The sequence below is a fragment of the Phalaenopsis equestris genome, unplaced genomic scaffold (assembly GCF_001263595.1).
Source record: "Phalaenopsis equestris unplaced genomic scaffold, ASM126359v1 Scaffold001236, whole genome shotgun sequence".
In the NCBI taxonomy this organism is placed as follows: domain Eukaryota; kingdom Viridiplantae; phylum Streptophyta; class Magnoliopsida; order Asparagales; family Orchidaceae; genus Phalaenopsis; species Phalaenopsis equestris.
Window position 1 is genome coordinate 251,434 of NW_018165675.1, and position 67,353 is coordinate 318,786.

Consider the following 67,353-nt stretch of genomic DNA (forward strand, 5'->3'; position numbering starts at 1 on the left):
GGCTGAAAAGTTAGATTAAATTGTTTCTGGTATATGAATAATAGTTATGCATATAAACTCATCAACTAGTGTAAGGTGGTGTTGATTTTCTTAGGTAGGCACATCATTATGACAAAAATAGTCAAAAATTGTTCTTAGACAATGGCCCATAAATAGTTTCTAATTAAGTATTAATAATTAATTAGTTATTTAAAGTTTCATAATTTTTCTTAAAACATTTATTAAGGCTAGGCTACTCCACATAAAATAATATGTAGAAATCTAAGTTAAAATATTAAGTTTTAGAAGAGCACCTAAGTAAACAATTAAGAAATAAAAAATTAAAATACAACCAACTCAAAAAAAAGTTTGATGTGGTTAGGTTTCATGTTGAGTGAGAAAAATATAGAATAAATGACAAAAAATAAGTAGTTTTATTTAGTACTTTTCCATAATTTATAAACAATTGATTATTTTATATGCAGGTTTTGGCCCTAAAAAAATCAGAAAAATGCGGTGAAGTTTGTTGGAGCATCAGAGTGCTAGGCATCATCGTCATGACACCAATGTCGGAGTCCCAAGAAACTTAATGCATAGGCATTGGGTGATCGTCACTGCAGCTCGCATTCCAAGTCTCAACACCCAATTTTGGCACCATGACACTTTACTAAACCATGTCAAGCAAAGTGGATGAGACAGATCTAGCACCACAGTGTTATGACTTGAGAAGATATTATGATTATATTTTGGAGAGATCTTTTAACTTTGAAAATAATTAGTTTGAAATGATTTTTAATTTGAAAATATTTTTTCTTGATAATCTTTAAAAAAAGTGATTTTGTTAAGTTTTATTTATTGATAATTTTATCCTAGACTTAAGAAAATAACTTTATGAAAATATTAGAAACTAGAGAACATATAAGCTTATATTGTTCTTGTCTCTTCGAGAATGCATTTAAATTCAAGTAAAGATAATTCTTTCTAGAGAAAATTGAGGTTTATATAAGTTTTTACAAAAATAGTTCGTTTAGAGTATCTTTAAATTTATATAACTTTTTATAAAAATAATTTATTTAGATCACCTTTGAATTTATATAGCTTTTATAAAAATAATTCATTTAGAGAACCTTTGAATTTATATAATTTTTTATAAAAATAACTCATTTAAAGAACATTTGAATTTATATAATTTTTTATAAAAATAATTCATTTAGAATTTTGTTCAAATATATAAATTAATATAACTCAACAATATGGATTTTGCAAATCACTTCCTAAACATCTAAATAATGAAAATAGCTCATTCCAAGCACAGAAGCACAATTATTTTAACAAGTTAGATATCTTAAGCATGCTTTTCAAAGCCCCAACTTGCCCATTTACATGAATATAAACCCAAGCATGAAAATTTGCATGGGCATAAAGCTAACACATGTAACTTTTGCATGGAAATAAAGTTACCGAATGGGATTTTGCATGGACATAAAGCTACCGCATGGCAATTTTGTATGGAATGTAAGTCTAGCATATAAGCATATAAAAGCATTTTGGCCTATTGCATGAGACACACTCCTAAGCACATGGATTTTCCTATTTGCATGGAATACAAATCACATAGCGCATGAATTTTATTTAGCATGAAACATTAACCACACAACCATAGGTTTCTAAAATAGAGCATTCACCTAGGCACATGGATTTTCTTTAGCATGAAACATACACCTAAGCGCATGGATTTCGAACATAAAACATACACGAAGTACATAAGTTTCTAGGCATGTGAATTTTCTTTACAATGAAACATACACTTAATACATGGTTTTAATTGCAAGAAACATAAACCTATCACATGGTTGATTGATTTTGAATAGAAGATATACAACTAAGCTCATGATTGGTCTTCTAATGAATGACACATAATCACAGGCTGCATGGAAGTTTTGCACTAAAACTAACATATGCCACATTAAATTTTCCCATTGCATGATATATAAAAACAAGAAAGTTCTCTTGCATGAAAAAGAACACAACCATATAATTATTTTTATTTTTTAGAACTAAAGTTGGTTTTTCTTCTTTGTAGGAAAGAGAAAGGGAGAAGGCCAATGGGTTCAGGTTACATTTTATGTAGTGTGGAGTGAAGGAGGTGCGGTGATGGGTTGTGTGTGGTTTCAGACAGGGTGAGATAAGAGGGAGAGAGTGGGGTCACTTAGGTTTTTAGAAAGAGAGAGAGAGTGGGGTCACTTAGGTTTTTAGAAAGAGAGAAAGAGTGGAAAGATTGTGAGGGGTTTTAGCTTAGGGTTAGAAAGGGAGAGAGTTGGGGACTTTGGGATTTGGGTTTCGGGTTAGGGTTAGGAAGGAAGAGGCAGTGTGGATCATTGGGTTTCCGATTAGGGTCAGGAAGGAAGAGTGAGGGGGTTTGTGGTGTTTGGTTTTAGGTTAGGGTTTGGAAGGTAGAGTGGATCAGATGGTTTATTAGGCTTTTAGTTAGGTGAGAAAAGTGGGAAGGAAATAAGGTTATAGCTTGGTTTGGGTGAGAGAAGAGGGAAGTAAGTGGGGTTAGAGCTCAATTTGGGTGAGAGAAGAGGAAGGAAATGGAGTTAGAGATCAGTTTGGTGAGAGGAGAGGGAAGTTTATGAGTAAAAGAAAAGAGGGAGATAGTGGAGTTAAGGCTCAAGTAGGGTGTTAAAAAATGGAGGTAGATAAGCTAGGGCATGGTTTTGTGAGAAAAGTGAGAGACAGTGGAGCAAAAGGGTCGATATGGTGAAATAGAGGGAGATAATGGAGTGAAAGGTCGGTCGTGGAAAAAAAAGAAGGAAGCAAAGAAAATAGAGGGATTCATATAAATCTACAAACTAATCCATTTTAAATTTGAAAAAAAAAGGAGAAGTTAATTTATACCTTTGCTTGAAGATTTCCCTTAATTGTTTTGTTTTTATGTGCCTTCCTTCTTAAAGACTAGTCTCAATTTTGGTATGAGAATGTAAGGGTAAGAATGAGAGGGAGAGGAATTTTGGATTTGTGTGCGAAAGAGACATGTGCAATATTGGGTAAAGGAATAAGAGGAGGGGGATTAGAGTGCTAGACCAAATGAAGAAATGAGAGGGAATGGGAGGCCGTCAGTCAGATAAGGGGGTTTAAGTGGGGAGAAGAAAAGTAAGGAGAAGTTAAGGAGTGGAGAGAAAAAATAAAAAAAAGGGTGAGAGAAATTTGAATTTAGAGAGGTGTTTATGGACGAAATCGTAATCATTGCTCATTTGGAAGATAAAAATGTAAGGAATCCAGTAGTTATTGGTTTTGGATAAAGCGTTATTTAGCTTAAGATATTTAAATTTGAAGTGGTTGGGTAGTTAAGGTCAAAAATTTAATCTTGGCTTATTTGGAAAAAAAATCTAAGAAATTTAGTGGTGTAATTGGTTTTGGTTAGAGTGGACCCTGACTGAATATATATTTCAAGTCATAGTGTAAGCCCCACCCTAGGAGATAGAAATTTTTGTGGATTTTAAATAGAAGTTTTTAGCGGGTTTCAATAGATTGAATTAAGTATTTCTATCTCACATTCGCTTTGGTTGAAGCTTGTTTTTTTTTTGAGTTAATTTGGAGTTTTAATAGAATTATTCTTTTTATTATCAAAATTATCATTCAAATTATCATATGTTTAACGAGCCTCAAATGGAGACTAATTTGTGTGTGAAGAGGACAATTTGAAAGATTTTGATGATCTGTACGCACTTGCGTAGTCTGTTTTAAAAAATAATGATTCCTTTGAAAGAATTTATATAAGACCATTTTTCAAGTATGAATATTAAAAATGTGAAATTTTATGTAAAAAGTGTGTGATCATCATCAAACTGGTTTGTATGTTACTCATATATTATTATAAATATCAGACAACCTACATAATGAAATTTTGATCACTAGATTGGTTTGTGTAGAAAGCAATAATTTCATGATAAATGGAGCACTATTCATGCATGAAAATATGAAGTGAAATTTTTTACGCGAAAATTATTTTATGTAATTGTCAAACTTGTCTGCATGGTCTTTATATGTGATAATAAATATTATGCAACTTTTAAAGTGAATTTCCAAGCTCTACGATGATCTATATAGAAAATGATAATCTAAATGTGCATATTGGTTGAAGCTAATTTTTAAGTCAATTTTAAGGTTTGACTGAATTTTGTTATATTCAGTTCTATGTGATTTTGCCTGATTTCAATTTATGTTTAGTTAGATTTTAATTTTAGGTTAAATTAGGGTTTATTTCAAGATTTAGATGAAGTAGAGTTCAAGTTATAGTTTATCCAAATTCAATTTAATCATTCGGTGACACTAGGAGGAAAGTCTTATGTCCCGATGAGATTTGATATAAACTAAGAAAAATGTTTGACTAAAAAATGAGACCAACATACAATTACTTTAAGACAAGTAATGGGTAGGGCTTGGAAGACATTATTAAGTGAGTTGAGTGACTTAAAACTAGATTTAAAATATTTATAAAATTATGCTATTTTACATAATTTCTACACCGAATGAGTTATTTTTTACATGAAATCAAATAGGTGGATGAATAGAAGAAAAAGAAAAAAAATATTTATGAAGAGTGACGCAATGATGTTTACCTAGCACAACTACGTTGAAATGCAGTTAAATGGATAAAAAATCTAGAGATTGGTGCTGTAACATTGATTTAAGTTTCACAATATCATATTTCAGTGCCACAATGCTGCAAGTCAAGCATCACAGTGCTACAAAAGAAGTGTCGTAGCGCCAAACTATGTAAGAAAAAGCTTTGAACATTAAGTGTAGTGTCACAATGTTATATTTGTAGTCTTGTAATGTTATGTTTGCAGTACCGTAGCTCCACCTTATCAACAACGTGTCACCTGTTTGCAGTATTGCAATGCGAAGGTCAGACAAAGGAGTTGTTGAGGCGGCGGGGGTTGGTGGCGGGGGGGGGGGGGGGGGGGGATTTTGGGATAATTTTCTGAAGTAGTTAGGGTTGATGGGTCATATAGAAGTCTATTGTGAGTAGTAAGATGTTGGAGAGTGTGAATAAGTGTCTAAATGTGAGAGTGTGCTTGTGGTGCTAAGAACAAGGAGAAACTTATGGATAATGTGTTGGCGAGTGAATGAAAAGACTTTGTAAAGAGTGAAATTCTAGTTCATTCTTTCTTTCTTGCATTTTGATTTGGTTAGAAATCTACAAATTTATTATTATTTCATTAAAAATGTTTATCTAAGCCTTTTTACTTTGTGTTTGTGACTTTTCTTTGTTCAAATTTAAATATAACTCAAAGTGTTTAGTATAAATTTGATATCATTGTTCAATTTTCTCCATTCTAATTGAGTAATTATAGAGACTAATTAACTCTTTCGAATCTATTATGATCTAGTGACATCAACAAAGACATACAAGAATAATAGAGGAACTTCGAGAAAATTTCTACTATAGTAGAAACACAACTAGTGAAAATTTTGCAATTTTTTAAGAATAACACAATTTCTTAATATAGATTTCTCTAGACATATATTGAATAAGATTGAAAGTTGAGTTTTGTAGGAACTCGATGAAAATTAGTAACAAATTTTGTTCTTGGTTAAAAATTGGCCTTAATAGTCACTTGGGTTAATATGAAAGTTAAGAAAGAAAAATACAAATCCAAAGTATGTCTCACCTATTGATGAACTACTTTATTGTGGAGGATTTAGATTAGCATGGTATTATGAACCATACTAGTTGGATAAAAGTTGAAGATTAGTATTAGTAATTAACTTGTTGCATAAATCTATGTGGTTAACAAGGGAACGATATCTTAATTTATATTACTTAGAAAAACATAAATACACACATATACCATTGTAACTGATCAGTATTAGTGGTATTTTTTATATGATATGAAATATGTTAATGTTATGAATGTAAGGCAAAAATATCAAAGTTTAGGTGTTAGATATATAAATATATAAAAATTATGTGGTATTTTTGTGATTGCCCTTTATTTTTTTTTCAAACTTAAGGTTGTTTTATATGTCCTTCCTATTACAATCAAAGGTTGTACAAAATGAAATAGGCAATAAATTCATTTCAATTGAAATGAAAAAAAAAAGGACATTAATATTAAACAAAAGGCTTGTGATGGGATCACTATGAAGAACTTCTTGAAGCTTTAAAACCAAATATCTAAGATGGTTAGAAGAGAAGTTATAGCGACTTTCTTGTTCAAACATTAAGATGAGCATGATGGTGTTTGGCTCATATTTTAATAGCAATCTTACTTTGATTTGAATTGAAAATTTGATTATACTTTTTTCTAATAAAAATTTGGAAATTTTCACTCATATCACACAATTCTTATGTATTTATATATCTAACATCTAAACTTTTATATGTACATTTTATAACTTTGTTTTTATAAACTTATGCATGAAAATGTGTATTTGAATTTCAAAAAAGTATATAATTGTGATATTTTGGAAGTGATATTAAGGATTTGAGCGCTCTATTTGTAAATAGTAAAGTTTTGATGCTAAATATGTAGATATATAAAATTTGTGTGATATGTGTAGCATCCAGAATTAGGGTGTGTTTAGGGCAGTTGTAGTTGTTTTAATAATTTTTTGTGAAGCTGCTTTTAGGATCAATTAATGTTAGAACGTAGTTGTAGGTGAACCAATCTGTCTTTTTGATAGAGATCATGTGTTGTAACTGTTTTGACAAAAGAAAATTATAATGCCCTTATGTACATTTGTTAGTTGCAAGTCAACAACTTTAAAAATAATTCACATAGAACTACGAGTGCACAAAAGGTCAAAGATTCTTTATTATATTACATAAGGGTAATACATCACTTAAGATAGAATAACACAAACTAAAATTACAATAACAACAAGTAATTTTATTATAACATTACCCTCGAGTCCAAGCGATAAAGTCTTTTGACACAACCTTTATTTCATTGAAGTGAAATTAATATTCATATTGATTTGCACATTCTAAGCAAGTTATAAGACAGAGGAATAAAAAATAAAAAATAAAAACTTTACCTCCAATTTTTCCTTCCATCATTCATCTGAAAAATCAAAGATTTTTGTGTGGTCTCAACCTACTCCAATTAAAGCACGTTTTAGCTCCTTCAAAAGCTTCTGATTTATTATGTTACGTCGGCTTTCTCACAAAACTTTTGTATTATGTTATGTCGGCTTTTTTGTTAAAATGCATTCTAGTTTAGTACCTTGCTCTTCCACTTTCAGACAAACATTACAAAAAATAAGCACAACTTCTCTATCACATGTAGCAAATAAACTGCATTGCATGGATTTTCCTAGTGCAACTCACTTGTGAAGAAATATTAAACAAAAATGTGAGAAAAAAGAAGTAAAAACTTGCAATCGAAGCATATCTTCCATCCATATAAATGAAAACAGATAAATTTTAAAATTAGGAAATAAAACCTCAGGGCAAATATAAATATATAAATATTCTATTATCAGACAATCAAAACAAGGCAAAAGACCCATAAGAAAAGGGATCTAGCTATCTTAGAATAGTTTAGGCTGAACTCGTATATATCGAAAAGCATAGCAACATAGAAGAACCCCAGGGTCATATGACTCGTCATAACTCCTCGAATAAAAAAATAAATTCCAACTCCAACTTCAAATCTTCAAGATAACATATATAACGAATTGATAGACACATTATGGAGATGGCTACATATCACATTGTTAGCAAACCAACTAATAATAATAATAATAATAATAATAATAATAATAATAAAATGCATAAAAGTTTAACATTCTCGATCTCTCAACCTATACATTTTTCAAACCCAACTAAAACTTTTCAAACATAAAAGAAAATGTGTGATTCATGGTGGTTGATCCATCCTTGGTGACATCCTTCAGTGAATACCTAGTGTACACTATCACAAACTTGATGTCATAAAGTTTCAAGTCATATTTACATACAACCAAAACTCTAATGTTATGTGTAAATTAATCTGTGTTGCTTCATTCTCTAAAGAAAATTCATTGGTAACCAGAGCCACTATTTTGTTTGACCGTAATTTCTTTCCTGCTTCTTATGAAATGCTAGAGTTTGGTAACTTGATATGTGAATACACTTACATATATAAATCTCTCCAAAAATAAATCTCTAGTAGGATCTCAAAGAGAAGCATTCAATTTTGCAAGTTTTATCTCCATGCAATCTTGATCTCCATTGATGTGCATAATTTGATGGTTAAACAAGATCAATCAAAATAAAAATCGAATCACAGCTTCTTAACATTCATAGCAATCCTATAAAGAAATCCATGTTTGCATATTCCACACATCTAGAGCCACTATTCTGTTTGACTATAATTCTTTATCACCAAATCATAGAAGGTAGTCATCATAAACCCAAGAAAAGGAATGTACTCAACAAAAACACATATAACATAACCTTCTCAGTATAAACTTGATGAACACAGGGTTTTCAACAACCCAATAAATAATAATTGGTCAGCTTATACCCATAGAACACCACCTTCTCAGCATTAAACCAAAGCACAAAAGTTACTCATCATAAGCATAGAGAACATAAACTTCTCATGCTAAACCTTAAGAGTATAAGGTACTAAACAACCCAAAGATCACAAATGACTCAACATAAAGCCATAGAACTAAAGTTTCACAAAATAAAACGAAAGAACATAAGTTACTCTATATAATCCCCATAAAACTACATAACAGAAGAAGAGGAAGTTAGGGAGGAGCTGAGCCCTAAGCATTATAGCAAAGGGGTTTGAACACGAAAGCAAGTGAGAACTAGAACAAGAAGAGAAATCGGAAAATCAAAGTTTATCTTTTGATAGCCTCAAAAGAGAAACAAACACAGATGAGAGAAGAGCAGTTGAACTAGCTTCCGGAGAGTTTATAAAAGCAGGGAGGGTAACATTGGGAGAGTCGACGGAGAAGACGTTGAAATTGCGAACCACAAGCATACAAATGAGTTCTTGAAATGCCTATTTGTAGCAATTGCTTTTACAGAACTGTTGTCACAAACACTTGCAATTTGCGAGCAGTTCGTGTTTGTTTTACTTGTTAATGAATTTGTGTTCGATTCGTTCGATAAATAAACGAGAATTTTTGTTCGGTTAGTTAAACGAACCAAACACGAACAGTGATGCGTTCGTTCGTGTTCGAATCATTATTGTTCGAAATATAAAATAATTTAAAATAAATATATATAAAAAATAATGAATATTATAAAAAATTAAATTTTATAATAAAATAATAATAATAATATATTAATATACTATATTAGTAATGTACTAATATAGATATTATATATTTATAAAATATAAGTTATATAATTAATATAATATATTATTTATATATATTAATATTAGGGATGTCAACTGCCTCGTCCTTCGCGAACAGCTCGTGTTCGGCTCGTTCGTTAAGAAACAAACATTAATAGTGACTTCAGGAACAATTTCGAACACAAACTTATTTCAAACAAATAAAATTTCAAACGAACCGAACACAAACACAAGCTCTGCTCGTTCGTGTTCGATTCATTTACACCCCTACTTGCAACGATGCAATATGGGACCATAACGTTGGCACAAACACACCCTTTTTCAAATAACGTTTTAAATGATTGTTTGGCTGTTTGTAGAATTTATCGTTAATAGGATTTAATAAATTTATAAATTCACTCGATCCTTTAATTTAATAAACTAGAATTTAAGCGACAAATTTGTAGTTACCAAATTCAAAAATTTCTTTGTTTTACTGTTTGACTGGATTTAATAAACTCGATGATAAATTCTGTTTAAATGCACTATATTTTTCCATGACAATTGTCGCTTTGCAGTTAAGAGTGTAAGCGAGTCAAGCTTGAGCCAGCCCAGACTCGCCTCGTATTCATCTCATTAAAAAAATATCATTGTTCCTGCTTGACTCGTTTATATATCGAGTGCAAAGAGATTGTTCGTGTTCGACTAGTTTGATTAGTGAGCTAAACATGAGTCATTCTGGAATAACGAACCGTTTTGACAGCACAAGTCACACAGTTAAAGGATGTTAAGGATAATGACGAGATTTAAATCTCCTTATTTATATTAAGTTATTCATTTAAATAGAATAAAATAATTTTAATTGATTATAGCTCTTTAAAACATTACATTGGTTTTAATTATTTAAAATTAATACTTATCATTTATATATACCAATTTAATTACTTCGAATCAAAATGAGTCGAATATAAATAAATAAATCTTTGTTCCCGTTCCCTTCAAAGCTAAAAAGTTATGGGACAAATACATAGCACTTGAAAGATTCATATTTACAAAATGTAGCATTTGGGTGATATTTTTGAGCTAATAAATTGATGTATTTATGCATGTCATGATCAAATCATTGAGAATTTCGTAAAAATGAAAAATAAGTGTTTGAGTTTTATCATGACTTTTTGATATTTGAGTGAATTTAAATAATTGATGAAAGAGAATGTTAGATTTATAAATAACAATGTTTTTGGGGCTATTTTTGCAATTGCAAGTTTTATTGACGTTGGGCTCGTTGGAATGAAAAAATATTACATCAGTACTACGCACGTAGAGGAACGTGCGTACCCAATGAAATCACGCCACGATATCCCGCGCGAGTGTTATTGAGTGTTATTCATGTGTTATTGTATCCTGAGAATATTCCTGATGTTATAATAACACAATAACACATGAATAACACACAATAACACAAGAATAACACGGGAGAAAATATTCCTCCGTATTACTGCGTCGTTTTTTCTCTGTCGGGAATATTTCTCGTGTTATTCAAGTGTTATTATGTGTTATTCATGTGTTATTGTATCATGAAAATATTCTTGGTGTTATAATAACACAATAACACATCAATAACACATGAATAACACACAATAACACATGAATAACGCGTAATAACACAGAAGAGAATATTTCCCGTATTACTGCGCCATTTTTTTTGCTCTACCATACGAGATATCATGACGTGTTTTAATTGACTAATCACGTTATTTTTACGTGCCCAGTACTCATGTAATATTTCATAACACATGAATAACACATGAGAGAATATTTCCCGTATTACTGAGCCATTTTTTTTGCTCTAACGTGCGAGATGTCGTGACGTGTTTTGATTGGCCGAGCACTTTATTTTTTACGTGCGTGTACTCGTGTAATATTTCTTCCGTTGGAATTGCTCATGATTCGTAAACGAGGAGCTATTTGGCCGCCCCACGTACAGTTTCATGGATCTCACTAACCCTTCTGTCTTTTCTTGCTGGAAGGGGTGCATCGTCTTTGCCTTCCACGGCAGAGCTGGTAACGGAATCTCCGCGAACATCTGAAATTCTCCCGGGAACCCTAATACATCCATGTCGTCGTCTTCGTCGCCATCGCCGCCTCCCTCTCCCGGCCGCCTCTCACCAGTCTGCGGCCGGGATGATGCCCAACCCCTCAGGTCACGTCGAGGATTCTGATTGTTGTTCCGACGGTGAAAGCAGTGCAAGCGACGACATCGCCTACCTCCATCGGCTACAAGAGCAGTTCTTACCGCCTGCTGAAGCTTCTGGCTCCCCCGGAACCCCTCCTATCTTGAAGCCTATTCGAGCCTTCCTACCTCTTGACACGGACGATGAGGACGATTTCGAGACTCTCCGCGCCATCCAACGGAGGTTCGCGCAGTATGGGGGTGGTATGGAGCAACAATGCCGTTCATTTATTCTGTTTACTAGAGCTTTGATGCTGTTCAGGCTGAAAGATAGTCTTTAGGCTTGTGTTAGAATGTTGTAGGAACGGAGGCTACGGCGGAAAAATTATGCTGGGTATTGGATAAATTTTTAGGTTTGTGCTGCTATGTGCGGATTAAATGTGGACGTTCAATAGTGTGAAATAAACAGCTTGAATGCTCAGTTGTGTATTTCATGCATTTTGCCGCCCACACATATGCGCATATAGTGCCTGCCTGATAATTTCTCCAGTTAGTGGGTGCTTATTTGGTTGCTTTAGAATCATATCTTAAAAGTACTGCGTTAACCTCATCATTTAATTGAAATAATTGGATCTGATTAGAAAATCAATATGGATTTCAAAACTCGATATTCGTTCTCTAGTTTTAAAATTATTGAAAGTAAAAATATTATATTTGCAATTATGTTTTATGTCAATAAGCAATCAAATATGCTTCGAGTAAAGAAATAAGGCTGGAATTTATTGAACTTTCTATGATAGTCATGCGTCGGTGTTGCTAAATCATTAAAAGATGCATCAAAATGAACTGAAATAAGGGCCATAGCTTCTATCTGATTAATTTAAAGGATTTGCAAAATGATTATTTTGCTTTCACTCATTCAGTGTCTTAGAAAATATCATTACATTTGAAAAGTTCGTGGAGTTTGAAAAGTGATGTTGATTTTTTTATATCTAGCCAAACATTTGAATCTAGAAATTTTCCTAATTGGCTGAAATTCCTTGTTTATATAAGCAATTAAATGAACCCTAAACTCCATTCTTTGATTTTCTCTAAAAAGCTTAATGATGCCATAAAAAAAAAATGCAAGCATAAAAAAAGTTATACCATTTTTGCCTGCGTAAATATTGGAAGTATCATGTAAATCACATTTATCAACATAAAACACGATTTCATATCTACACAGTCAAAATTCAGTAAATTTTAAACCTTTTTTATGTACTTAATTGCTTATATACTTCCATGTTTGATATTTTACCTTCAAACCAATAAAATAACTGTAATCAAAGAAAGCGAAGGAAATGCAACAGTATTGTGAATTGGAAATACAATTTAACAAATCATATCCACCAGTAATAAAAATAGCATGACAACCTTTTAAGCTTCTGGCTACATTTAAAAAATGTTAGAATTAATGAGCCAACTAGAGAAACTAGAACGATTGGCTTTGGGCAAATTTCCCCCTGGCGAGCATCATTTAATCGGTTCTGAATTTCAACATAATTACTTGTTGATTTAGAAGGATAAAAATCAACTGTTCCTTTGAACTTCTTAACTTATGACTACCTCTTTTTTAAACATTTTGAGTGCTCTTTTTGCCTGCATATCCAAAGTAAGAGCATCAGAGAATTAACTTGTCCTTTGTTATGTGCATGTGATTGAAGAAACAAATAAGGATTTCTCTCCAGAAACAAGCAGCATATTTTCAGCTGATACATTTGAACAAAATCCTCACAATTTGATTAAATCTGGAGATAATGCCTGCAGTTTATCTGTGTTACCCAAGTTTGTAAAGAGTTTTATTGATAAACCCAAATCACTTGATAATGGGCCAGAGCCTCTTGATACATGTTTGAGGGGAAGTGCTATGGATAAAGAGCATCCAGAGGAGAATCAAAGTAACTTTAATCAAGAAGATATGTTTTACAATTTATCTGTGCGTCAGTTCATCTCTTCTAGGTTTCCGAAGTCTGTTCAGAATTTTGTTTATGCACTCAAGAAGAATAGGTCATGCCAACGATTTATCAGGGAGAAATTGATGGAAATTGAAGCAAAGATTGAAGTAAATAAAAAGCTGAAAGAACGCATGAAATGCCTTATGGACTTTCATACTGCATGTAAAAGAAAAGCTGGATATAGTTTCTGTCAGAAAAGGGATCCTCGTGTCAGGTTGATTTCTTCTCGAAAACAGAAATCATCAAGTACAGTTAAGGTTGAAATCCTTATCCCCATGTTATGCAAGTTAGAGCCATATTATTTTGATTTTTTTTATTGAAGTCTGACCTCTAGACATGGAACCACCATTCTAGGCATGCATAACATTTACGATGCAACTTTCCTCATGCTAATAAGTTTTTAAGTTTATTACATGACTAATGCTTGCGGTAATCGCTGCATTTTGTGGAAATCTATATGCTCTATGACAACAATGTTGACACCTAGATAAACTTCACAAACACATTGCACATATATGCGGTCCTACCTACGGACAATTTTTATGCTTTGTTGCATTTTGTTTTTGAAATTTATTTACCTATTTTAATATATCCATGAAAACAATTACCAGATCAAGTCCAAGGATTATTTCTATCTCAGTTATTGATTTTTTATGTTCATTCCTTAGAGTGATTTCTATTTTGAGGAACTTGTTTCTATTTGCTCAAATGCATCCTCATTTGTATGACATTGGCTAGCCCTGTACGATCTTAAGTTGATTCAAGCATGACTGCATGACTATTACTTGCAGTAATTTGGCCCATTTTGTGGAAATCTACAAGCTCTTTAGCAACAGTTTGACACCTAAATAAGCTTCTCAAACACATTGCACATATATGTGTTCCTACTTGTACACTATTGCTGGTTTGATGCATTACATTTTTGAAATGTATGTACGTATTTTACTATCTCTATAGAGACAATTACCATGTTTCATCTTTAGTATTATTTATCCCATTTAATGATTTTTGATGTACAATCTTTGGAGTGGTTGTAATTTTGAGGTGTTTGTTGGTATTTATTCAAATGCATCCTCAATTGTAAGATATTGACCAGCCCTTCAATCTACAAAGGGAATTGCATAAATTATAATCACATTGGAATAAGTAAATTCATTGTGCTGGATATTCTATTTGGAGCTAAATATTTATTTTTGGTTGATTTGAGTATTTAATTTGAAGTTAGGGCCGTTAGTATTTAGAATTCAAGAGTGTTTTAATGCAGTGTGAAATAAATGCAATGTATTTGAAATTCAGGACATCACTTGTGTTTGGCTGAAAGTAAAAAAAAAATATATGAAGAAAAATAAATGAACTTTGGGCACAATAGTAGGGTGGTGCCAATTGGGATGGTTTTGTGAGATTGACGGGGTGGTTGCATAGTGTTGACAAGCACTTGAGGTTGCTGTAGAGGATGAACGTAGCATGGTGTTATGAGGTTGGTGAGATCTTGATTGAGTGGGGAGCAATGATTGAGCTAGAAGCAATTGAGTGAGGGGTGTGGCGAGTGGGAATCACAAAGAGCATGCAGGCAGGATGTCACATAGGATGGTTTCGTGAAGTGGCATATTTCAAATTTGTTTGATTTGGTAAAATTCGGAACACATCAAAGTGAACTAAGTGGATAATTCCAAATCCCTCAGAAAATTATTTTGTATTTGTATTGTTCCAATTGGATATCTTTAACTCTTGCATTTGGTTTATTTTACACTCTTAATGCATCCAAGTAAACCGCTCCTAAGTCCGGGTATGGAGTTGAATATTTAATGTTTTAGCTTTGATATACAATGGCATAACCAATGCATTTAGCTCCTGCCAATATATGATTTGTGTTTTGGATGTGCGATCTATTTTGTACACTATTATTCTGTTTGTTCCAGCGGTTGGTTTGAAATTCACATCTATTGATGAGTGACAAACTCCATTTTTTTTCTACAGCTTTCTAACTTCATTTTGTTGGGTTAACTATCAGAAACTGTAAACTTCTTTGCAATCCCCATACTATTAGTTTTGATTTTATAAGCAAAAATTGATCATTGATGGTTGATATGGATGTTTTAATTTTGACTTCGATTGCAAATTATGCTGTTTTGCTTGTAATATTCTTTTGCATGCAGTATTGATCCTTTCAAATGATTTGATGTTCAATCTGGGACTGCATCATGTGACCAATTGTTTTGCCTTATTGCAGGAAAATTCTAAAAAGAGTTCTGCCTTGTATTTTGCTCCAGCCGAAAATTTTCAAATGTCCAATTATAAAATGGTAACGAGGAGATTCCCAGTTTCACTTAGGAAGAGACAATGGTCAAACACAGAGAAGGACAGACTTTTAAACGGAGTAAAGCAACAATGTCTAGAAGTGCTATTTTTGAACTCAATGAACCTTGGAAGGTGATTTGATTTTTTAAAGAATGAAGATGCTAATATTATAAATTTAAATCTGATTTGGCTTTATAAACGGTGAAACTCTATAAATTCTTTCAATATTAAGATTTATTTGGTATGTTTATGCCATTATTAATGACAATTAATTGCATTTCTAATCTTTTCATCCTAACATATTTTTTTGATGCTTATTTGCAGTGATTTTGATGGTTTGAATGATTCCATTATAACATCTACTTTTGATATTGCCCATCATCAATTGACACCAGAAATTTTAAGATCTTTCATTCATTTGGTTAACTGGGATCGGTTAGCTTCAATGTATCTTCCTAAGCGCTCTGGTCCTTCTTGTGAATCGAGGTATGATTTGTTTTGAGAACCTTGAAGTATTTTGCCCATAATGGTGATGCCTCTTTTTTAGACATGAGAGTTGTAGTTAACAACATTGTTTTACCAGGACCCCAAAGGCGCATCAGCACCCAACCAAACACACACACAGTAATCTTTTTTTTATTTAGTTATCAAATATTTGCCCCTCTATTGTTTTTAATTTGGGTCATTTGTGCATTCTTTCCATGAACTTTTCTGCACCCTCCGCCCCACCTTCATATTTGGAACACAGTCACATAATCAGAACAAGGAGCAAAAAAAGAAGTTCAGTAAAGCTTAGGCATGAAATAAAGAAAAAGAAACCAATATAGGAATGAAACTTTTAGTTTCCTAATTTTTGTTTCTGTTTATATAGTATTTATTTGAATGTTTAATTTATAAGTATAACCTCTGGTTTTTTTAATTGTGTGAATGCTACTTTTGTCCTTATAATCTATTTCACGATTGGGTATTTGAACAAATGTGAATGTAAAATTTTGCACGCTATGTTGACCAACGGATGGATCATTTACAAAGAAAAATCTTGGCTGAGCAAGGATCGCTGTCTGTTATGCACGAGACAGTTGTTATTAAGATTCAGTGCATCATTTCTGAACATTACCAAAGCATTCCAACAATTTAAAATATTTATCGCTATCGAGTGTAGTCTTCGTCGTCAGCTAATTGTTGCATCATTGATTAAGGATACTAGTTTAATATGGTCAAAAGGAAATGTTAAAGAAACCTTACCTTTTTCTTCATTAACTCCCTGAGGTTTAGAACTTCTAATGTGGAAACAAAAATGAATGAGGTACTCATGCATCCCAGCTAATTAGGTAACTTTATATATCATTTCTCATGATTTTTATTTGACATTCATTGTATTTTGTGCAACTATTTTTCTGCACAATTCTATCGGTTTTTGCTTTTGTTATATCCATTTTCTTTCTAATTATTCCTTTTTAATTCTATCTTCTGGCACATCTTTTGTCCTCCATTATATATCTCTTTCATAATTTTTTGCTTAATAGGTGACTCCCACATCCTTTTAATTATAATAATGTCTCACTTTATCCTTTATAATTTTGTTGCTTATTCATGATTTATTCTCATTTCCTTACACTTAGTTTAGTTACAAATGACTCATTTATTAGTCAATACGGTTCACATAACACAGAAAATGTAATAATAGTTCTATAGATTTTACTTGTGTCTCCATGATCTCGTCATGTGTTACTCTTGAAGCAACATTTCACTTTTAACCTCCACTGGTTACCTCTATTTAATGCTACATAAAACCAAAGGGTACAATATCATTTACTCAATTGATTATTTATCTTGTATTTAAGACATTCAAATCTAGTTTACATTATTTTCCTGAACTTGTTTTGGTTCGTAGTGTTGTTTTTCAGATTGGTTGTGCATGTGGAAACAACAAACTAATTGGTTCTTCCAATCTAATAAGCTAGGGCTCCACCAAACTAATCACTATCTACCCTCAAAAAAATATTTCTTTAGTTTAACTTTTAGCTGTTACATAAGCTTGGATGGCTATTTCATTTTCTTAGGTGATTGTTTAGATTTCTTCTGCGCTTCTACTTTCATCCTCTTATCATATATTTAAATCTTTATACTGGGTATGCAATTCCTGATAATGCTGGATTAAGTGGAAGAACTTTCTACTTTCCTTCTTTTATTTGCTTACTATTTTCTCCATGCTTTTTCTTACAATTTACTAAACTTGGGGTGCTTTTATCCCTTGAGAGCTGAGACCATACCATTTTACAAACTATATGTATATTACGGTGTAGGATAATGCTTGATTACCATAAATTATTTTTTGATTCTATTTTTTTTGTTGTGCTTGCTTCCTTGAACATCACATAAAGATTGAATTTAAGACAAGCTTACTGACTGCTCTTTTTGCTTGTATTGATTTGAGTTGTTCTTCATGCACTATTTTGTGGGGTAATTCAATTAGTTTGGGGCTATTTAATTGCTTCAACTTTAGAAGAAAAAATTCTTGACATGGGTTTTAATTGCCTCTTGAATTACATAATTTTATTTTTGACGTAACTTTATTACAATTTAATTCATGTTTACTATGGCTAAATATTATTTTTTATTTTGACCTGGAGCGTTCACTCCAATGAACTTAGGCAAATTTCTTCTTAGATCATTTTTTGCCAATTGTTTTTGTAGTCAGTGCTTAGACAATACCAGCCAATTTATTTTTTCCATGCATTTGAATTTGTTCTTAGATCAACATGTTATGAATACATTATTACTTTCTGTTTTAGAAACTAAATCTTACTTTATATTACTCTTCCATATGTCAGCTGGTTGAATCATGGTGATCCAATTATCAATTGCAATCCTTGGACCTCAATGGAGGACAAGAAACTCTTGTTTATTGTACAAGATAGAGGGCTTTATGATTGGATTGGCATAGCGTTGACATTAGGAACAAACAGAACCCCCTTTCAGTGCTTGGCACGATATCAGAGGAGTCTTAATCCCCATATTTTAAATAGGGAATGGACCAGCAAAGAAGATGCAAAACTGTGCACCGCAGTGGAAACTTTTGGTAATAACAATTGGCAACTTGTAGCTTCTCATTTGGATGGCCGTACTAGCAATCAATGCTCTGTTAGGTTAGTAGCTCTCTGTCATTTCATTTTGTGATCTTTGAGAAGAACTAACTTTTCATCAATATTACGGCTGTTCTTAACTATGATATGGCTTCTGTTGTAAGCTATTAAAGGCCGCTTCCCTTGAAGGAATTGAGAATGCTGATCGTTCCTAACCTAAAAGTCTCATTTACTTTTTCATGGCTTTATTTTGTATGACTCCTCTTAGGCTTCTTACTCCAATATTGATTTAGCATTTTTATGAGCATGATATCAAACTAAATTTTTGTAATTTATTGCCGTTTGCTTCCATTTTCTAAATCACCTTTTTATATAAGCTTGAAGCCGTTCATGTGGACGGGTGGTAATTGTTCATCATCTATGCGAATACACAATAGCATACATTAGCCACTCCCCCCTTTTTTTAATAGACTTTGTCTATATCTTCTTATATTTCCCTTGGTTATTCTAAAATTATGCTTAATTTTTACATTATTATTCTGGTGTATGCTTGATTTAACGATTTGAAGCTTCCTTCTTCTACTGGTAATATTTACCGGGTTCCCCTAAATCACTAGTTTAAGGCAATTGGCAAACTTGCTCATGATGATTGTAAATTGCTACGGGCAGAATTCAAACTAAATAATTTTGAGTTTGCACCTGTAATTCCTTAATTGAGAATCAAATCAGTAATCATGATAAACACATAACTACTATGGAGTACTCTACAATAATTAGAGTATAATAAGTTTGGGATGATTTAAGTTGTAATTGTCTTAACTATCCTAAATGTCTTGCCTTATGAAAGCAAAGAAGAAATGAACGTCATGGTATTTTAACTTGTGATGGATTTACGCCAACAGTAATAGAATGAGAATAAGTTGAAGTTAATTTTTTACAAATTATATGTCCTTGTATGGATTTCCTTGAATCCTTATTTAAAGGCTAAAAATTCTCTTTCTCAAGTAGTGTTCTTTAGTTGGGACGGCAAACATAAAGAAAAATAGAAGACAAGATGCAATTTTATTCAATTCTTTAACCATCACATACAAAAAATGACCGTGATATTTATTAGTTAGTGCAAGAGGTAGCCCAAAAACCAATCAGAGAGAGGGGAAGGGGTGCTAATGGCATTGAGAAAGGGAAGAGTAATGTATGCAAGGTTTTTGAAGATTGCAAATGTGCTTGTAAATGTTTCAAGTTTTTTCTAATGCATGATTTTATTAGTTCGAGGTATTTGCAAAGCATCTTAATGGCTTGATTTTAAAGCAAGGATAGAAGGGAGAGGGGGATGGCCATGGAGATGGAGATGATGAGGCGGCAGTAAAAAATGACCTCCAAAATGGTGGTGTGTAGCTACCTTTTATTTATTTTTTTTTGAAAGAATTATATACGGAGGTCTACCTTGATGATGGCCGTTAATAAGGTCAAAATAGGATAATTTGGGCTAAGCAAAAGATGGTTACACCAACTTATCACTCAAGTCCATACATAACTACTATTTCATGACATAAGACACCACATATGCCTCAAATAAAAAAAGGCCAAATATAACTCAAAATACATTATCTGACTAAATGGCTTAATGACACAAGGATCGTTAAGGAAAATATGTAAGAACATAAAATACAGTAATTCGTTCTTTAAATACATGATAGTTAAAATCTAGCATAATATAATGATTATGATGCCTTGAATCAACAATTCACGTCCTTGAAGGATTCACCATTTGAGACTGGTCTATGCACTGCTAGGTTCAACTTTTTAAAAATAAGCCACGATTCCTCAAGTGGAGAATGGACTTGAAATAAACTTTGAACTTTTGAATGCCTCTTGTTGATGTAGTGATGTTTGATACATCAGTGTGCATTCACAATAACGGCAACGCAATATCATTAGGTTGATACAGTAGATTGCCATCACAATAACGACATCATAATAAAATTGATTGTACAACATTTAATAACTTAAATAAAAAGATACAGTAAATATGCATCATTTATAGAAATAAATGGATAGATAAATAGTTTTAAATGAGTATCATTTGCTACATAGTTTATGCACAACTCAATTTTTTCCTTATGGACATATAAATCCATATTATTGTAAAGTAAATTTACACAAATCATTTTTGTAGAATGGTGTATAACCAAATGTAACTTTTAAAAATCATTTTTTGAAGTCATGTACATGATGTGCTAAACTGCATAAATTTCGCCTAATCTTTACTGAAAAAAATATAGAGCACTTACAAGATTACATTAATTTATTTAATACTCTTAGTGGTAGATTTGTGATATAAGCTAGCTCTCCTCCACTTCTAAGGAGATTGAATTAGTAAGTTCCTGATAATGGTCAAATAACCCTAAAACCGAAGCATTGTGGGGCAGCATTTGCTAAATAATACAGAGAAGCACTTGCAAAATAAATTTATCATTACTTGTGAAGTTTACATTGGAATACAAGAGGTCAGAGTTATATAAAGTCATACTTCATAGGTAGTGAAATCTTATATATTATTCTATAATTTTTTTTTCAGATTATTTTGAATAGATATAAGTTTGGCATTTGTTTTGGATATCTTGAATTTTTGTTGATTTTTAATATCATATATAATATACTTTTTACAACTTAAAGAAGCCTTAAACAAATATTTTATAATTTTATATTAGTTTATGTTGTATTTTAGTAAAGTCATACTTTTCATAAGTAGAAAGATCTTATATATTATTTTATATATATTTTAATTTATTTTGAGGATATATAATTTTTGCATTTGTTTTAGATATTATTAATTGTTTAAAATTTTTTAATAATGTATATAAGGGATCGTTTTTGGCGACTTGAAAGAACCCTTTTCTCTTGAATTTTTTTCTATCCAGGGATCGTTAATCTATATTATTAATCAACCAAGTTATATAAAGCAATCCTTGATCCACAGTTTTATGTGTTATCATATTCACTTCCTTATTAAATAACTTTAAAGCTTTTATATTCTATAAGAACAATTAAAATTATATTGAGCAATTTCAAAATTTTTTAAATTAAATAGATTAATTAAATAGTTATCTACTATATAGCCAAATCATATTGTGCTTTTGATGCAAAAAATCACACACATAAGAGCATGTGGTCGTGCAAATAATAAAGTAATAGTATAGTTCCACGACGATTGCTTGATAGTATCAAAATTAGGTCGATTAATTGTTATGTGGATGGTTTAATGGGGCGTTGTATTAACCAAATTTAAAGCTACAATTAAAACGAAAGCAATCAATAGATTAAAACCATGATTTCATGAATGGTAAGGTCAACAATAAAGCTTTAATAGTTGGATTTCACATACGCTGGTTAATTTAATGGTAACATCAACATTAATAGTGTGTGAGATTTAAATTGAATGATGGTTGATCTCGATGGCCACAATTTTTCTCTCACAAATCTAGAGTTTTTGCTTTCGTTTGGACATGTTATTCACTTCTCGGTGTTGGATTTAGTGCAAGGAAAACTGTCAAAGCTCTTAGGATCTTAAAAGGATCAGATTGTTTCGTCACAGTTATCTCTAACCTATGGTACATTCACCGTGGTGTTTATACCAACGATGAGCAACAATGAGTTTGTCTTTCACCTCTTAGTTTCAGATAGATCTTCGGTGATATTAATAGGGTTTGTCTTTCACCTCTTAGTTTCAGATAGATCTTCTGTGATATTAATAGGTAACTAACTACATAATTAATAATTCACTATCTATTATAGTAAAACACATAGTATGAAGGCATAAATTTAACACAACACAACTTTAACATTCAAACTAACTAGCAAAACACAACACATGCTCCATCCAAAATCTAAAAGAGGGGTTTTTGCTTATATCTAAGAAGAAAATAAAAAGTAAAAATAGCTTAAACATGATTACCACAAAATAAAAGCATAAAAAGAGGAATAGAGAAACTTTGAAATAGCCACGAAACCTTCTCGACAATTCCTCCTTGCTGCTCCCTTAACTAAGTTGCTCAAGATTCTTTCCAACTTCCTCTCAAGTTTCCCTAGAGAATCATTGGAGAAATCTCTTTAAACCCTACATAGGGCGATTTCTTGATATCTCGGTTCATTTCCGAGTCTCCTATAAGAAAGTTGCAACTACTCCAATAAAGGCAAAGAATCAAGTGAAATTTAAAATCAGCTATGTTGGTTTCGTGTCGCATAGGTGCCAAAGTTTCAGTTTGATCTTCTAAAGCGGACGCTTGGGACCGTTGCTTTGGTGACTTTGTATGACATCTGGGTGCCTGGCTCTATGATTGGTTCTTGCTGGTTGGTGCATGGGTACTTTGGGGCGACACTTCACTCTCGGTGGATGCCTGCTGCTGGGAGCTTGGGCGCCAAGTCTGGTGCTAGACACTGCACAGTTTCTGGTCACTATGTTGCTCTCCTGGGCCATATTTACTTTCAATCTTCCCTTTTTGTCATTTTTTTTTTCCATTTTTCAAGCTTTTTTTATGCATACCTAATAGAGAGAATTAAGTCACTAGTGCAGGAAAATACTCAAATAATATATAAATGGATGGACCTGAAAGAATTTAATGGGTTAATTATGTATATAACTCACGGTTATCAAGTATCCCCACACTCAGATCTTTGCTTGTTCCCAAGCAAAGGCTTAACTTATAACCAAAGATGCAAGCACACAGGTGAACTCAATTGTTCAATCTTCTTGAATTATACTAGCCTCATTGTTTCAATCCATTAAAATATTTTATCAATTCACCGTTAATCATGATATATAAATACCCTTCTTTGGTATTATATGCAAATTCTTATCAAATAGAAACATGATAGTGTACTTTACTTTAGTCTATGGTGATCTCAAGGCTACTCATTAATTTGTATGTATAACTCATGCACTTCTCACTTAGTAGTTTAGCGTCACAGTCCCCACATAATCCCTTCTGCGACTTAGGAAGTCTATTGTCGCAGTCACTCTGTTTTTAGTGAGCATAACTACTACCTCAAATGAAGCTTAAGTCTGTTGTGAAGGTATTTTCTATTTCTCATATACGGTCCTATTTTTTCATATTGTTGGAAATAAACTTTTTCTTTTCTTATTCTCCTTTTTTTTTTTTTTTTTTCTTTTGGATTCAGGAATGATCTCTCTGTTATTATCCAGATGCTAATTTTTTTCCATCAATTACTTAGGTGACCCACTAGAAAGACATTCGTCTCACTTTTGGATTAAAGTGTATGCTTAGCCTGGTTTATTAACATATGTAATCCAGGGTAAAACATTGTATTCATGACTGAGCTCATGAGTGTCACACAAGGTGAAAGGAGTATACACCATGTCATGCTCTAACATCAAGTTTTCACAGATAACAACAAAATACAATGGCTTATGTTTGACAATTAATTAGTTATTTCTTCAACAATTTTTTCTAGACTTTAGAATGCCTTGATAGGAAAAAAAAATGATCTTACAATTGGTTTCACCTTGGCACAATTTTGTTCATCCCACTCATCTCCAAAATTGTTGCGACATACTTTAGGATACCAATAAGAATGTCACATTAAAAAAAAAAATGCCAACGATTATAGAGTAACAGCAAAACTGTTTGAATGCCAGAAATAAATAGGTATAAAGAGGATAATTAAGCATGATAGAAAACAAACAACATTCCTTCTAAATAACAAAAGAAAAGTAGATAGGCAACTACTCTCTAACAAAAATTTAGTAATAACTGCAATGAAAAATCGTGTACACCATGTCATGCTTTACATACCAACAAGTTTTCACAGATTGCAGCAAAATACTAAGGCTTGCATTTGACAATTGAAGGGTTACTTTTCAACCATTCATTCTAGACTTCGGAATTAAAACAAAAATTGTGTTCAATTGGCACAATTGTTCATCCCACTCATCAGCAAAATTGTTGCAAACATGTATAAGCATATACCAATATGAATATCAAATTAAAACAAAAATGGCAACTATGCAAATGATTAGAGTGAAAGCAAAACTTTTTGAAGGACATAAATAAATAGGATAAGTAAGCAGGAAAGAAAACAAAGAACATTCCTTCTAAATAATTAAAAAAAAATTAGACTGCCGCCCCACAAAAAAACTTGAATTTAGCATTGCCCTCAATGCTGAAAGGGTTGACATGCAAACAAAGAACATGCAAAATTAACCAAATACATAAAGTAAAGGAAAGCGACTCCTCACCCGGTTGTATTTCTATTCTTCTTTTTTCTCATCAAAGACTGTAGGTACATAGTTTTGAGGTGTGATGGAACGTGACATTATCCGAATCAACTTGCATGTGCTAAGCATGTTTGCTAGTGAAGTATGGAATTAATCTACTTTAATTGTAGTGTTGTCGGCTGGTTTCCATTAAATATTACATGTTTGTGCTCATTCACTTTTCCACTCATTGTCGTCACTTGATTCTATCTAGCCTAATGTTGAGGCCTTCAAAGTGTGCCTCCCATCCTCTGAACAGTTCTGCCTTTGATACTAAGTACTGCCTTGGTGTTGGTGCTGAAGTCTCTTCAAGGGCTTGGGGCATCTCCTCTTTCTAGTGCTTCTGCCTTTTGTTGTTGTTGGTGCCTTTGTCGGGGCCCCATCTGGAGGACCTTATTGCATATGGGCATTAACATGAGGTATATGACCTTCTCATTGGCGTTCATGTGGACTCCATCTTAAATGCATAAGTTATTTATCAATGAGGGGTATGCAAGCCTGTGTAGGATGTTGTTATTTATTATCTTTTTGGCGTCTATTGTCATTTGCCTCTGGATGACGAAGTTGAGAGTGACATTCCTTTGTAACGTTGTTGAGATGACCACTCAATAATAGACTCTTGGAGATGAAAATGTTCTAGGCACGTTGTGAGTTCAGAAACAAGTAAGTTGACTATATGATCATCGTGCCTTTTTCACCTAGTACTTGGCATGGTGTTTGTGGAATTTTTTTTCGTAATTTAGGCCATTATTCAAAAAGATCGAGTACATGTCCAAAATATCTTGTAAGCGGAAAAGAATATTAGTGCCACGACTGATGAAAAGTGCTTGCTTGCCCCTGACAAAGCATTGTCCATCTGCGTGCTTCGTGATGTTGGTGTAGAACTCGCGCACAACAATAAGAAAAGCCAACCCTAGTTATCTTTTAATTATATTCCTGCCTCTGCCCCTTGAGATAAACATGGCTTGGATGGCACTACCAGGCACATGAAAGACTTGTTTAGGTACTCCCGGCTTGGTTGAATAAAATTATTTGAAACGTTCAACTACATTGTAAGAGAAAAACTTGGCTCTTGACTGCTTTGGCATGCTTCAATATTTTAAGGATCAAACTAGGGTTGGCTAACGAGAGTTTCAAGTGGTTGGGGTATTAGTGGTGTAATGAAAATGGCCAACTCCCCTCCATATTTATAGCCACAAGATGGAATCATTTGGCGAGGTGTTGCTGTAATTGGCGGGGCCTTGCTAGATTGAGGATTTTGGTTTGTCTTTTTCTTAAACAAAAGAACAATGTTTAGTCACATGCTCCTGACTTGGTACCTAGGCTCCTGGATTTGGTGATTAGACACCAGATAAAGAAGTTCACGAGCAGGCTTAACAACAAGTGTGGTGTCTAGGCACTTGGACACATAGCATTGTGTTGTCACATGTCATATTCTGCAGCATGGGTTGGTTGAAGGTGTGGTCATATGTGTCAAAGCCTAGGCACCAATTTTTTTTTTCACATCAAAGTTTTTTACCTAAAAGCAAATAGAATTTACAAGTTAATAAATAGTAATAAAATAAAATTATTATGAAAATGAAATGATAGAGTTGCTTTCCAATAAGCGCGTGATTTGACGTCTTTAGCTTGTCATTGGCCTACGTTGCTATTATGTTTTGTCCAACATCGATGAGTTCCTTTCATCAAATAAAGCGGTCAAGGGAACTTTGAAATAGATTTTGTCGTGATTTTACGTCTTTAGCTTGTCATTGGCCTGCGTTGCTATTATGTTTTGTCCAACATCGATGAGTGCCTTTCATCAAATAGAGTGCTCAAGAGAACTTTGAAATAGATTTGGTTCGCCCAAACATGTATGAATTTTTATTGACCCACTTGCACATGATCTCTTATTTTTCTTCTTCCTAGATTTTTTTTCGGAGTTTTTGTTTTAACTTTATCACAGTGTTTTTTCTATATGGTGTTGTCTTGTTATGATCCTCCCTAAGTGTGATTGAACTACATCTCTCCTGAATATATTGTTAATTTTAGTATCTGTATACCTTGAATGTTTCAAATTGTTGTACGTTGAGTTATAACTCACCAATCTGAATCTCGATTTGTGCTTTGTTATTAGTGAGAAAGGAACGACCTTAAATGAGAGGGTATTTAGGCTATTTTTCTTTCATATCTAATACCACAAAGTCTGCCGGGAGGATGAATTTTCCCACTTTCACCAGGAAAATCCTCAATGATTCGCTTAGGCTGTTTAGTGGAGTTGTTTGCTGGTTGAATGGATAATGTGATAGGTTTGATCTCTCTCAGCCCAAGCATTTTGCATATTGTCAATGTCATAGATTTATGATTGCTCCCCAGTCGCAAAGAGCTTTGTTGAATTATATGTTACCTATGATACACGAGATGGAGAAACTTCTAGAATCCTTCAGTTTGGTTGGTAGTTTCCTTTACAAAATGACATTACACTCCTTTATAAGCGTCACCATTTCTTCTTTATTTTATTTTTTCTTGTTTGCTAGGATTTCCTTCATTAACTTAATGTAGCTTGGTATTTGCTCTAGTAAATCTATAAAAAGAATGCTATTGTGCAGTTTTTTAACTCCTGAAAGAAATTTTAAAATTTATTTGTCCAAATTCTGTTTGTAAAATCTCTTGGGCATTGTAACATTTGTAAGGAGGTGGATTGCCTAGAAAGAGTTTGGACTTTTTCGTCCTCTTCGGTTGCTTCCTTCTGTTTTCTTTCTTTTTTAGGGTTCTTATTTTTTGGATTTTCAGGATTGGTCGAATCATCCGTTCTTTTTTTGCTTCTGAGGGTCACGATCTTCACATGCTGCCTTAGATTAACTGCTTTGTTGCTAGGAAGTGTTCCCAGTTACATTTGTGAGAGTTGCTGAGCCAATTGGCCTATTGAACTTCAATGCTCTGGAAAGCCTTGTCATCACATTGAATAGCTACTTTGAGTTTGTTTATGACTTCATCTATGTTTGTCCTTAAGTGGCTCATCTTCTGAGTTAGTTGATCCAATTTATTCATTATTGATAGTTCGCTTGTTTTCTGTTAAATTCACCTTGACTGATGATAACTCAACAGGTTAGGTTCTACATTCAGGAGAGAAATTTTTATGGTTCCTCTATTCTGAATTTTGCATGTTGGTGTGGGAGCCAAACAATCGATGTGAAAGTTATACACAGGCAAGAGCATGTGGTTGCACAAAAAAATATAGTATGAATACGAGTATTGTTCCATGAAAATTGCTTGGCAAGTACTGAAATTAAGTTGGTGAACTGTTTTTCGAACAATTTAACTGGGATTGTGCAACAGCTAGATCTACAACATTGACTAAAATGAAAATGATCAAAAGCAAAAGCATGATTTCACGAAAAGTAAGATCAAGGCAGGAGTGCTTTATGTGTTGGAGTTCATATACATTGGTTAAACCGTTGATAATATCAACATAATAATGTGTAGTTTAAACGTTACTATGGTACGATGATGGCGGCTGTACCTTGCTCTCACAAACCTAGGTTTTCTACTTCCGCTAGCACATCCTGCCTACTTGGTATAGATTCAGTGCAAGGAAAACTATCGAAGCCCTTAGGATCTCAAAAGGGGTTATACTTTCTTCCCTTTTTAAGCTTTTTCCTTGAGTATGTGAAAGACAAATTAAATCATTAGTGCGAGAAAATACTCAAATAATATGCAAATGTATGAATCTTAAATCATTTATTGTGAGTCAATCATGTATATAATTGACAACTATCTGCTTCTATTATTCACTCTTGTCTCCCTATCTTTGGAGTTTTATTTCTAGCCTTACCAACCAAGGTTTGATGAAATGCAATTGCTCTTCATCAGTTAGACAGAGAGGATCAATGATACATAGTTCTATTAGCTTGTGCCTCTTTTGATAGATCTATAATATTTTTAGTCAAATATTCTTTATTCTTTATTGTTCTTTTTATTAATCTATTAAACTTTCATGATCCCTAGCAATAATAAATAGATATGGGCTACTTTTTTGCTTCTTTTACTAAATTATCTATTCATATAATATCAGGAAATGCGCTAATTTCTACTTCTTCCACCACATCATGTTCAATTTCCAAATAAATAATGGAATTAGTTGTGAGGACGTCTATGTTATCCTTCATAACCTTTTCCTTAGCCTTAGCATGAATGTTTTATTCAGTAGCAAGGACCTCCTCACCTTTCTTCTCTCTCACTTCTTTTTGTACCAAATTGGTTTGTGCATTCAACTTTTGCTCCACTTAGTTGATTTTTCATTTGTTTTAGCAAGCTATTTCTTAGCTTTCTAATAATAATAATAATAACCACTTCAACTATTTGGATGAGAGCATGTAATGATTAGCAGATGGTTGCACTTAAACTCTCTCTTGTTTTTGTCTCAGTGTGACTATCATTATTTATAAAATCTGTGGTGGCCATCTTCTATCTCACATCTCTAATTGGAAGTGGCTAAATAGTATGTATGATGAACTTATAAGTGTCCTCTTCATCATCTCTACTAGTATAAATTTAACAATTATCTATCAAAAAAATAATTTAAAATTTGCTTAAAATTTGATAAATAATACTTATAAATATAACCTAACACTTAAAAAGTGTACAATATGGTTAAATAACTTTCAAAGTTCTTCATTAACAATACCAATTTTTTTTCCCCCATGAGCATTCTGTTGCTCTTTCAGCTCAACATCCTTGATGCTCTTTATTGAAGGTTATCTACACAATTTTTTCCTATTTAATGGATGGATTCATAGTATTGTTATGTTATAGCACATCTAGTAACTATTTTTTGGGTGGGGGTATTCTTTTTCAACAGGAGCCTGATACTATTTTACATCATTATTTAGCCTTTTTAAAGTCTCTTTTATGACTACATGTCCCATAGGTATTCAAAAATAAGTTCTCATCTTGAACCAGGGTAATCATTTTAATAAAAAAATATATTGTGCTTATCATGGTTGAGCATATTTCTATACAAGATAATATAAATTTAACTTTAACACATCATGTCTTATAGCACACAACATAAATGTTTTCTAAAGCTGCATATTCTTAAAATTTGTGTTTCTATCTAAATAGTTATCAATTGTCTTAGTGCTTTTCTCATCTTTTTTAATTTTTTTCTTTGATGGAAATTCTCCTAATTCCAACCTTGTGATTGGTGCAAATCTTGTGTTCTTCTCTTTAGTGTTGAGCGCTAGGGTTTTTCTCTTATTTTCTTTATCCTCCACCATTTTTAGTAGTAGTTGATGCATTAGGATTTTAGAGAACTATAGTTTTTGAGATTTGAAAAGCTACCTAAATGCAAATTCCTCAGCCCTTCCAATAATGATAAAATGTCTTAAACTGTCTAAATATTTTATCTATTGTACTCGTAGCACTGAATGTGATTTGAGTAGTATAATGCATATGTATATATATGATTTGACTGGTAATTTGTGTACATAAAAAAATGTGTTATATTGTTTGTCTGGTAAGTTGTGTACATAAAAAAAAAAACATTTTATACAAATCAATTCAATACAACAACAAGAAGAACAAAGTCTTAATCCCACCACGTGGGGTCGGCTACATGAATCCTTTTTCTCCATTGCGTCCTATTTAGTGTCATATTTTCATTTAGTACTAATAAATTAAGATCTTTTTTTATACAATACGCCCAAGTCTTCCTAGGTCTACCTCTGCCTTTCTTAACATAAGTCGAATCTAAAACATCTCTCCTAATCGGATCATCAAATGGTCGTCGCTTAATATGACCAAACAATCTAAGACGACTTTCTCTAATTTTGTCCGTCACAGGACCTACACCAACCCTATCATGGATATAATCATTTCGCATTTTGTCTCTAAGTGTAAAGCCACTCATCCACCTAATCATTTTCAGCTCGGCAACACTTAACTTAGTATTATGCTTCTCTTTTAAAGGCAAACATTCAGTGCCATAAAACATTGCAAGTCTCACCACCGTCTTATAAAGTTTTCCTTTCAGTCTAAGCGGTACATTCTATCACACAAAAGGCCCGATGCATTCCTCCACTTCAACCAACCAACTTGAATTCTACTATTAACATCTCCATCTATATCACCATCACTTTGAATAACAGACTTGAGATATCTAAATGTTAGCCACAAGATTATCTAGTCATCAAGTTTAAGAGTTGTAGTTTTCTATTCATTTCAAGAATAACTACATGTTGCAATATTAAGTCACTTAGAATATCAGAAGGATAGGAATTTCATAAGAACACTACTAGTAAAAGATCTATTTCATAAATATAAGTTCAAGAATGTATTTATGTTTTCCCTTTAGGTAGGTCCAATGAAACCAATTTTTGATTAAGCATATCCAATGTCCAGTAAGACCATCCATAATTAAAGCAAAATGATATGGGCTTAAAGCCGATCCCTGATGTAATTCACAGAAATAGGAAAATATTTGGTCAATTCTCCTTCAGTTCAAACACAAGTAACAACTCTAGTATACATATCTTTAATGATTTGATGTCAACACCTTTCCTCTTAAGAACTCTCCAAAGGATATCTCTTGGGACCTTATCTTAAGCTTTTTCTAAATCAATAAAAATCAAATGTAGATTCTCCTTTTTATCTCTGAACTTCTCCATCAAATTTCTTATTGTTGGTTCTGAAAATAGAGTTGTTTAACTATTGCATTGACTGATGTTCAATTACCCTCTCACATAAATTTAAAGTATGACACATCAACTTAATTCCTCTATGATTTGCACACTTTTGTGCATCCCCTTTATCTTAAAAATGGGGACCAACATACTCTTCCTCCACTCCTCAGGCATCTTTTTAGTTTTTAAAATAATATTAAAGAGTTTAGTAAGCCATGAAACTCCCAAATCTCCTAAACATTTTCATACTTCAATTAGGATATCATCAGGTCTTATAGACTTTCCACCCTTGGTCTTCTTTAAAGCCTCTTCAACTTCTTTTTTTCTAATGCGATGGTAAAAATGAAACGTTTTATTATTATTAACAGTTCAATTGGGATATCATCAGGTCCTACTGATTTTCCACCCATAATTTTTTTAAGGTTTCATCAACCTCTTTTTTACTAATGTGATGGTAAAATTAAAATATTTTATTATTATTAATGATATTAAGATCGCTAATGTCGACCATATTTCAAGAAATTCATTAAAAGTTTATCAAAATAACTCACCTACCTATGTTGAATATCTTCTTCTAAGAAAAACACTTTTTGATTTTCATCTTTAATACAATTTACTTAAGTTAAATCTTTACTTTTATTTTCTCTTTCTTTGGCCAATTTATACATATATTTTTTATACAAAACATCATAATATTTTACGATCATATCACTTGAAGGTTATGTGTAATATATCGCCATTAGCATAATATACAAAAGCAATTTACAACATATATGTATGCTAATCAATTTTTATAACATAACTTCTTATATTTTATTTTTTCTTGCACATTATCATTCCACCACCAACCATTTTTATTTGAAGGAACAATTTCTTTTGATTCTTCAAGTACATGTTTTGTTACTTGTTTAATAGTGTTTGTTACTTCATCCCACAAGCATTTGCTTAATCATGAACATCCCAAATTTTGAAATATTGAATTTTATTCATAAAAATAATAATTAATTTTATTTTTTTTTTATGTTCCCCATCTAATTCTACGATGATGAGTCCTACTATATTTCATTATTTTACAACGCTTTAGCTTGAAATCAAGAACTAATAAACGATATTGGGTACTTAAATTCTCACTTGGAATGACCTTACAATCTTTACAATCTTGACGACCTCTTCTTCTCATAAGAAAATAATCAATTTGTGTTTTATTAGATCCATTCTTATAAGTAATAAGATCCTCATCTCTTTTATTGAATAAAGTATTAGTAATAACAAAATCATACATTAAAGTAAAATCTAAAATAACTTTATTTTTTTCATTAGTCACTCCAAAACCATAGCCACCATTAATATTTTTAAAATCTTCTACCACTCTACCGACATGCTCTTCAAGAAGTATCATTTGTATTAGGTCTTTTAAGTCATTCCAGAATTTATCTGTAGACCCTATATCTAAACCTACTTGAGGAGCATAATCACTTATAATATTAAAAATCTTAGTATCAATGATAATCTTAAGGGCTATCTCCAACTCCATTAATTTTTACAACATTATATTTCAAACTATTATCTATAATTACACATACACCATTTCTAGTGCGACTCTTATCAGAATACCAAAGTTTAAAACTTAAGCTATCAATCTTCTTAGCCTTATCTCCATTTCATTTAGTTTCTTGAATACATAAGATATTAATCTTTCTATGAATTATAATATCAACTAATTTCATTAATTTACCATTGAAAGTACCTATATTCCAAGATTCTATCCTAATATTAATTTCATTAGTTTTATAAACTGATTTTTTTACCCGCATCCGTACGTAATGTGGGAACCCTTGCTTGTTTGACACTACACCTGGGCGCTGGTGTAGCGTTCCTTATACACTTTTCACTGTATTCAGGCTATACAGCGCGTCGCTTCCAAGAGACGCTTAGCACTTATACAAATCAATTCAATGTAAAATAATAAAGATAAAAAAGGTTTAAATCATGATCGAATTATACTCCAATAATATTCAAATCATGCTTGAACTTTTTTTGAATTTTGTTCTAATCAAAAAGTTATTCAAACCATGTTCAAACCATGCTTGAACTATGTTTGAACTTCAAACATGATTTGAGAGAGGTTTGAACAAGTTTTGAGCATCTAACATGGTTTAAACAAGTTTGAATTTGATTATAGCATGTTTTTAACATGGTTTAAAATTTGAATAGGGTTCAAAGTTGTTTTAATATTGTACGTAGTATTTTGAATATCATGTGAATAAATTTTTGAATGTTGTTGCAATTGATAATATGTTGTCTACTGATGTTTAGGTTTTAGGGTTTAGCGTACAAGCATGTTTTGAACAACATTCGGCTCCTATATTATATGTTCGAATATTGTTTATTTCTTTAACTAAAGGATGGTTTTTTAGTTTCTTTCCTATTATAACCTATAATTGTTGTTGATGAATATATTGAAACCTAAATAATCAAAAGTATAACATCACTAACCTTGAATGAGAGATAGTTGCAACATATAGCTTGTCGTTGTGAAGCTATACCGTGGACTGATCACATGAGCTATAAGGTCGAGTAGAGAAGGTTTTGAGAAGGTGGGTCATTTAAGCATCGCATGATTTTTCAATTGTTTGTTATATCACTTTTTTTATTATGAATTGATTTTTTAGGAATATAACTATATGAACGAAGAAAGGAGATTTTACTGGCAAAATTATTTTTGTTAGTATACTGGCAAAATTTCTAGAATTGGGATGTTAATCAAGAACCAAATTCTAAGTGGGATAAAGTAACAAACACTTTTAAACAAGTAAATGATGTACTTGGAGAATCAAAAGGAAAAATTATTATAAATAAAAATATTTGGTGGTGGAATAATAATGTTAAAGAAAAGATAAAATTTAAGAAGTCTTATAAAAAATTGTTTAAATATAAATAATTAGAGAATTATGAAAATTATGAAGTGACCCGTAGGGAGTTTAAGAGAACAATTTGTGTCGCTAAATATTATGTTTTTAGTGATTTTTATAATAAATTTGATATTAAATATGGTGAAAAATATATGTATAAACTAGCCAAACAAAGAGAAAAGAAAAGTAAAGATTTAACTCAAGTAAAATGTATTAAAGATGAAGATCAAAAAGTTATTTTCTTAGAAGAAAATATTCAACATAGGTAGGTGAGTTATTTTGATAAACTTTTAATGAATTTCCTGAAATACGGTCGACATTAGCTATCTTAATATCATTAATAATAATAAAATATTTTAATTTTACCATCACATTAGTAAAAAAGAGGTTGATGAAACCTTAAAAAAATTTATGGGTGGAAAATCAGTAGGACCTAATGATATCCCAATTGAACTGTTAAGATATTTAGGAGATTTGAGATTTTTTTGGCTTAATCCTTTAATATTATTTTAAAAATTGAAAAGATGCTTGAGGAGTGGAGGAAGAGTATTTTAGTCCCCATTTTTAAGAACAAAGGGATGCAAAAGAGAGTGCAAATTATGGAGGAATTAATGTGTCATATTTTAAAATTATGAGAGAAGATAATTGAACATAGGTTAAGACGTGATACAAAGATTTCTCATTATCTGTTTGGATTTATGATGAGCAGGTCTACCATAGAAGCTATACATTTATTGAGAGGTTTGATGGAGAAGTGCATAAAGAATAAGGATCTATATATTATTTTTATTAATTTAGAAAAAAATTTACGATAAAGTTTCAAGAGAAGTCCTTTGGAGCGTTCTATAAAATAAAGGTGTTGATATGACTTATATTCAAGTAATTAAATATATATATATTCTTGAGTTGTTACATGTGTTCGAATAGGAGGATTTGCCGAGTATTTTCCTATTTTAGTTGGATTACATCAGAGATCGACTTTAAGACCATATCTTTTTGCTTTAGTTATGGATACTTTTATTGGACATTTACAGAAGGATGTACTCTCATGTATGCTTTTTGCTGATGATTTCCTTTTTGTGGATAAGACTAGAGAAAGAGTTCAAAAAAAACTTAAATTATAGAGGTCTACATTGGAGTCTAAAGGCCATCATTGTTTGAATAGAACTAAAACTGAATACATGGAATGTAATTTTAGTGGTAATAGCATGTAATTTTAGTGGTAATGTAATTTTAGTGGTAATAGCTCTAGTGGCAGAGTTGTAACTATGGGTGATCAAATCATTAATAGGTGTGAATGTTTTAGATATCACGGGCCTATTGTTCAAAGTAATGGTGATATAGATGGGGATGTTATTAGTAGAATTCAAGTTGGTTGCTTGAAGTGGAGGAATGCATCAGGCCTATGTGTGATAGAAATGTACCAGTTAAACTAAAAGGAAAGAAAATTTTATAAGATGGTAGTATTTTATAAGATGGTAGTGAGATTTGCAATGTTCTATGGCGCAGAATGTTGGCCTTTAAAAGAGAAGCATAAAACAAAGTTAAGCATTGCTCAGATGAGAATGCTTAGGTGAATGAGGTGGCTTGACATTTAGAGACAATGCGAAATGAATATAGCCGTGATAGGGTTGGTGTAACTCCAGTGGCGTGCAAGATTGTTGAGAGCCGTCTAGATGGTTTGGTCACATTTATTGTCAATCATCTGATGATTCGGTTAGGAGAGTACATGCTTTAGATTCGACTGATGTTAAGGCAAGCAGAGGTAGACCTAAAAACACTTGAGCATATTGCATAAAAAATGATCTTATTCTATTAGAATTAAATAAAAATATGACATTCAATAGGATGCAATGGAGAAAAAGCAATGGAGAAAAAAGATTCATGAAGATTCATGTAGTTGACCCCATTTAGTGGGATAAAGGTTTGTTGTTGTTGTACACATATTATAAGGAATATAAAGTTAAATTTATCATCGAAATCCCTTTAATAGTATACCTGTTTGAATGTACTGATCGGTAAGTGAAACTTTCATGGGTAATAAATTTCATGAGTCCATTAGCTCAGTGAGTTGTTAAGTGTTTATTTTTGCAGTTTACTTTGTTTGTTCTGGTTTGATTACTTTCATTTGCTATCTAAACCTAGAACACTTCTATTTTTGCAGATGGAGAAACACTCTTCTCCCTGAAAGGAAAAAGGTGGGGAGGTGGTCCATAGACGAAGATAAACGCTTGAAAATTGCAGTCATTCTTTTTGGAGCCAAAAACTGGAAAAAAATTGCCCAGTTTATCCCTGGCAGGACTCAAAGTCAAAGTAGAGAAAGGTAGCATTCTCAGGAAACTAAACAATTTCTACATTAATCTTTATATTCATTTATTTTGTATGGTCACAGATGGCTCAATTGTTTAGACCCATCTTTAAATCTGGAAAGATGGACTGAAGAAGAGGATGCAAAGTTTTTTGCTGCAATAGCAGAGCATGGACATAGTTGGTCCAAGGTTGCCGCATGCATACCCGGACGAACTGATAATCAATGCAGAAGGTAAACCGAAATACCTTTTAACCTTTGCACGTTTAATGAATTTTTCCGTGCCATATTTGGATGATATCGTGACTTCTTTTATCATGCATACTAATGGTATTTCTTTTGGAATCAAGGAGGTGGAAAGTATTACTGCCCCATGAAGTACCTATGCTCAAGGCAGCCCAGCAGTTAAAAAAAACAGTTCTTATTTCAAATTTTGTTGGCCGTGAGGGTGAGCGTCCTGAAATTGGTCCCAATGACTTCACACCAGTTGTGAGTCTTCCAAATCTTGATATCGAAAATAATGCTGGTGTTGGCAAGAAAATGTCAAGGTATGTTTTTTAGGTGGATCAAAGTTTCTAATCTCCTCAGGCTTTACTGCAATTAATGATAATATAATTAATTAGCTTTATTAATGTAGTTCTCTAAATTGTGCAGGGTGGGATCAAAACCAGTTAGTAACATGAATGCATCGAGGTCAGGACATTTACTCGTTTCCACCTTTTTGTCCTCTGTTTATAAAATGTTTCTATTTGTTTAAAAGTTATGTAATTCACTCGGTTATTCTCTAGATAGTATGAAGTTGGGACCTATTGAACACTATGCTTCTATTTGTTTGTTGTTTTCTAATTTGGCAGAAACAGTAAGCTTAAAAAGGCTAGAAATAAATTCAGAATATCAATGGAAGAAAAATTGACCGACTGCAGTATCACCAATTCTATGGCAGATGCTTGTGGCAACTTGTCTCTTGTCTCTACTGAATATGATTCTACTGCGATTTGTTGCCTTAAAAGGAAAAGAGAGAGGTTGTTGAGGTATTGTCTATGGTTTATTTGTTTGAGCATTCCTTTATTTTGATTCTATAAACTGACATCCTTGAAATGGAAATTTCAACTTTGTATAGAGTTAACTTGTTGCTCAACCATGCAGCTTTCATTTTTCTTTTCTTTTTTCATATGCTTAGATTGAAACTAGTATCCTTTTTGCATCATGCACCGGAAAACAACTGGTGTTTTGGAAAATAAAGAACATGCTTTAAGTGTCTATGCAAATTAGAGAATAAAAAAGCTATATTAACATCATCAAAGCTAATCCTTGCAAATTTGAGATCTTTTCTTTTTGAGATATGTAAATGAATTAATGTAGCATAATATAATAATCCTTGGAAAATTGAGATCTTTTTTTGTTGGTGATACACAAATGAATTAATGTAGCAGAATATAATAATCAAATTTTACCTACCAAAAGATATCATAATGTCTAAATCATATGTGCAATACATATTATATGTGAAAAATTAATTATTAAACGTCATGAATTCTGTGATTATTTGCTTATACATAAGAATTTAATTGATGTAATGATTGGAGGTTCAAATTGGATTTGTAAAGTGAGTGTCTATTTTGATCTGATGCACTTTGTAACTTGAGGTAGGTTTAAATTGTTATTGGTAAATGAGGTTGTTTCTCAAAAATGAATATCTTATTAAGAAAATAGAATATTCTAATTTATTATTTATTAATTAGTGATCTAGTTACTAAACAATCAGTACGACTTAATGATGAATGATGTATGTGTTAAATTTTCTAGGCTAATATTTTCATTAGAGACAACTCGATAATTATTGATTATTTGGGAAATTTACTTACTTTGTTTATGCACATTAAAACCAATTATGTATATATTTAACTATGTATAATTATATGTTGTGGCACTCAACTAAACTAATTAATAAAATCATTGTTTTTTTATGCTAAAAAATTTTACCTTATTTTAATTTATATGAATTTTTCAATCATTTTTTATTATTTAACCATGTAATATCAATATCTACAGTTTTAGCAAATAGTCCTCTTATAACATCCAGATAGGAATTCTAGTTTAATTTCACCGAGCAATTATCTGCTTTAATCAAAGCACACCACACAACTTCACATAGTAATAGAAATAGCACGGCACAACATGGCAACACTGCCAAGAACTGCATTAGTCCCGTTTTCCTTCTTTCTTGCCTCCATCCCCAACTTCTCTTTTACTGAAAACTTTTGTGATGTATTCCATCAAAAGTGGGTCTTACATTTGTGCTGCCGTTGCTTCATTGGTTTTTTATCTCTTGGCTAGCTAGGTCAATTGTAAATCATGAGTGCTTTAATCCTAGGGTGCCTGATCTATGCACACACTTGTAGGCATACAACTGCTTCATATGCTCTCATACTTTATACACTTACGTATGAATTTATCCTAGAAATTTGAGTTATAGTATTTGGGTTTTATAGCAAATTTTGCAAACTTGTGTTCTTTAATAAAATTTTTAAGTGGAATGGAAGAAACGTACGGAATGTGAAATGGAGTTGAAGTCTCTTAGTTGAGGGTTTAATTGCAAAATTTTTACTAAAATATGCCCAATAAAAAGAAGGATTTTGGACAGAGGGTATTGTCAAGAATTCTTGTTTGTTGAATTTGTTTTTATGTTAGCTAATGTTACTACATAGAAACTTCATGATTGTAAACAATATATATTTATTAAATTATCTAATCCCAATATGCTTCTATTTTGTGCTTTCCTGATGCACTGAAGTATGATAACCAGAGAACTCAGAGCTAAATCACGAATTGTTGTTCAAGAACACTCAACAGGTGGGACATTTGAAACATGAATGCTGGAGGTTCTCTGATTGGCTTGGTTCTTGTATCTTATATAAACTTTGGCTCCACGGGAAGGAGTTATAAGGGGAGATGGGGAAACTTGTATTGTGACCAACTAAACTTAATCTTTTGATTTTTCACAGCAAGGAGATGCATGTGGCCATTCTCCCTTAGTTTGTGAAAAAATATATTGTTGCATGCTTCCTAATAATTTCTCATGAATAACATGATTTAACATTTAAGGGATTTTGTTGCATGTTTTGCTCCCAATAGTTGTGCAGGACAATCATTCTTCTAGTGTGCATATGGAACCGTTTCTTGCTTCAAAATTGACGCATAAACATGCTACGGCTTATGTGTTTCTTTCTTTTTCGCCTCTTTCTGCTCTAAGGTTTGAGTTGCACCAATCCTGCTTCTGCCTCTGCCCTCCACAAGTCATGACTCTACCTCCTTGCGGTAATGCTAGACATCTTTTTCTGTATTGCCATCAACCTCCGCATTGTCGCCACCTCTCTCTCTCTCTCTCTCTCACACACACACACACACATACTCCTTCCACCTCAATGATTCATGGGACCAATTGCTGCCATCTCATCGATATGAGGGCTGCCCTAATTTTAATTAATCTTATTGCTATTGTTTTAGCCCCTAGATTTTGTATTTTGTTACTATAGTTTCTTCAAGAGTTGTGAAAATGAAAGCTCCACCAATTCTCTCTTATTCATGTCAGGTCTATTCATTGAGTTCTAAAATCAAGCCATATTATTATATTGATTTATGAAGCATACGAGGAATGCAAAGTGCTTCATTACTCTGAGTGAACTGCTTGAATAGTTGTAATATTTACTTAAAAAAAATGAAGCTAAGTAAAAAAATCATTTATTTTAACTTTAATCTTAGAATCAAATACAATGAAAATATAATTGCCAATGATCTACAACATAATATTTGATAAAGTTATATGGATAATTGACTGAGGTTCATGATAGAAGATATGGATTTCAAATGAAACTTTAAGCCTTAAACAGAGCTTTCATCTGCAAATCACAAGTACTTGGTTTACTATTTGGATATTTGTAATCACCCTATGTAACTAATATACCAATTATGGTCATATGGCTGTCTTTCGTACAACTTTATTACGAAAATCCTTAATCACTTTATATAATTATTCTAATAAGAGTTTTCACTACAATACATATCTGAAATAACTTCAGCACACCTTTCATTAACTTTTTATTCTTGATGCCCATAGAATTCATTTTTGCTCCTTTATCATGCTAGTTTTTAAAATTACTAAAAACTATATTAAGATCAAAGTTCCTCTAGGCATAAAACCTCAAAATTATCTGATATGCATGCAATTTTTCTATGCTTTGTTTCATAACTCTCTTCCTTCTCTTTATACTCTCATTATTATTATTATTATTATTATTATTATTATTATTATTATTATTATTATTATTATTATTCGTAATTTTCTTGATTTTATACTCATCCCTAAATTCCTGTATCGAAAAGGTATGTCTCTTATTATTTTTATTTTTGGCTTTTAGTATTTTTCTTAATTTTTGAAAGGGAACTCCAAGGTAATTCATTATGAAGCTAAATGTATCATCCTAATTTAATGCTGGTTGCTTGGCTTAATACCAAATTTTACTATTTAAAACCATATTCAGTTATTGACCAATATCTTTTATTTGTTTGTTTTTATTCTTTATTTGGTATTGCACAGAAACAAACAATCAAAAAAGTCCCAGGATAAATCGGAAAAATATGGTGAAAAAAATTCAAAAGAAGATTGTTCGGTAAACATCGCTAAATCTGCTCACTTTTATTTGCCTCCCGTACTTGTTCCACCTTCTGCTATTTCTGAAAATGCATGCATTAAGAGAACAAGGAAGAGTACATCGAGGTATTTTGTATTTTTATTTTGTTGGTCTTCTTTCTACTTCAAAGAGGTTTGCAACATTCATGTGAGTTGTTTGGCCATGCTAGTGTGGAAAGTAGGGATCATGCCTGTTAGCATTTGTTTATCTTTTATGTTTTCACTCATATAAATCCCCAATTCCTGGGGCTTTAGATACTAAAATGAACATATCTTTTCTAAAAGTGCATATTTGTTGAATAAATGCTAGTGCAAGTGATGTAGCCTAAAAAGTCAAAAAGTAGTAGAATTGTGAAGAGATATGCAAAGAATTTTTACCAAGGAAAAAAAATTAAATGAAACAGTTATAGAATCATTTAACCAAATTTTAGAGATCCTCGCGAAGAATCTTAGCGGGAATCACTTATCCAAAAAAGTAGAACCTCGTTTTTTATTTTTTTTTTCTGAAGCTCTCATCTATATTATATTCATGCATATGCAGTTATGGTCTAAAGTTTAAGTTGATAGAGCGATGATGGTTGGGAGTAAATGCAGAAATTGGCAATCACAACAAGAGACAAAAGCTACTGCATAATATTAATTAAAATGCACGTAACTTATAGGAACTACAATTTTTATATTATAAAAAAAAATAACTAGCTCCACTTCACAACTCTTTTTATTTCCAAATTAATGAACCCAGAATTAATGATATTTATAGATTTACGTTTGAACCTGAAATATGAATGTCAGAGCTAATCATAAATTGCATTTAATAGTTTTTTTACGTGTTTCTTCTTAAACTGCAAAATTTTCATTTCATATACAAATATACAAGTTTTTTTAACTGTTAACATTTGTAAAACATGTATGGGAAACGATTCAAATAGAATAATATAATATTTTTGTTTGTTAATTACTTTTATATCATTGACATAAAGTATCAGACATGAATTGATTATTTGATGCACTTTGTTACATTTCATGTCCATGGTCGTCTGTAAAAATTGTGCTTCGTTACCTTTCCTTGTTGGAGTGCTCATGTTTGAAGTAATTTTATTACTTTGGTGTTGTTGCGAGGCCATGCATGTGTTGTTCTTACCGTATCTTGTGCATTTCACCGATTTAGTGATTTTATGGATTAAGAAGATAACAACCATATTGATAACACCATGATAAAAAAATAAACACGAGATGGGCTATCATTTCATTCATTTATTCATTTAGATGCCCAGGACTCATGGCAGAATTTCATTAAGCCTTTCTATACTTTCTATATTATTTTTCAACTTGATGCAGAAGGTCAAGTAATTAGAGTTAAATAATTGTTGATCTATTTCTTTCTTTTTTTTATTCATTTTTATGATTAGTTGAACTGTAAATAAATCCTGATGTTCCTTCTTTTTTTTGGATGGTTTTCTTTATTAAATCAACTCAAAATTTTAAAGCTTATCCCTTATCTATCTGTGTTTCCTTATTTTATATAGCTAATGTGGCAGAATTAGTCAGCCCGAGAGGTTTATATCTCATAAAAAGGAACGAATTGATGATATTTTTGCCTCGAATGAATTGAGTGAAGATGCTCTAATGGCACTACCGTTAGTGCATGTGATGAAACATATCTCAAGGTATTTTATTCCGGAATACTAACCTTTTTACTGTTTTTTTATTTCATTCGCTAGCATTGACTGATTCATTAACATGGTTCTGTTTTATGCTGTCAATTATTCATTGATTATCCCTCCAGGAAATCTAGAGCTATGCATGAAACCTCCAAGAAAAACTTAACCGAGCAAGGTATGCCAATAACTTCCGGAGCTTTTCCTGCTTATTTTCCTGCTGACTTGTGCACTCGAAAGAGACCTTCAATCACCATTGTAAATAAGAGGGCAGCGAGGTATGGTTTTTTGCTTTGTTCTCCATTAACTGCTATCCTGATATTTATGACATCCTTGGTAGCTTTTTCGTTCTTTTCAGTTTCCCAACCTTAATGACATGTACTGACTTGTAAAATGTCGGTTAACTGCTAATGATTTTGTTTACTTGGAAAAAGAAACGAATTTAATCATACGATGCAGCACCTAAATAAATATTCATGGCTAAATAGAAGTTTAAATTGAACTATATTGGCTCAAGAATTTAAATTATAATTATTATGAGTATCACGTTGAATAATTTTAGTTCATAAGATTAGATTTCAGTTTATAATAGAAGATAAATTTTTTTTGGCGTTGAATTATAAACCCTATTTCTATAAATAGGGTATGTTATTGCTTTCGTTATGAAGTTACAAATTATTCTTAGATTCTCTTTTTTCTTCTCTCTCTCTAACACTGATTCCTTTTTTTAGTGGGAAATTAAGATTCTCAATTTTCCTCTCCATCTCCGCTAGGAATCTCTCATTTCGATATCCATATGCACAAGGTCCAAGGCACCGGGCACCTTTCCCTCTCAGTTCCCTCACATTATTGAGGCATTACATGTTGAATTCTAAACCTTAGCGCAATAAATAGGATATGATATTATTTCATCATGCACTAAAGTTACAAATTATTCTTATAGTCTCTCTTCCGTTTCTTCTCTCCTTAATTCTGATTCCTTTTTTTTTCATGGGAAACTAAGATTCTGAATCTCTCTCTGTATTTCCTCTAAGAATATCTCATTTTGACCTCTATTGGCATGAGATCCAAGATACCTGGAACCCTTCACTCTCGATTCCCTCTCTTTGTCGAGGCTTCTCTTCCATTTCCTCTCAAAATCTTTATTTCTCAATCCTCTCACATTTAAATGGAAGAAATTCTTGAGATAGAAAACATGATCAAGCATTTGATCTAGATCCACCAGGTTTTCATAAACAAGATAAGCAAGAGAATTTTAAGTGACAGACCATCTAAATTATATTAGATGACTTGTGCTGTCATGAATAAACTCAAAAACATTGAAGTCATTTTTGTATGTACATCCAGGAGATATATAACGAAAAATTAATTAGTTCAAATTTCATGTATTTAATTAATACTTTTTTTTTGATAAGGCGTTATATTTCTTATGGTTATAATATTGATGGAAATCCTTGCATTTATTTATATCTCATAAAGCATTAATGTTCATTTATTTAATTTTCATTAGTTGTTCCTTTTCATTAATTAGCTCATTTTTTTGTTATTTTTATTTTGAGGGTAGGCCATTGATGATGATGAAATGGGCCGTGATGGCTAGGAAAGGTAATTCCTGGCTTTAGGTTAGTTCAGATGCTTTTCATAATTTCAGTCTCAATTCAAAGTAGGTATATTTTGACAGGGATTGGGTACGCTATATTAATTTCATTTCATCTTCATTTATTACAGTGGTGGTATATTTTGTCGTTGTTTGAAGTAATCTTGTGGAATTGTTTGTTGTTTGGAGTTATCTTTGAGATTTGACATAATTGGTTATTGTTGGGGCTTTGATCAGGGCAACGTTGTCCTGGTCGGTGGAGATTTGGAGTTTTTTGAGGAGTTTGATTTTTAATTTTTTGCAATTCCTGAGGGACATTTGGTTCTTGTGGGTTTTGTTTGTTTGTGCCTTCTCCTTTTCAAAGGCTTTACTCATACAACTTTCTTGTTTAGTGTGAGGTTGATGTGTGTTGTTATTTGTTGGAGATTGAGTCAGCATCTGTTAAAAAGCTATCCATAGGTTGGTTGGTTTAATTGATTTAAAATTTAAAATTAAATTTGAAATTACTTTAAACTATAATGGAATCGATGTTAAGCTATCCATAGGTTGGTTGGTTTAATTGATTAAAAATTTAAAATTAAATTGGAAATTACTTTAAACTATAATGGAATCGATGTTAAGCCAACTTTACATAATAGTCTATAACGTGGGAGTGGAGATGACAAAGGAGCGGGAGACAGACGTGTGAACAAGCAATTGATGTGGGAACTCGCGTCCACTACTCTTTTGCCGCTCGGACCGGTTCAGTCTAGCATTTTTCAGAGCCAGTCATCTCTTCCTATGGGAGTACCACCTCCTTGAAGCAGAGAGGCCCACTTTTAGTTATCATATTATTATAAATTTGCTTTTTTGAAATTCGAGAGAGTTTTGCATATATTTTTGTTCAGGACAGCCGTCGACTGCTGGCGTTCCCCTTCTAGGGCTATATTCGAAGGTGAAAAGGTGTTTCGGCTGTAATTTGTCCTAGATGGTGACCTTCTCCAATAGTTTGGGTGGCGTTCTAGCTGTAGCTCGATCCTATGGGGGCATTTATCCTTGTCCCACTTCTCTGCAATCTTTCCAGCCACCCCCCTTGCTGTTGCAGCCTCTAGAGAACCCTCCCTTTGCTGTCTCGCAATCCACCATCCTCCCCCTTTACTGACGCTCGCTGCCCAATCCTCGCTACCAGCCTAATCCTTATTTAGTTGAGAATGTTAAAAATATATTTACATAAGAACTCCTTATCCTTATTAATTAACTTCAGCCACCATTATTAATCTGGTGATCTTGTTGGTGTTGTCCTGTTTTATTGTTTTTGTCTTGCTGCTGTACGTGGTCATTCCATGCTTGGTTAGCTTTCAACTGATTTAGAGTTTGACTGTAGTTCCTTTTCTTCTTCTATTCTCCGTAACCCCTTCGAACATTCCACTTGTGTGATTTCATCCTTGGAAGGTTTAAGCAATGAAATTTGGTAAACAAAATGAATGCGGCTCTTCAGAGGCAAGTCCCAAGCCTATGCAATAGGGTTAATGACTGCAGTGATATAAAAAGCTCTGAAAAGTTGCTTATCCAGCTTGTAGAAGGTTTGATTGACCTCAAAATCATTTGCAATGTCATAGTTTAATCATAATCCAATCATCATCTTGGAATGTAATGTTAGGTCGATGCTGGTCCGATACCGGAATTAGTTAGGAAATAAGCAAAAATAAAAACAAATTTTTATTGATATTGAATTAGGGTTACAACACCACTCAAATTGAAAAGGAAAATATAACGTCATGCTCGCCTGCTAGGACTGGAAGAAAAGATCCGAGGGCGGTGGCGATGTCGTTGTCGGTGAAGTGGTATGGGAGCGAGTCAGGGCCGGAGGCTGTGGAGTGGATAAAGAGGGTGATTTGGAGGTCGGTAGGTGGGCAGGCGGAGTGGGGACGGGTAGGAGAATGCAGGAAGTTTGTGATCAGGTGCTAGGGTGAAGGTGGGATGACTGAACAATCTTGGTGTGCTGCAGGAAGGGGTCGACGGGGTGTTAGGGTGGAGGCCAAATGTTACTGTAAGAATATGCTGCTGAAAGGGGTAGCAAAGTGCTGGAATGCGGGTTGGATGACTGGAAAACAAGGATATGCCGCAGGAAAGTGGAGGCAGGGTGCATGGTTGCAGGTGGGAGATGCCAACGGCTAAGTGGGTGCATGGTTGCAGGTGGGAGATGCCAACGGCTAAGAGAAGTGTGGTGGGAGATGCCAACGGCTAAGTGGAGGAGAAGGTGCATGGAAAGTGATAGGGGAAGATACAACACTACCTTGGAGCAGTATACAACCAAAGCACAACCACCTCCTCGGATACAACCCTAATACAGGGAAAATAGATCCACAAAGGAATCTGAAATCAACACACAACAAAAATTAACCCTAACAATCAACACTACACATATATAATAACTAATAGATAAAATAGGAAGGGAAGATTTCTCTCTTTGGGCGGCCACCAGAGAGGAAAGAGGAAGTAGCAACGGGGAAATTGGGGATGCGGGGAAAGGATAGTAGTGGAAGGAGGAGGCGTGAGTGGCAAATCCAGCGTGTAGAAGACCGATCGGTCTAGCAGAAGACTGGACCAGATCCTCCCCAGGCCGGTTCGCTTCTCGCTTGCATGTTGCTCTCCTCCCGCGTCCTGCGACCATCTAAGCTCCAAGTTAGTCTTTCGGGACTGGGAGAGCTTCGACTTCATTGGTCAAAGCTTCCAGTTCTTCGTCTGTAATTTGAGCAGCATCGGGATCCCATTGGCGACTGCATCACCCTCCAAGGCACTTGGGAGTCTTCCTCAACTTGAGAGCAAACATCGACCTCAGTTCAATCTTCCCGAAGTCTACTACTGAACTAAATGGATTCTATGTATCTTGCTTTGGTCGTTGAATACTCCCACAGTCACTCATGGTCGGCTTAACCAGATTTGAAGTGGGGATAACCCGAACCTTCCTGCCTGGTGTTAGCGCTAGTTGTGCGGTGTTGATCTCAAGACCTTGAAATACCCTCTTTGTGTCTGTTCTATGCCTGAAGCTGGTCTCAGTCCTATTATCTTCTGTAATCATTAAAATTGGTCTCACTGAAGCTGCTTTGTTGGTAAAGGCTCTTGTGATTTTAGACTCCGTCGAAGGAAGTTGAATGATGTGTTTCCTATACTTGGTGAAAGAATACGTGTTTTTGAATCCGTTGTGCTGAGTCATCCAGTCAAACTGCCACGGTTGTGTTAACAGATGGTGACAGATATCCATAGGGACCATGTCACATCACACTTGGTCCTGTAGTTGACCCTCAATTGAGAACTCTACTATGCATCTTCGACCGATGCTAATCCGATTCTTTTTCTTTAGCCACGTTAGTGAATACAACTGAGAATGTCTCTGAGTAGTGAGTCTCAATTTCTCTACCATTTGTGTTGATGCCACGTTCTTGCTACCCTCGTTGTCGATGATGAGACTGCATACCTTTCCGTTTTTGTGCAGCGGGTGTAGAATATGCTGTGGCAAAACCACTGTGAATTCCTCGTATCCTCAGTTTACAGGATCCGTCAAATCACAAGCGTCTCTCCTTCATTTGGGAGAAGTTGATACACCCCACCCTGTTTCTCAGCTTTCTCCTCGTCTCTACTCCTCCACGACACTCTGATCTGTGAGTGTGACTACCCTCCCCTGCTCGTGGAACAACATGAAGCTATGTGGCCATAGTCGTGGCATCTGTAACACTTTTTGGTTGATACATTCTTGGAGGAGCTATCTTTCTTTTGTTTATTCCCACTCTGATCTGGAGTGTCATTCCCATGCCCGGGCTGGCTAGTATCTTTCGGGGTACCCTTGGCGGTCGTGGTAACTGTACTTGCCTGCATGTCTGACTATTGTTGCCTGAAGGATGACTATGTTTGCACTGCTTCTGCTGTCTCTCCATCTTCAGTGCCAATGTCTGAACATCTCCAAGTGATGAATAAGGTTGCAGCTGTATTGCATTGCTAATAGCTGGCTTCAAGCCCCTCAGATAAAGGCTATGGTATGCTTCTCTGGCTCAACCATATCCTGACGGTAATGGGGTGGAAGATATTTCCTTTGCGTCACTTTTTTCATCTTCTTTTAGCTGGTAATTTTATCGTTGCCTTCCTTTTTTCCTTTGTCGTTATAAGTTTTCCCGTCACAAAGGGGCACTTTTCTTCAACTTGATAGCAACTAATTTGAAGCTCTCATCCTCTGGCATATCATTATACTCGATGATCTGTTCAATAGATTGCAGTCAATCAATGAAGTCATCGGGATCCATACCTCTCTCAAATTTGGGTAGATCAACTTTGATGTCGAAGTCTTTGTGGCCTCCAAATGACATCTCCTCTCTATAATTCTTCCTCTGGGTGGGATTCAAATATCCCTCTCTTGGCCTCCTCTGATAATGTATTCTGAAACGATATGGTATGTCTTCTTTTTCACTGAATTCTTCCCATGGAAGAGATTCAGATCGTCATTTCTTTCTCCCCTTCGACTCTCCAGATCTCGGTTGAAGGTAACCGCCTTCTATGTTTACTCTTCAATCTCAACGAAGTTCTCGCCGTATCTCTTCTGAGGTAGACTCAGACATATTTCTCCTTGTTGGCATGCTAGGATTTAAAGTTGGGGAGATGAAGGAGCCAGCACAAATGCAGTCTTTATAATAAAGCAAATTATCATCGAGCTAATAGTCTTTGCTTCGAAGACCACTTTGTAGTAGCTGTTGTTAAAGATCTATATCTGGAATTGTTTTTTTTTTTGCTTGTAGGTCATTAAGCAAATTTAGAGAAACGGGCGTTAATAATGACAAGAAAAAACTGGCATGTTGAGAATTATATTTGTTTAGATTCTGAATTTCAAAGGCTCAGGAGAGTGTATCGACTGTTGTAGGGTTTGGATTCAAAGCCAAATAATTTTTTAAGGTAATATTGTTCGGGCAGAGTTTGTAGTACTTGCTGTGATAGCACCTTCAGGCTTTTATGATTGGTACAGATAATGAGTTTTCCGTCAATTAAATATTGGCTCCATTTATACATAGTTTTGTGATTGTGGAGAGTTCATTTAAATATGCTGATGAGGTGCTTATACGAGAACCCAATTTACTAAAAAATGCAATGGGTGCCACTTTGCATGAAGACTGCATCACTTTTGTTATAAACATCCGTTTTCTTGTGTTAGAAGCATCCGTTTTCTTGTGTTAGAAGCATCAATTTCCTACACCAGTTTTGCAAAATCTGGGAGAGCTAAAACCATGCATTCATCAATGTCTTTTTTGGTTTTTGAAAGGCTTTGGCACCTGGAGAATCCTTCAAAAAGGTGTTTACTTGTGGTATGTCAAAGGTGTAGCTAGTAAATCATCGAGTGCAATGAATCAATGATAGTACCCTGTAAGAGCTAGCCATGGAGCTATTTCAATATTTGTGGCATAAGCCAAGAGGTAATTGAATCTAATTTTTTAGAGTCAGCACGAATGACATCAAATTGAATACTATGGCCCAAACAATGAACCATTGTTGGCAAAAAGTGTATTTGTTGAACTTCAGGAATAAGACTTTTCTTTAAACAATGCAGAACCATTTCCAAATGACAATGATGCAGACACAAATCTTTTCTATATAATAACAAATGAATGATAACAACTTTGTGAAGGTAGGCACGGAACACTTGATTTGTTGATGATTGAAAGGTGGAAGGCACGTTCATAAGGCTGAGGGGCATAACCACAAACTCAAAATGACTGTTGTAAGTACGAAAGGTTGTTCTATGAGGATCTAGTTTGGAGATAAAACAATGCTTTGTAGTTAGGGGTGTAAACGAGCCGAACACGAGCGAGCCCAGGCTCAACTCGTGTTCGGCTCGTTTATATTTCGAGCTCAAAAAGTGTGTTCGTGTTCGGTTCGTTTGCTTAGCGAGCCAAACACGAGCTGTTCACAAACAAAGTGTCGTTTTGACAACCCTAATCACGTATCCATAAGATGTTAAGGATTGGGGCGAGATTTAAAACATCATTTGAATCTAATTTAATATTTTTTTATTCTATTTTCTTAATTAATACTTTTAATTGATTATAAATCTTTGTAGCCTTGTAGCCAATTAAATTTTTTTTAAAATACTACTCATCAAATATATATATATATATATAGCAGTATTTCAAGGCAAAACTAGCCGAACACGAATGAACAAATATTTATTCGTGTTGTTCGTGTTCGACTGGTTAACTTAGCCAACGAGCCAAACACGAGTTGTTCGCGAACAATGAACCGTTCTGTTTGCAAACAACGAGCCATTTTGACAGCCCTACCTGTAGTTAGTTCATCAATCACATGTATAAGAAATTTATGATACCGGAACTAGTTCGAAACAGTGAAAACAGAAGCAAACTTCATTAATCAACTATTTAGGGTTGCAAACAAGACTCAACTGAAAGAAAATTGCAAGTGACACTGATAAGTAGATCCGAGGCAAGGATGGTGCCCATGAGGGGGTTGTAATATTGGATGGGAGGAACTATGAGAGGAAGAAGAGGTTGCAGTAGTGGTTAGGGCAGGTGGGGGAAGTGCAGGCTGTCAGCTGTAGTGCTGGACGGCAGGGGGGAGTGCAGGAAAGCATGCAGCGCAACTACAGGATGACACGTGTTGGCTGGCAGCAGGGTTCTGGTAGCCTGGACAGCAGGTTTGCAGTAGTAAAAGGTGGGCGGCAGGACGGCTGGCAGGGAAGGGGATGGCTGGTTGCTAGGGAAGATGTAAGAGAAGGGTAGGGAAGATGATAGGGAGGATACAACACCGCCTTAGAGCAGGGAACAACCGAAGCACCACCTATCGTCGGATACCCGTCCTAGCAGGGAGAGGAGATGATAGGGAGGATACAACACCGCCTCAGAGCAGGACACAACCAAAGCACCACCTATCGTCGGATACCCGTCCTAGCAGGGAGAGGAGAAAAAACTCCAAGAGAAACTCTGAAACAACAACAAACAAAAATTGAACACAATTTCCAGAAAAAAGTAATTAAGGACTCCACCGTGAAATAATACAGAAGGAAAGGAATAGAGAGGGAGGGCAGTAGTCCCGTCCCGTAAGATCCCGCCCGGTCCAGGAGGGGCATGGACCGGTCTCCAATCAAATTGGGATCTGTTGCCAGCCGGTTCAGCCGGCAGCCGGCTGGCTCCCCTAGCCATGCCTCAATTTATCTTTAATGTAATAGCATTCAAGGCACGGTGTTCAACACAAATTCCATGTGCCATCATATTTTTTGACCAACATCATTGGCTTAGAAAAGGGCTTCAGCTATGACATGTAAATCCATTGTCAAATATTTTTGCAATTAAGCTCATCCTACCATTCTTTTGAAAATGAGGATAGTGTTACTACTGAATGTTCATTGGTTGGGAACCTACTTGAGGGAAATGCGATGATCAATTTGGGGGTGTGGTGGCAACCCTTTTGGCTTGGAAAAATTATCTTTGGCTGGCTACAACTCATAGAGTTGCAATGAAACGGAGGTCATAATTGTTCAAGCAGAGTATTTGTGGAATTATTGGTATGGTATGGTTATCTGAATATGGTGATGCTTGCAACGGAAAAAAAGAATTGGTTGAACAATGTGTTTGCACTAGTAATTGATGAATATGAACGTGGTCTGAGGCTTGCTGCGCTTCGCCGTGCAAGTTGATGACTTGGTTGTTTTTTTCGAGAATTGCATTGTAATGTCTTGATAATAATGTAAAATAGGCCCTAGTGATTGTGACCACTGCATGCCTAGTACTTACTCAGCACCTGAGAATAACCAAGATGATTGAGTCTAGCTGGATATGATGATCTTGAAGGAAGAGGGAATTGTTTGTGCATCTGCAACTAAAAGAAATATGGCCACCATTGCCCACAAAACTTAAAAAGTGTTGATTGGTTGGAATTTCATTCAAGTGATGGGCCGCATACTCCTGAATGAAATTGTGTGTTACTGCTATCAATGAGAATGTGAATACGATGGCATTGTAATATCCTAGCCAGCTAGAGAAAGTGAGGGTTTAATTTTCTAACAAGGGCACTAAGGCTATTTTAGACATTATATCCATCATCATCATTAATAAAACGTTCATCCGAACATGGTAGCAAGTAGAATTGTGTGGGCAGGCATGTTGGCAGCTTGATTTACCATCTCAATTGAAACAAAAAGATCCTTGTTCCATTTGTAGGGTACCTCTGCTGGTGCCATTTAGTAGATAGGGAGTTTCAACTGTTTGACAGTAGAAAATGTTGACGAAGAGGTGGAAGATGTTGGGATTTGTGAAAAAGAGGTTTGAATATTTTGTGCTGCCATCGTTGGAGGGAAAACGGTTGGTTGGCATCGTTCAGAGGTGAGAACTCCTTGCAAATCTTGAATGTGCAACCAATTCCATCGCATCAAGAGTGGGTGGTTTGGCCAATAGAAGTTCTCATTGCAATTCGTGGGTTAAACACGAAATAAAGAAGCTAAACCAAGGAACCCTCATGTAAGTCTGAAATTTGAATGATCAATTGCTTAAATGCATTTTGGCCGTCAATAATGGAGACTTGTTTGGCCAATAGAAGTTCTCATTGCAATTTGTTGGTTAAACACGAAACAAAGATGCCAAACCAAGGAATCCTCATGTAAGTCTGAAATTTGAAAGGTTAATTCCTCAAATGCATTTGGGTAGTCAATAATGGAGACTTGTTGAATGAATTTTAATAGATTTCCAAGACAATCCTCATATTGTGAAATGTCAAACTGCATTTGTAAGTCAAAAAGGTTTTCCAGGTAATTAACATTTGCAATGGAGTCATTGATACTGAGTGGTTGTGGCCTGTTTCAAATGAAACAGGGCAATGTGAATGTCATGGAATTCTGAGGTTGAAGTCAAAGTATTCATTGTCTTTAAAGATCCATGTGTTAACGAAGTGGCTGCTAAATCTTGGTAATTCAATCTTTATTTGTAATTTAAGGAATTGCTGTCATGGGCGATTTGCTTTTGGAAGGATGCAGCAGGAGGCGGGTGAAGAATAATTTCTATCATTTGCTGTTTTGATTTTTTGAAGAAGAATGCCTGTGAGATGATAATTCCTCCAAGCTCTCGATTGTAGTCATGAAGGGTTGGAATTACTGTGAGGTTTGATTGATTATAGTCACTTCAGCGTCTGAATACTGGAGGGAGTGCCGAAATTCTGTGAATTGCAGTTCATGTCGAGCTTGCATCATCTTCAATGCTTTTTGCCAAATTTGATTTCTTCATGATGGTATACAAAAACAATAGCACTTATATTCTTTGGTTATAAGCTCCTGAGAATGTACCTTTTGAGTAGGTACAAACTTCTAGAAACAAGAGAAGAAAGAGGAAAGAGATTTTATTTCCATCTTGATAGCATAATACATATTCCTATGTATTTTGGGCCGGCCATGAAAAAAAAAAAAAAAAGGTATTTTCATGTAATGCCTCTTCATGTGAATTAATTAACTACAACCACTATTATTAATCTATTGAGCCTGATCGTGCTGTCCTATTTTGTCCTTAAGCATAGTCTTCCATCCATAACTGCGCTTACCTTCTTCTTGCGGTACTGGCCCTTCCATACTTGATTTTCTATTGATTTAGAGTTTGATTGTACTTCCGATCTCCTTATTCACTCTGCACATTCTGTTTGTGTGATATTTTTGTCCAATGATATTGTTGTTTGTGTGCAATTTGTTAGGCTACCCAGTCAGTGGCCTGAGCATTGATTGATGAAGTTTTTTATCTTGCAATACCCTTATTGTATTTTTTTCTGCTGCTTATTCATTCATTCCCACCTAATCCGTTCTTATAATTTCCTTTTTTTTTCCTTTGTGATACAGCAAGGGTGCCGAAGCTATACGTCCCAAGAAAAAGAGGATTACTGAAAAAAAATATGCAAATGAATCCAACTTGGCAGACGATATGAATGACTGTGGTGATATAAGCAATGAGAATAATATGGAATTTCTATTGGACAACGACGTGGAATGCACTCCTGCTGCAACAAACGGAATAATTGAAGTTGCTTTTGTTGAGGCAGAAACAGGAAAAGATTTACATTTACAAGAACCATTGGTGCAGGTCCCAGATGACACAAGTTGAGAAATGGAAATGAAGATACTTTGGATAAAACTGCTCGAGTAACTGGATTGCCCTTTTAGACTTGCAGTTCAGAAATCAAATAATGGATTGGATATGCTTGCTTTTGAATGAAGCTTTGCCACAGTCAGGCCACTTGCTCCTTCAGGCTGTGGGCTAGGATGACCTTTTTCCAGGTGAAAGAAAAAAAAAATTATGCTGAACTTTTTGTGACTGGATTGAAGAATCTTGCAATCGCTTGAACTTTTCTGTAAAATCATTAACACAGCTAGCATTATCCACCTGGAACGACTAACTGGACTGGGACTGCATCATGACGCGTCTCAGCGATGAGAAATGTAAGGTTAGTGGTGTGTCATGCTAAGCTATTAGAATTGGCAATCTCTCATTTTCTAAACATTCTTATCGTCCGCTTGCCATCATTGCACTTGCTGCAGAATTCTGTCTGATCTGATATGGGACACTATGGTTTAACCACTCATTAACTCTATGGAGGCGTGCAATCATCCTTCTTTTCTGCTGGTATGGTAATTGAATTCAGAATATCTTTTTAATGCTTCTGGGTTTTTTTGGCTTTGCCAGAAGTAAAAGACTAACACATTGTTTCTCCAAGCTGATGAAAGTTGTGCTAACTTTACACCTTGTTAAGCTGAAAAGCGGCACACAGGATGATGTAGATTACTTATTTTAATCACTCTGAATATTGATTCCTAATCAGATGAAAGTATAGTTTCTCAAACTTCCTAATATCTAATGAAATTAGCAGCCATGGCTGTGCTTCTTTCAGCTGTCAAGCCAAATCTCTGACAACAAACAATCAAAGGTGCAGACAAGGTGAATATTAATCCTACTCAAGTAGCTTAATTAGCATACGAACCAAACGCTGTCATTAGCATGTTCTTGTTCTTTTCTGCATAAATATTGATGCTTCAAATTAAATTGATAACTTTTTACAGCACTAATGGCATTAGTTTTTTTTTGATAAATTGAGTAATAATTACTAGCCTTATTGAATGTGATGGATCTACCCAGCGTTCTTTTATTTTTTTTTAATAACTAAAACAATGAGAAAAGTTGCTTGTACATCAAAAGGAAAAATATTGCAGCGTAAAAGATTAAATAAGTTTTGCTAAATTTTATTTTTTTTGAAATTAACAATGCAGATTTTTGCATCTATCATCGAAATGTTTCATATATAAATCCTAAGCCATGTTAAATTCTTTTTTTGATTAAATTTAAGTAAAAAATTGAAATGGACATCTTCATCCACAGATAAGATGATATGTATGTAAAAATTGAAGTGTATCTACATTCATAGGAATTGTTAAATCTTCCCATTTAGTAATATTGATATTAGTCAGTTTAAATTTTTTTTTTTCACCTAGTAATGTTTGAGAAGTGGGTTATGTTAGGTTATCAACCATTCATTGGAGATATCCATTTTTTTTTTATTTCACTAGTTTTTTTAATTTACATTATAAAGGCCCATAGGTGTCAGACAACCATTTCATTCAAACCATAAATAAATTAGCGATTACTTTTCCTTAGCTAACTTTTGGTTTTAGTGACCTCAGTGTGTTTATTATTATTATTATTATTATTATTTACTTGCACATACCTAGTTTTTATTTTGGAATAGATTGTAATTATAATGAATTTTCTAATTTACCTAACCTGTTAAGGTTATTGATTGTTAGTTGGATTGATCGTAAAACTTAAAGAGGTTGTCTATAGTGTTCATTGTTATCAATTTTGATGCAAAATGTTGTTATGATAGTAAGAAAAAAAGTTTTAAGGCTACTTTGGGTAGATAGCTTTCTAAAGTATTAGCAAAGCTAAGTCATCGTTGCAAATGATCATCAAATTAGTAGAATACAACTCAACTTGAAATGGTGCTTTAGCACAAAGTGAATAGTTTAAAGCCATTTTAGGCCAAAAGGCTTTAGTGAAAGGAAGTATTGACTTCAACCTATCATTAGTTTAGGAACAAATGACTTGATAAAAAATGGCATTTGATGGTATGAAGGGAATTTGAAGGCCATTTTGGGCTAATAGCTTTGCAAGACCACCGTGAAGTACATAAACAGAAACTATCAAGTTATCGACAATTTAGGATTAAAACTATTCAAAATTAACTAGTATTAGGAGTGGGTTGAGAATCAAAAGTATCAAGGGTAGTTTAAGAGCTTTTTTAGCTAGTAGCTTTATTGGATTAATAGCGAAGTTTAAAAGAAATCTTCTGTCAAACTTCATATGATTATGATCTAAAACTTAGCCAAGCTCACATTTTAGATAATGTAAATGATAGTTCCAAGCCAGTCTGGATCAACTTCTCTACTAGATTAGCAACAAAGCATAAGTATGATTATTATCATGCTAAGCTATCATCTATCTAGGAGTCAAAAGATTGACATTTTGGGTGGTTTAAAGGGATGGTTTAAGAATTATTTTGGGTTGATGGCTCGCTAGGTTAATAACAATGAGTGAATTTGAGCAGTCACATCAAATTATCATTTATTTAAAAGCTAACTCAACATGTGGTTTAAAAGATAGTTTTGGGCTAAAAAATTATCTGATTGATAGTGAAGTAAAAATGAGATCATTGTCTCTAGATATCATTAATTTTGGAGCTAATGGCTCGATGTGAAATAATGCTTTGGGCTGTGCAAATGGGTTTCTTAAGGTTATTATAGGTTGTCAATTTTTTAGGTTAGCATGGTTAGCATAAAAAATTTGAGTAAGGTCATCACATGAAGATATTGTTTGTTTAGGTGGTGTAGAAAGTCACGTAACATAAATGTGAGTAAGAATATCATACCACAAGGATTGCTTCTCAAATACTGAAATTAGGATGGTGAACCATGTTATTCAAATAATTGAATTGGGGTGGTGTAACTATCAACTATAAAACAACAACAACAACAACAACAAGCCTTTATCCTACTAATTGAGGTATAAAACTGCAACTAAAATAAAAATGATCAATAGAGCAAAGCATAGTTTCAAGAAAGTTATTTCAAGGAAGCTATATGGTTTGGAGTTCAACATGTATTGGTTAAATCAGTGGTAAATTAACATAAATAGTGTTTGTAGTTTGAGTAATGTTTTGATCCGATCATAGTGGATGCTTCCAAGCTCTTGCAAGCTGAAAGTTTTTGCTTTCGCTTTTATAATCTACCTATCTCCCGGTGATTGATTTAGTGCCATTGAAACCATCCAATCTCTTAGGATTTTGAAGGGGCTACAAGGGCTCTTTATATATTTCTCTAACTTATGTTACATACATTATAGTTTTTACACCCACGAGGAGTCTGCTTTTCACCTCTTAGTTTCAAACAGATCTCCAGTATATTAACATGTAACCATATTATTAATAGTTTTGTATTTATTAAAGTAAAACATGTAGTATGAACTATGAAGCTAAAAATCAATACAACATAACTATAGCATTGAAACCAACTTAAAAGATTTAACACATGCTACATCTTACCCCTAGAAAATAGGCTTTAGCTCATATCTAAGAAGAAAACAAAAAGTAAAAATAGTTTTAAAATGATTATAAAAAATAGAAGCAAAAGAAGAGGAATATAAATTGGAAATAGTCACGGAGCCTTCTCACAATCCCTTCTTTCTCTCTCAATTCAGCCGCTCAAGTTCCTTCAACTTCCTCCAAATTACCCTAAAAAAATCTTTAGGAGAAACCTATCTAAACCCTGCTTAGGGCTGTCTAGATATCTCCATTTGTTCCCAGATCTTCTATAAATAAAACAATATCTGCTCTAAGAAAGGAAAATAATCAAGCGAAATATAAATTCGCTAAATTGGTTTTTTGGTGCCTAGATACCGTGGTCTTGCATCTAGACACCTAGGAGCCAGAGTCTTGCATTTAGGCACCAAGCATTGTCTTTTGGACTCATTTATGCATTCTTTGAGTGCCTTGACACCTATTTTGGGTGTTTGAGGGCCCAATTTTTTTAGTTCTAGTGCTAGAATTGACTATTTTGGGTGCCTAGATGCCCAGATTGGCGCTTGGGCACCCAGGATTGGGGTCTAGGCACCAGAACATGGGCCTAGCTTCCAGGACAGCTTGTGACCTCCCAAATACACATTTTTTGAAGGCTCAAATAACCTCTGTTTTGCTTCTTTGCTTTGAACTCTTAAAATCTATAACAAAATGATATTTTTCTATACAGACAAAATATTTTACTAAGTAAAAAAATTTCTAAGAATTTAATAGATTATAATATAAATTAATGATCTAAATGAAAGAAAACATATGTGAAGTTCACTATTATTAATAGGAATTGATGGCTCAACAAAAGAATGCATTGCAACAACATTAAGGATAATTTAAGGCCATTACATGTTGATAGATTATAGAATTAGAATCAAAGTTATGCATGATTTTTAAAATAAGCTATTATCATCTTATAACTATTATCTCAACAAAAAAGATAGTGACTTAATAACAAAAAAAAAAAAAAAAGAATTATCATTTCATGATGTTGTCAATTTAGCAGTTGATGACTTAACATTGACTGATGCCTAAGTAGCATGAATGCTTGTTTAGAGCCATTTTGGTTTGACTGTTTGTTGGATTGATATTAAAATATAAAAGAGATTTTAACATCAAACTAAATATTGATTGTGGCCTAAATAATAGGAAGGATATTTTAAAGCCATATTGGGCCAACTGTTTGTTGGATCAACATCAAAATTTAATAGATATTTTAATATCAAACTATTGCTTATTTAAGAGCAAACATCTCAACAAGTCTTAATGCTTTCGGTAGTATAAATGGATTGATGCTTAGTGCAATGGATTATTAGTATAAATGTAGTTTTCGGGTTTCCCTAACTGATGGCAAGAGAAATCGTAGCTCTTCAATTTTGATAATAAATATTTTGCTTGTATGTAGATTTTTTCATGCTCTCTTTTTTATGTAGTTATTGGTTCCTTTCTCTATTACTAAATTTTAGGATGTCGAATATTTGATGAACATTTTACGATCATAAAGGATGGCGTCTTGTAAGTTGATAACATGGGAAGGTGTTGGTGGATTTTCCATTGAGGCAAGAAAGGCAAAATGGCCTGAGCAACTTGAGGGTATAATGGCTATTGGAAGTTGGCTAGGGCTACACCAAGGCTTGTGCTAAGGTATAGATACCCTGATTTCTTTTAAGTGCTTGAGATATCTTATGCCGATATAGATAATTGTCTTACAAGCTAACGATCGAGGAGGGCATTGCAAGTTTTTTGAGATTGATGGGTGTTCAAAACAAGATTCACTGTAGATCATCAATCTAATAATACACTAAGAATAATCGGTGCAATTAAATGAAAAGGCATGGGATGAAGGCTCTAGTTCATCAAGTGCTTCGAGATTTGATAGTTTGATGGAATAAGGTGCTAGATGCCAACTACATGTTATCCAATCATATCAATCAAGATTATGATCAATTTTAAGTTATATTAAATAAATTCATATTTAAGGATCAAAATTGGAATCATTTGAAGATTAATTAACCCACACTATACCCAAAGGTAGTTAGGATTATTATTAAAAAACACAATAAACTAGATTGTTGTTTGGTCTAGATAGTGTAGTAAGAGTCATTGCTTATAGGAGGAGAGAAAGGGCATCTATATATAAATTAAATAATAGATTTTAAAATTTTTATTTTTATGATTGAATATATAAATGTTATCTTATGACTGAATACGCAATGCACAAAGGGCTATAATTATTTATTTATTTATTTATGCAGTAAGAGCCACTGAAGCTAAGCTGCCTATCTATGAATGATATTTGATATTTTTAACTAATATAATTTTTTTACTAATTAGTTTTTATTTAAGATGCATTCATTTCTAACATTACCTCCCAAAGGCCATGTACATTATATTTTAGCTATAACAAGGCTTAAATATTTATTTTCTTATATAAGCTTATCTTTATTAGCAAATTAATGAATTAAATATTGATCATAAATAACTATCCACAAAAATCTTCCAATTTATTTTTTAATAACCTTATCATTATTTTTTATTTTTATTTTTATTTTTTTTGTGTTGAAAATTTAAGAGTTAAAAAGCAAAGCATCATAGAAAATTATCACTCCATATAAAATAATAGGAGAAAATCTAAAAAAAATTAAGTGTGGTAAGTATAGAAGAGAGGAGGCATAGATGGGCTCCACAATACACCATTACAAAGGATGAACAAATATTTGTTTAGCCTTGTTGGTCTTCAAGCTTTATCTTCAAAGTTGGGTCTCATCCAACATCTAATATGTGTTAAAGAGAGTTCAATTTAAACAAATTGTGTAAACCAGCTGAGCTTGAGTGAGCGCAAGACTTATTCGTGTTCATCAAGCATGTGTTCAAAATAACTCGAATAACAAATTGGTTTAATTTTTATCATGTCAAGTACGCTATATACATTAGTGTGAATATTATTTGTACACTTCTCATTTGCTTTTGTACATTAGAACATGGAGGATAACATTCAAACTCATGATATGGGACTAACTAGGCAATGGGGGAAGGACATACAATCAAATGAGTGTTTAATCCTTATGATTCCTGACATCTCTAGATGAGATACCATCTATTTTCTTAATTATTGCTTGGCCATTTATTTTCAAAGAATTTACATGCACACCATCCAAATTCTATGTATTTACATAGCTAACACCTGCATTAGCAGAACAACACCAGCAAAATCCTATGTATTTACATATATAACCTCTAAAATTATATTTTTTATTGTTATATCACCAAAAGAAAAATTAAAAAATAATATAATTTAATGTTTTTTTTTTCAATTAAAATAAATATAAATAAATACTACTATTTAATTATTTAAATATTTCGAGTCAAAATGAGACAAGTACAAACAAATAAATTTTTGTTCGTGTTCAGCTCGTTTATAAATCGAGCTCAAACAAATTATCGATGTTCAACTCGCTTAATTAACGAATGAACCAAATACATGTGACTTAACAAGCTGAATACGAGCTGTTCGCGCCTAATTTAAACCAAGGGCAACTTTAAGTTATTAATGTTTTGAATAGCAAATATTCATTCCAAGGAGGACCTTACCATTTATAACACCCCATACATTGTAAATGTACACTTTGCTAGGGGGTGAAATGATAGTTCACAATGTCTTGAATAGCAAGTAAAGTTTAGATTATAGTTGTTTAAGACTTTATATAATATTTAGATTAATTAATTTTAATATCCAAACATCTTTCAAATTTTACAAAATTAATTCTTGAAAATGAGAATATTTAGAATTGTTCTAGATTTTATATTAGTTTTAATCATTTAATAATGAAAATTAAACTAGGGCCGTCAAAACGGCTCGTTGCTCGCGAACAACTCTTGTTCGACTCGCAAACAACTCTTGTCATTATTAATCATTTAATAATGACACTAGACTCTTTTACACCCCTAATTAAAACATCATTAAATTTTACCTAACACCTAAACTTCATTTTTTACATACATGGCAAGTTGCATGCATGAAATGGTGTATTTTATTTCATAAATAGTAAAAATGATGATATTTTTGGTGTGACATGAAAGATTTGTGTGGTATAAATATAAAAAAAAATAAAGTTTGTGTTAGATACATAAATACGTAGTTTTATTTTAAAATTTTCGGAACAAATTTTTGATGCCACGAGTGATTAAAGAAATCACCAAGAAGAAATTGAATAGGTTTAGAATTAGTTTTGAATTTTCTACGAATTTTATCATATTTATTAAATTTAATTTTAATTTCCTTTTTGAGCTCGAAATATAAACGAGTCGAACACGATCTGAGCCTAGTACTCTTGAAAGTTGATCTTTGGTTGATTCGATTGAAACCCTAGCCATTTTTTCTTTCTCCTTCTCCTTTGCAAGGTATCAGAGCAGATTACTGTTTGCTAGGTGTGTGGACTCTCCATGGTCTAGTAGGACCCTCGGTGGAGTCTATCCGTGATGAGGGCGCATCTTTGCTAGCCCAAGATTCAGTGTTTGATAACTTTTTATCTAAATGAATTCAAAAGTTCATGAGATTGAAATCTTATGTTAAGGATAAACTAAGGTTCATTTTCTAACACATTAGAACCAATTTAGTTTGATATGAATCTCATAATATTTTTTAAACACCAAACATGGCTTAACGTTGTCACGGTCGCTCGAATTAAATGCGAGCGAACATTTGTGGCATACTAGATTGCAAGTGAAATTCATATGTGATGCAACAATCAAATGATGCGCACATCCACATCGACTAGGTGTAGGGCCAAAAAACAGTATTAAAGTCCTGGGTCACGGACAAATAATCCCACATCGACTAGGTGTAGGGCCAAAAAGCAGTATTTAAGTCCTTGACTGCCCACCACCTACAAGGGCTCTTTTGGGAGGTGACAAGTGGTATCAAAGCAGATTACTGTCTGTTAGGTGTGTGGACTCTCCATGGTCTAGTGGGACCCTCGGTGGAGCCTATCCGTGATGAGGGCGTCACGTGATTGGGTGGAGAAGACTGTCACGGACAAATAGTCCCACATCGACTAGGTGTAGGGCCAAAAAATAGTATTTAAGTTCTTGGCTGCCCATCTCTCTTAAGGGCTCTTTTGGGACGTGACACTAGACTCTTTTACACCCCTAATTAAAACATCATTAAATTTTACCTAACACATAAACTTCATTTTTTACATACATGGCAAGTTGCATGCATGAAATGGTGTATTTTATTTCATAAATAGTAAAAATGATGATATTTTTGGAGTGGTATTTTTGGTGTGACATGAAAGATTTGTGTGGTATAAATATAAAAAAAAAATAAAGTTTGTGCTAGATATATAAATACGTAGTTTTATTTTAAAATTTTCGAAACAAATTTTTGATATGACGAGTGATTAAAGAAATCACCAAGAAAAAATTGACTAGGTTTAGAATTAGTTTTGAATTTTCTACAAATTTTATCATATTTATTAAATTAATTTTAATTTTTAATCAAATTATCTTTGCTAGCCCAAGATTCAGTGTTTGATAACTTCTTATCTAAATGAATTCAAAATTTCATGAAATTGAAATCTTATGTTAAGGATAAATTAAGGTTCATTTTCTAACAAATTAGAACCAATTTAGTTTGATATGAATCTCATCATATTTTTTAAACACCAAAGATGGCTTAACATTGTCACGGTCGCTCGAATTAAATGCGAGTGAACATTTGTGGCATACTAGACTGCAAGTAAAATTCATATGTGATGCAACAATCAAATGATGTGCACAGAAGCAGATGATTCAACATGCAATGAAGATTAGGTTGCACCATGTACAAGACACCATTTGAAGAGATTAAACCTCACCCGGTAGACAATCAAATATACTCATTCAAAATGGCATACACAAGCAATGCAAACACAGTATGCTCAAAAAAATATCAAGAATGCTAGGTAAACACACACACATTTTGCACTAGATGGGTTTAGAGGCTAAATAGCATCACTCTTGCTTAGCGACACAACGTGGTATGCCTATGACATTCATATGTGATGTCGTAAGGAGTGTGAATTCTCGTTAAGGAGAGTTACACCGCGGATAGGTCGTACATGTTGATCATCTTTTTATGAAAGTGCAAGTATCAAACCCCACGCATATAGAGACATATGCCCAAGGGTGACACCAAAATTGCAAATGCAAGTGCTCAAAGAGATGTTGCATACACGTCAAATGCTAAAAAGCATAATTAGGTCAAAAATATAATTTTCACATGTAATGAGATTAATCACATTGGCATCAAGCCAAAAAAATTTTCACACACATGATAACCCAGACAAATGAACCAGATGCAAACATGCAGAAAAATGAGTTCAACCACGTTTGGGGACGAATCCACCATTCTTAACGACCTCACATAGATTATAGGATTGGGATGAAGTCATAGCTACCATCAGTTAATTCCCTTGAAGGCATCTATTCAACGTTCACAAGAATGAAGGTTTCCACTATAGACATAGCCTTCACGATATAGGGGACGAGGATCAAAGGGATTCAACCCATTCATCAAAAGTGAGGCCGCCAAACAATCACCTATCGTTATCCCGACCGTATAGGTCTAGGGCTAGGGCTAGGGCTAAGGAAGAAAGCTCGTGGATCGTAGGGGGGTCTAAATAAAAGAATTCCTAACCTATAGTTCGTCCTCTAACAACAGCTTAGGTCCTATAACAATAGCACAGATTCTAGAGGCTTGCTAGAAAAAAAACACAATGGTTTGGAGGATTTCACCTTCGTCACGTATAAGGTTGTGTTCTCTTTGCCCGCTAGGAAGGCCTTAGGTCTACATACCTCTTCTAGCATACGAAGAAAGAGGGTGAGAGCAGAAGGTATGCATGTTTCTTCAATAAATGATTATAGAATGCAAGAATATGACCAAAAATTACTATTGTGAGAAGGGTTATTTGGAGCTTTATATGCCACAACGAGGTCGCTTCATAGCTAGTGGTAGGAGCTCCGAAGAGGCTTTCGACCAAAAAGAGATGGAAGCCAACTAGATCTCCGATGGCTTGGGTCGCCGAATGTAAGGGAAGTAGGAGGTCAAGCCTAGCACATGAGAGGGAGGTGCACAATCCCATGAAAGGGAGAGTCGGTTGAAAAAAGTGGCGAGGTAGTCGGGTGCAGGAGAGAGGTGTCAGTCCTAGCACATGAGAGGGAGAATGTGGTGGCAAGATGTCGCCAGCGGGGCTATGATCCGCCGGGGTTGCCGGTGGTGTAGGAGGGAATTCACTCAAGTGAGGCAGAATTATGGCATTCGACCATGAGAGGAGTTTGGCAGTTTTGGGAGTGAGGTGAGGAGGCCAACTTAAGGGCGGCTTTATTGGTGGTGGGGTATTGACAACGAGGTGAGGGAGGCAGCATGAGCAGGGGAAGAGGATGTTCACGTGAGAAAGGGAGCGACCGAGCATTTCAGGCAAAGGTGGATGAAGGAGAGGCTGGTATGAGGGTTTTTGGCAAGTGGGATTCTCGTCGGCGAGGGATAGAAGGCTGGTGAGGCGTTGCCGACGGCTAGGAGGCTGAAGTAGAGACACTCGAAGGAGAACTGTCAGGGAGGAGTCTCGTGCGTGAGTTAGGAAAAAAAATAATTTTGTCTGCATGTCCGGACGACTAACCATCGACGACCACATCTCCCGTTGCTGACATATATGGCAATGTGGCCTCCAGTGGTTGGGGCATCCGGACGTGCGGTGCCCAGATGAAATATTGTTTCATGAGTTAGGGGTTAAGCATCGTGAGCCTCTTCTGTGCCATGAGGTGAGGAAGGGTTCTAAAGCCCCTTTTTTACATATTAATTTTATTTTTTATTGTTTAAATGCCTCGATCCACATGTCGTTCACTCGTATACGGAAGTATAACAATACGTGTGTTCTTTTTTGTAAAATCAACATTTAGAATGTGTTCGCACAATCTATCATGTGATCTGAGGTCGTCTGGACAAATTCATCAACATTTGAGCTAATATGAGTCAGATTCACATGCAAAGTGCTTTTATGGATTCCTCGAGTTCTCATATCATTTGAAAGAACATCCAAAGCACGTGATATCAAAAATTGATGCCAACATTGCCCATAATAATGATGATTATGTAATACCTTATTACTTACATTGCTACAAACCTCAAGTGTCATTGTACCTACTTCAACTTGACCTACAACCTTTAATAACTTACAATCACATGGTGCCTAAAGAATAACTTTATGCAAGTATATTTCAAATTTAACTTTCTTTAATATTTCATTTTTGTAACTAATTAATGAGATAACCATAATATTAAGATAATTAATCAAATGAAGAATCTATGCTAGCCATTTAGGAATGATGTTTGTTGTTAATGAATTTAGCATAGAAGCCCAATAAATTCAAAAATCTATGATATCAGAGATGGAGGACAATCAATATGTGCTCTAAGTCTTTTCTAGCCAATTAAATAATTAGTCCTAATCATTCAATCTTAGATGGGGTCTAAAGTGTTGCAATCATGCAACAATGAAGTGAATGTCTTATCTTATATTTGCATAATAACTTTCACATTAGTTCAAAAATTTACATCATAGATTTTACTATATAAAAATATTGTTTATCCAAAATCTCTAAATATTTTAATTATTAAAGCATTTTTTATATTTTAATTTATTAATAAAATTATGTAAACATCTTTTCATTGCAAGGGTTTTAAAAATGTTTATTAAATTGATTTCAAATTATTTTATAAAGTAGAAAGGATGAAAAAGTATATGTAAACTACAAATAAAAAAAAAATGTG

General features: G+C 33.7%; 1 protein-coding gene and 1 long non-coding RNA gene across 4 annotated transcripts; both read left to right on the forward strand.

The window, feature by feature from the left end:
- Positions 1-11,474: 11,474 nt before the first annotated feature.
- Positions 11,475-43,537, forward strand: LOC110033605 (myb-like protein L; the record flags this gene model as incomplete). Its single annotated transcript, XM_020737643.1, has 13 exons — positions 11,475-11,709; positions 13,149-13,696; positions 15,670-15,869; positions 16,062-16,223; positions 18,572-18,886; positions 36,836-36,994; positions 37,064-37,213; positions 37,330-37,527; positions 37,634-37,672; positions 37,834-38,010; positions 41,577-41,756; positions 43,208-43,336; positions 43,456-43,537. Coding segments are annotated over exons 2-13 (2,136 nt in total), but the record flags the coding sequence as incomplete, so codon positions are not given.
- Positions 43,538-43,539: 2 nt separating this feature from the next.
- Positions 43,540-56,019, forward strand: LOC110033607. Of its 3 annotated transcripts, none has more exons than XR_002294959.1 (5): positions 43,540-43,605; positions 44,892-44,949; positions 54,772-55,206; positions 55,299-55,373; positions 55,468-56,019. It is a non-coding gene; the product is annotated as an uncharacterized LOC110033607 (long non-coding RNA). The 3 variants fall into 3 exon arrangements; XR_002294958.1 differs by having other exon boundaries at positions 44,892-44,932; XR_002294960.1 differs by lacking the exon at positions 44,892-44,949 and having other exon boundaries at positions 55,468-56,018.
- The last annotated feature ends 11,334 nt before the right edge of the window (positions 56,020-67,353 follow it).